Source organism: Diospyros lotus, chromosome 5 (genome assembly GCF_014633365.1).
Source record: "Diospyros lotus cultivar Yz01 chromosome 5, ASM1463336v1, whole genome shotgun sequence".
NCBI classification, from domain to species: Eukaryota; Viridiplantae; Streptophyta; class Magnoliopsida; order Ericales; family Ebenaceae; genus Diospyros; species Diospyros lotus.
Genome location: NC_068342.1, coordinates 9,848,249 through 9,911,175, shown reverse-complemented (window position 1 = coordinate 9,911,175; position 62,927 = coordinate 9,848,249). Strand labels below are relative to the sequence as shown.

The 62,927-nt window shown below is 38.3% G+C and overlaps 4 protein-coding genes and 1 long non-coding RNA gene across 6 annotated transcripts in view; 2 read left to right on the top strand and 3 right to left on the bottom strand.

Moving 5' to 3' along the window:
• LOC127801426 (probable xyloglucan endotransglucosylase/hydrolase protein 30) overlaps positions 1 to 859 on the top strand; it is a 2,081-nt gene extending 1,222 nt beyond the window's left edge. The window contains exon 4 of the mRNA XM_052336582.1: positions 109 to 859. Coding sequence (XP_052192542.1) covers positions 109 to 625 — 517 coding nt within the window. The 3' untranslated portion in view covers positions 626 to 859. The remainder of the gene's footprint in view (positions 1 to 108) is intronic.
• A 1,344-nt stretch (positions 860 to 2,203) lies between these two features.
• Positions 2,204 to 22,505, top strand: LOC127801427 (uncharacterized). The gene is made up of 3 exons (XR_008023058.1): positions 2,204 to 2,319; positions 3,037 to 3,167; positions 22,365 to 22,505. It is a non-coding gene; the product is annotated as an uncharacterized LOC127801427 (long non-coding RNA).
• LOC127801425 (uncharacterized) lies at positions 4,633 to 25,112 on the bottom strand. 2 transcript variants are annotated; one of them, XM_052336581.1, is made up of 11 exons: positions 23,934 to 25,112; positions 23,707 to 23,817; positions 23,284 to 23,316; positions 22,357 to 22,528; positions 22,088 to 22,266; positions 21,861 to 21,997; positions 21,643 to 21,738; positions 21,432 to 21,501; positions 21,279 to 21,356; positions 21,065 to 21,152; positions 4,633 to 4,751 (listed from the first exon to the last, which is right to left on the bottom strand). In XM_052336581.1, the coding sequence occupies exons 1-11, from the start codon at positions 25,110 to 25,112 to the stop codon at positions 4,690 to 4,692; spliced, it is 2,205 nt and encodes a 734-aa protein (XP_052192541.1). In that variant the 3' UTR covers positions 4,633 to 4,689. The 2 variants fall into 2 exon arrangements, with proteins under 2 accessions (XP_052192541.1, XP_052192540.1); XM_052336580.1 differs by lacking the exon at positions 4,633 to 4,751 and adding an exon at positions 5,482 to 5,626.
• A 3,328-nt stretch (positions 25,113 to 28,440) lies between these two features.
• LOC127801424 (transcription factor bHLH91-like) lies at positions 28,441 to 31,004 on the bottom strand. Its single transcript, XM_052336579.1, has 4 exons — positions 30,793 to 31,004; positions 29,659 to 30,657; positions 28,907 to 29,308; positions 28,441 to 28,776 (listed from the first exon to the last, which is right to left on the bottom strand). Exons 2-4 carry the CDS (start codon positions 30,595 to 30,597, stop codon positions 28,675 to 28,677), a joined length of 1,443 nt encoding a protein of 480 aa, XP_052192539.1. The 5' UTR covers positions 30,598 to 30,657; positions 30,793 to 31,004; the 3' UTR covers positions 28,441 to 28,674.
• Positions 31,005 to 37,731: 6,727 nt separating this feature from the next.
• Positions 37,732 to 40,401, bottom strand: LOC127802293 (pentatricopeptide repeat-containing protein At1g08070, chloroplastic-like). The gene is made up of 2 exons (XM_052338009.1): positions 38,193 to 40,401; positions 37,732 to 38,101 (listed from the first exon to the last, which is right to left on the bottom strand). Exon 1 carries the CDS (start codon positions 40,363 to 40,365, stop codon positions 38,443 to 38,445), a length of 1,923 nt encoding a protein of 640 aa, XP_052193969.1. The 5' UTR covers positions 40,366 to 40,401; the 3' UTR covers positions 37,732 to 38,101; positions 38,193 to 38,442.
• Positions 40,402 to 62,927: the final 22,526 nt, after the last annotated feature.

Genomic DNA, 62,927 nt, shown 5'->3' with positions numbered 1-62,927 from the left:
AATTATTGGCCTTGGCCCACAAGTTGCTGGTGTTCTTATCTCTACAAGCTTAGATTTTTAAATGAGATGTTCGTTAAATCATAGCTGTCATCCTTCATTTTGTTTCAGCTTTTTCATCGATGAGACCCCGATCCGCGAGATAGTACGAAGCGATGCCATGGGAGGAGACTACCCCACCAAGCCCATGTCCTTGTATGCCACCATTTGGGATGCCTCCAACTGGGCTACTTCCGGCGGCAAATACAAGGTCAACTACAAGTACGCTCCGTTCGCAGCCGAGTTCAGCGACCTCGCCCTCCATGGCTGCGCTGTTGATCCCATCCAAGAGGTTTTAGCCTCCGCCGGCTGCTCCCAGACCGATGACCAGCTGGAGAAGACGAACTACGCCATTGTCACGCCGAGGCAGCGAACGGCCATGAAGAAGTTCAGGCAGAAATACATGTACTATTCATATTGCTATGATACAGTGAGATATGCTGTTCCACCGCCAGAATGTGTGATTGATCCATTGGAGAGGATGCATTTTAAAGAGACTGGGAGGCTGAAGTTTGAGGAGAGGCGCCATAAGAGGAGAAGCCGAGCTTCGAGCATGAAGAGGAAGTATGGAGATGAACACGATGATTGACTTTCTGGTTTTTCTTTGGGTTGCATTGTATCATTGTATTTATGACAGGAATGATTTTGGGGTTTGAAAAAAATGGTACTTGGCCACGACATTTCCTATGTCGTTGGTGATTGTTCAGTACATAATTTATAATTATCAATCATTCACCGACGATTTTTTGGCTATTAATGTTAAACGTCATACTAAATATCAAAATTTTATGTCCGAATAATATTTCCTTTTACAGTTTGATTATTGTTGGTTTTGTGCTTGTGTTTGCCTTCATAAAGTTTTTTTTTAATTATTTTGTAAAAATGGAATTCAAATATCATTAATAATGTGTACATAGAGTGTTGTTATATTATCCTTGTTGCCTAACATGGACTTGCAAGAGGGTTGGTGTGTAAGTACCGTCTCCTCCCATGAGACCCATGCCATTTTCTCAATTTATTTGTTTGTGTCGGTCCAATATTATATTATTTAACGTAGATAACAAAACAAAGTTATGTATACATAGAGATGGCAAACGGGTCGGCCCGGCCCGCCACCATGTGGCTCGCGGGCCGAGCCAAATCGATCTGCTTAAAAACGGGCCAGCAGATTGCTGGCCCTAGCCCAACCCTACACGGGCCCGCGGGCCAAACGGGGCGAGGGCGAGACAGAGGGCGAGAGCGAGGGGCGTGGGCGAGGGCGAGGGCGAGACGAGGGCGAGGGCGACGGCGACGGCGAGAGCGAGGGGCGCGGGCGAGACAGAGGGCGAGAGTGAGGGGTGCGGGCGACGACGACGATGACGGCGAGCGAGGGCGAGAGTGAGGGGTGAGGGTGAGACAGAGGGCGAGGTGAGGGCAAGGGCGACAGAGGGCGAGGGCGAGGCAGAGGGTGAGGGCGAGGGCGAGAGGCGAGGCGGAGAGGGGGATTTGGGCGATTAGCGGGCCGGGCCAAATCGGCCTGGCCTTAAATGGGCCAGCAAAATGCTGGCCCTAGCCCGGTCTCGGGCCGGGCCCATTTTGCCATCTCTATGTATACATGAACGATAAAAATTATATATTTTTTGTTATTTTTACAATTTTAATGATAATATTGATATATATATAGAAGATAATATTTATATAAAGTTATTATCCAGATATTATAAATTTAAATTTTATCATTTGAAAAGAAGGAAGCTATTAATTATAGTATTTTTTTTAATGTAGATTTGAGTGGAAAGACATGTACTTATATTTTAATTATTAACCATTAAAATGATGGCATAATTAACTAAAATAAAAGTGATGAACCTTGTTTGAAGAAATTAGAATAAAACATATTGAAAAATAAGATTTAAGATTATGAAAAGAAATAAAAATTGTCAAAATCTATTTAAAAATAATCCATTAAAAATTTCCCAAAAATCTATGCAAAAAATCTCTAAACTCCCAAAAATATTTCCTATTATACCAGAAAATATACATTATAATTGATGTAATCTCACCAGAGTACATGAGTGTGGACACATTTTATTTTTATTTTTCAATTTATCAGAATTTAATTTAATTTTAAAAACCTATCTAATATATAGGATTAATTAAAAAAGACAAAACTTTAATTAATTTTTTTTTTCAATTTTAGACCCAATTCCCAGTTCCACCAACAGGCACCAGACAAGGCGGAGCACGGAGGCTCAGCAAGACGTGCGGCGAAAGTCCGTTCTCCCGCCCATCGGCTTTTCTCGGGTTAATATCACTTTGTTACATTTCTCTGCCTTTGATTCACTTATTGATATGCTCGTAACAATCGCTAGTGTATCTCTATATATAGAATGTGAAATTTATCCGGGCCTTGTTGCAATCTTTGGTGTATCTGAATATTTATACATCGCTACCTGTAATTTTGTCCGTGCATCTTGGAAAATTGGCCGCTCCAACATATGAATTCATCTGGGATTCTGTGTTAGTTTCCATCTACATTGTGATTTGGTTATTTTGTTGTTAATTCAGTTGTAAGATCACAGTGAAGAAAATTCCTCTGTGTTTTGGAGAAATTCTAAGAATGTTAAACGGCATATCGTAAAGAGCCCATTTGTTATGGTTCCAAAAACTTTAACCAGATGAACTCCAGAACCTGTTTTGGAAGCTTTTTTTTGTTTATTTATTCTTTGTGGATAATTGGGATCCAAACAAACACCCCTATCTGACCAGAAAGATATGTTCAGTTGTTTCAAAATCATCTGTCGTATGAAAATGGAACTTACATGAAAACAAAATATTTTCCTAGTTATAAAATTTTTGTTCTGAAAACAATGAAAACACAAAAACCCGAATCAAATAGGTTTGAAGCCTCTCATTTTTCCTTTCTTCCGCTGGGATCAGTCAAATTGATTTCTGTTTTTCTTTTTCTCATTTCTTTTGATTGTTTATGAGTTTCAAAAGATGCTTGGCTTCTTTCAATAGATCAAAGGGCGATGAGATGTACTGGCATGACATTGAGCACTGCCATCTTCTTGGAAGCACAGGGTTCCAGCTTCTGACGCTTTAATCACAGCTTTTATCGGCGGTGCTGATAATGGAAAGGGGCAGTTGCTGTAAGTCTTTCTCCAATCTTGAACTCTCTTCTCAGCTAAACTACTCAAAAACTTGAGATATTTCTCCAACAGTTGTTCTTTTATACCACTGAAGCAAGAAATTTAAAATAATAATACACAAAAAATTCTAATCACAGCAGGATTTCTTAATACCAACAATGTGGCTAAACTTAATTCTAAGCTTCGAGACTTGTAGGCTGTAGAGCTTTGTTGCAAGAATTTGAATAAAAAAGTAGCAGTGAAGAAAGGTTGGCAAGCTTCTTACTCTGCATTTTAGCAATAATAAAGGTGATATTTACTCTTAGTCCTTAGATGACAGAAAAGATAAACCGTTGGGGGACTATAGTGATATAACTCATCTGTGCTTATTTCATGCTTTTCATTGTGTATTGCTCCAAAAAGTTGGATTATTATTATTTTTTTCTGTAGAATTTAAGCTTTTCAATCAGCTAGATGTTGCATGTTTTTTCAATCTCTGGAATGTGGCAATTTGAATCTAAGAGGCATGGATGCGGATGCCATGAAACATGATAGGGACAACCTGACAGATAAATTTTGAGAATGACAATGATACAACATGGAAAGGACACAGGAACGAACGTATGTGTTGACAAATTAATAGATGCCACATTTTTTCCATTAAAAGTAGATCTATTTTTTTCATTAAATTATGTGACGTGTTATTAATCCCTTAACTTATCAATTTTGATGATAATGGATTCATGAACTTAAATCTTCTGCCAGAAGTGAATCTGGTTTGGCTAAGGTTTTGAATTTCTACCAGTTTTTATAGTGATTTGTGAGTACAGTTCTATGTTGTGGTACGCTGTAACCTTTCTGATGAATAGAGTAATAATAGATTCTTGCAACTCACCTTGCATGTGTATGCATATTTATTTTATATTGAACGGAAGTGAGAGAAGTTAAAAGTAGAGTGCTGTCAGACTCGATATGGTTTGGGTTCATGATGCCAAATAATGGATCCAAGACCTCCTAAGTAAACTGTCGCAGTGGATTGGGTCCTGTCAAACTCCTTTCCTTTAATTTTCAGCATTCTCTTTAGGATAGGATAAGAATATCATATGTCAGTCCGACACAGGTCAATCTCAAACACTTTCTTGCGTCACATGCATTGTTGGCCGGTTGTGGTTTTGGGTTGGCCCTGATACTACTTGTAAACCATGGATCCTCATCCATAATGCTACTTGAAGGTGACTCTTGCCTTCATGGGACTAATAAACCTAAGACCTCTTCAATAGCTGGCAATGTAGGATTGGATTGTGACAGATCTGATACAAGAGAAAATGGAAGAGAAGAAGACCAATTCTAACTACAACAAAGATCAACAGCTAAAGAAAAGAAAAGGTTTGGAGAACAAGAATGGATTTCCACATACCAAGGAGCAAAGGAAGTATTGAAGCAAGGATGTTTCCCTTCAAAGAACAACAAATTGTCTTTACATTTTCACTTCTCATTTATTCCAAATACGCCACATGACAGAAAAGAAATCATCCTCCAAAGATCATACAACCTCCTGCAGAGGCAAGCTGTGTACTCCAAGCATCCAAAAGCATAAGCACGAAGCTGGAATCACCAATGAACACCAAAAAGTGAGAAGAATAATCTCCAAGTCTCCCTAGCCACTATACCATGTAAACATAAATAGCTTGATCAACCATGACTTGACCCCTATAGAGAAATAGTCAAGAAGACACCCGTGGGAGGAGATTTACACTTCCACACAGCACACATACATCAAGGAAACATCCCTATCTCTGTTTCACAAAACCTCATAGGATTTAAAGAAAAACATGCCTGGAGTGTAGGGACTAAACCAAAAAGCCAGAGGGGGGTAGGGAAAAAATATTAGCTACTGTTTGTGGTAGTAGTTGTATTAAAATTTCAAGTTTATCTATCCTCAATACTAATGGAAATCTTAGAGAGAAACAGAATTAAGTGCGAAAAAACAATTGTCATAACAGGCAGCAGTTGCCAACCATGGCTTGTGCATTAGATACATATGTATGATCATACAACTATTTTATTGGAAACATTATTGTTATTTATTTCTTTGAGAGGATTAAGCTACAATAATTATATATGGAATGGTCTTTTGCTTCGATGGGGATAGGAGTATTGTTACCAGGGCTTGACCCCTGGAAAATGTGCCACTTCCGTAATCCCCTCCTGCCAGGCAAGTGACAGGCTCCATTTTACAAATACAAAACCATTGCTAATGCTAATTAGCCATTTATTTATAAATAGATTGTTCGCACGCTATCACACCTAGCTTGTGAGCCAAACCAATAGCTGAGGTAGCAATATTGACGTTACAAAACAATATTCTGTGATACATAAGCAGAAGACCGAGTAATTCTCTTTGTAACACATATAAAGTCATCTGCCTTTGTTGTTCATGATCGTCATCTTATAGCAGCTCATAAATTTTGCTATGAACTCTGCAAAAAGAACAGCAAAAACATTTAAATGCTAACAAATACACACTGGCTAGAGTAAGATAACTGACTTGCAATTTCAATGCATTAGATAAAATCCATGTGAATTTCCAAGAAAATAATGAAAAATTGGAGGAGCTATTTGGTTGCAATTGTAGCCGTGCTTATTTTGCATTTCTAAGTAAACAAAGGCAGGAGGCTTGAGCATTACGCAATACAAGTATAAAGCAAGATGTTGCCTAACTTCGGTGAAAATATTGTTTTTGTTGTTTTGGTTATGAGAGTTGTCATTGTCATCCAAAAGGTAGAGAGAATGTAGTTGATATTGTCATTCTGATAGAGAAACTAAAACATGAGAGAGAAGGTCATTCTTTTGTCAGATTTGAGAAAATTGATAACAATATTGTCTGAAAACTATCTCAGATGTCAATATCGATTATAACTGAATACAGATGGCACCTATTGCAACAGAAGTTAGTATTGGGAAGATGATAAATGGTGATTATATATGCCTTTGAGTGTGATTGTATTAGCTTAATTAGTCTTAACTTCATGAAGGCAATATTTATTTTCTCCTTGTCTGTCATCAAACTGATTCAGCTAACTGTATGTCTTTCTCACCATTTACTTTTTTTGAATTGTATTTTTTTCATAAATGTTTGGAGAAAAATTCCTCATCATTTAGATGGGTTTTGACCCCTATATATACATCTTGTATAAGCCTTAATAGGTGAAGAGAGTAAAATGTGGATCTAGACGAGAAATCAAGGGAGAGAATGGTGGATCTAGATAGGATAGTTGTAGATCTTAATAATCCCCCTCAAGATGGTGCATGGATATCACACATGCCCAAGACCCTTTGTAAGAACATCAACCAATTGGTTGGAAGATTTCAACATTGCCCTTCAGAATTGATCTAACAATGCATGGGGAGACTATTTTAACCCATATAAAGATCTCTTTAATTTACAAATTTTCCTATAGGTTCTTTCATTTTTTAACCCAGGGGGCACATCCATATATACTTCCTTCTTCATATCATTATGCAAGAATGGATTCTTCACATCCAACTGTCAGAGGTCCCAACCGAAGTTTGCAGCACATGAAATTAGTGTTCAAACTATGTTCATTTAGCTACGGGAGCAAAAGTTTTGTCGTATTCGATGTTGTATGTGTGTGTGTACCCCTTGGCCACTAACTTGGCCTTCAAACATGTTACGGATAAAGAGCCTTATCATTTAGAAGATAAGGAATGGCGGTTAAAAGATGAGAAGATAAGGAAGCATGAAGATAAATCAAGTTTAAGTATTTTGTATAAATCTGTAAATTATAGGTGATTATGTTCCTAATTATTAGTTTGTTATCCTCTCCTAGTTTTTAGGAGATTTATTAGCATTCTTCTTGTATATATAGGGTTTCAAACCCATGGAATAATTAAGAGAGATTTTCTATTCAATCCAAACTCTCTCAACATGGTATCAGAGCCTGGTATTTAGGGAATTCTGTTTAGGCCTTCATTGCCCTTTTTTTCCCTGACTAAATACCATTCCGGCCTGTTCTTTATTTCGTTTCTTGAAGCAATCAAAGTCGGTTACGACTTTCTTCTTCACCCGATATTCTTTCATCGTTTTTCTTCATTCGTCTGGTTCATCATCCGAAGTTTCCCTAAGATGTCTACATTCTCCGAAACCAATCCTCCATCAGAAGCGGTTGAAACAAGCAGTCCGACAAAAGCTCCATTCACTGGATCCAGCAACTCAAGTAATGGAGGAGAGCTACAAAATCTCCAAGCAGCCTACCGGTTGAATGGGAGAAACTACCTAAAATGGTCCCAGCTTATCCGAACCTTTCTCAAAGGCAAAGGTGAGATAAGCCATCTCTTAGGGACTGGCCCTAAAGAAGGAGATCCCATGTTTGCTGCATGGGATGAGGATGACTCTTTAGTTATGTCTTAGCTTTGGAATTCAATGATGCCCGAGATAAGTGATACGGTAATGTTTCTAACAACCGCTAAGGATATTTGGGAGGCTGTTAATCTCACATATTCTAAAGTGAAGGATGCAACACAAATATATGAAGTCCGAACTAAGATTGCAGCAACCAATCAAGGGGTAAGATCTGTTACTGAGTACTCTAATATGCTGCAAACTCTATGGCAAGAATTAGATCATTATCAATGTCTAAAGATGAAATGTAGTGAAGATGCAGCCTTACATAAAAGATTTGTGGAAAAGGAGAGAACTTATGATTTCTTGGCAGGTTTAAATATGGAGTTTGATGCAGTCAGGGTTCAAATACTTGGCAACGAAGATATACCTTCTCTAAATGAGGTAATCTCTCTAATCCGGGCTGAAGAAGGGAGAAGAGGAGTTATGCTAGACACTGCTCCTATAGAAAAGTCAGCATTAATAGCATTAAGAGGTCCTAATCGGGGCCCTAAGGAGGAAAGGAAGTCTGCAGGAGATAAAACTTCCAGCGATAGAGACTCACTATGGTGTACTTTTTGCAAGAAACCAAGGCATACCATAGAAAGATGCTGGAAGCTACATGGAAAACCATCTAAAGGAGGACAGGTCGGGGTCCAAAATCAAGCCTATATAGCCAGCAATCAACAACTGCAGACAGAACACAAGCAAGGAGAACAAAAGGAGCAGGCAGATGGCTTGAACTTCAACTGGGCAGAAATTGAAAAGCTAAGAAATTTTCTAGATTCTCTTGAAAAGAAAGAAAAAGGTATTTGTTCCCTCGCACTTACAGGTATGTCCTCCAATTCTCTCACCTCACATGCTTCGGAAACAACCAAATCTAATTCTTGGATTCTTGATTCCGGGGCAACAGATCACATGACCCCTTTATCCCATTATTTTACCACCTATAGTCCTTGTTCAAGCTCAAAAAAGATAACACTAGCAGATGGTTCTTTGACCACTGTTGCTGGCCAAGGAAATATTATCCTTAGTAACCATCTAACCCTCAAGGATGTTCTTCATGTCCCTAAACTCTTCACCAACCTCATATCCATCCAAAAGCTTACCTTAGATAACAAATGTAGTGTTAATTTTTCTTCTACTTGCTGTGAAGTTCAGGAACAGGGGTTGAAGAAGAGGATTGGGCTTGCTAAAGCTAGGGCTGGCCTATACTACCTTGAGGGATCCAATGGGGAAGAAAACAAGGACAAGGTGAATCTTGTGTCTTGTTTGGTGCAATCTAATAAAGACCAGATCTGGTTACATCACCATCGTCTTGGTCATCCTTCGTTTTCTACTCTTAGAGTTATGTTTCCAGCTTTGTTTAGGAGTTGTGATATTCAAGACTTTCATTGCCCTATTTGTGAATTTGCTAAACATAAGAGGGTGTCTTACCCTTCATCCAATAAAAGAACTTCTAGTCCATTCTCTCTTCTCCATGGTGATGTTTGGGGTCCTGCAACTGTTCCCAATCTTTCTGGGGCAAGGTGGTTCATAATATTTGTGGATGATTGCACTAGGGTAATGTGGTTGTTTCTTATGAAAAATAAATCTGAAGTAAGCACTATTTTTCCCACCTTCTATAACATGATTAGTACTCAATTTGGAGTACCAATCAAGAGGCTAAGGACTGATAATGTCAAAGATTTTTTCAATCAATCCCTGGCACATTTTTTCCAACAAAAAGGCATAATTCATGAATCATCTTGTCCATACACACCTCAACAAAATGGGGTGGCTGAGAGGAAAAATGGACATTTATTAGCTGTGACTAGGGCACTACTTTTCCACCATAATGTTCCAAAAAATTATTGGGGAGAGGCTGTCCTAACAGCCACTACCCTTATTAATAGACTGCCCTCTCAAACTCTTGATTCCTATAGCCCTCTTCAACTCTTAAGCAGCCATTTTCCTGATTTTCATATGTCTAGTTGTTGGACACCAAAAATATTTGGGTGTGTCTCATTTGTTCATGTTCACAGCCCTAATAGAGGCAAACTAGATCCCCACGCTCTAAAATGCATTTTTATTGGATATTCCTCCAGCCAAAAGGGCTATAGGTGTTACCACCCTCCCTCCAAAAGGTTCTTTGTCTCGGCTGATGTTACTTTTGTGGAAAACTCTCCCTATTTTGATCACTCTCATGATAACACAAAATCTGCCGAAGAAAATCCAGTTATATTTCTACCTGATCTAGATCCCTCACCTCAAAATCCCTCTTCAACAGATCCGGTTACTACAGCAGATACACCAGACAAGACTCTAGAGGAAACCTCACCACATACTCCTCCCTTACAGGTCTACTCAAGGCGGCAGAAGCTGGCTACTAGCCCAGTACAGATCCCAGCACCTACTTCCTCCTCTGAACCTGTTCACAACACTGGCACCAGCAGTTCTCTTGTGACACCAGCAGATAACAATCCTCTTGACTCCACTGCATCTATCACTGAACATCACACACCTCAAAATGCCCCTACTTTTTCACCTAGTGAGTTGGAATGGCCTATAGCCCTTCGAAAAGGCACCCGGACCTGCACTCAACATCCTTTACACCTGGTCCTATCCTATTCTAAACTGTCTACCCAACACAAAACCTTCCTAACCAGCCTACATACCATTCCAATCCCTCAACATTTTTCAGAAGCAATAAGGGATGAGAATTGGAGGTCTGCCATGGAAATTGAGATGGTAGCCCTTGACAAAAACAACACTTGGGAACTCGTCCACTTACCCAAAGGAAAAAAACCGGTAGGATGCAAATGGGTGTATACACTCAAATACAAATCCGATGGAACCCTAGACCGGTATAAGGCAAGGCTAGTAGCAAAGGGATACACTCAAGTATATGGCATTGACTATCTAGACACCTTTGCCCCAGTTGCAAAGCTAAATACAGTGAGAGTTCTTCTATCTCTAGCTGCTAACCTAGGCTAGCCATTGATGCAATATGATGTAAAAAATGCCTTCTTGCATGGAGACCTAGAAGAGGAAGTTTACATGGACTTACCACCAGGCTATAGTGCAGATACTTGCGGGCAAATAGTGCGCAAATTAAAAAAGGCATTGTATGGTCTAAAACAGTCTCCTAGGGCCTGGTTTGGCCGGTTTACCCATGTGATGCTTAACTTAGGGTATCAACAAAGTCAAGGAGACCATACCCTCTTCATCCATCACTCGGCCACAGGGGGAGTAACAGTCCTATTGGTATATGTGGATGATATTGTTGTGACCGGAAATGATGAAGAAGGTATGACTAGATTAAAGGAATGCCTAATTAAAGAGTTTGAAATTAAAGATTTGGGAAGGCTGAAATACTTCTTGGGCATAGAAGTTGCACACTCAAAAGAAGGCATCTTTATTTCTTAACAAAAGTATATTGTGGACTTGCTAAAAGAAACCGGGCTGCTAGGTTGTAAGGCTGCTACTACTCCAATTGAATTTAACCACAAATTGGGGGAGGTTCCAGGAAGATAAAGAAGTGAGCAAAGAATCCTACCAAAGGCTAGTAGGAAAACTAATTTATCTAGCACACACCCGGCCAGATATTGCATATGCAGTGGGGGTGGTCAGTCAATTTATGCATTGTCCGAAAGAAACTCATCTTAAAGCGGTTTTTAGAATATTTCATTACTTGAAAGGGACACCAGGGAAAGGCATTATGTTCAAAAGGGGACAGAATATGATACTTGAAGCCTATACTGATGCAGATTATGCAGGATCAGTGGTGGACAGAAGATCTACATCCGGTTATTGCACCTTTCTAGGGGGCAATCTTGTAACTTGGAGAAGCAAAAAACAAAATGTGGTGGCCTGGTCGAGTGCAGAGGCAGAGTTCAGATCCATGGCACTAGGAGTATGCGAGTTACTTTGGTTAAAAATCTTGTTAGATGATTTGAAGATCACTTTGGTGGAACCTATGAGGCTATATTGTGACAACAAATCAGCAATCAGCATTGCTCACAATCCAGTACAACATGATAGAACCAAACATGTTGAGGTGGACAGACACTTCATTAAGGAAAAATTGGATAGTGGTTTAATATGTACTCCATATATATCATCTTGTGAACAAATTGCAGATATTCTCACTAAAGGGTTGCATACAGTTGTGCATCAAAAGTTGACTAGCAAGCTTGGAATGGATGACATCCATTCTCAATCTTGAGGGGGAGTGTTACGGATAAAGAGCCTTATCATTTAGAAGATAAGGAATGGCGGTTAAAAGATGAGAAGATAAGGAAGTATGAAGATAAATCAAGTTTAAGTATTTTGTATAAATTTGTAAATTATAGGTGATTATGTTCCTAATTATTAGTTTGTTATCCTCTCCTAGTTTTTAGGAGATTTATTAGCATTCTTCTTGTATATATAGGGTTTCAAACCCATAGAATAATTAAGAGAGATTTTCTATTCAATCCAAACTCTCTCAACAAAACACTCCATTTTTCCCTTTGGTGTGTTCTTAACAGTAAACACACATTTGTAGCTAATCAGGTGCTTTCCTACAAGAATTGGAACCAGTTCCCAAGTCACATTTTTTACCAAAGCTCTCATCTCCTCAACCATGGCTTCCTTTCACTTAGGATCTTGTATAGCTTTCTTCTAGTCACAAGGAATAGTAATAGATGCCAAAGACATAGAAAAAACTCTAAATGCAAGAGATAACAAATTAAAGAAGACAGAATTAGCAATAGGATGATGAGTACTACAAAGATTATTCTTATCGAGCTGGTATTTTCACATTGCGAGAAGGTTTATGTAAAGCTATAGGGATATCAAGTCAGTAGCATGAGTAGGTGTGGCAGATGTTATACCTTGAGGTGGAGGAGGCAACTTGGAGTTGCCAATAGGATCAGGTAATTGGGTATTACTAAGATGCATGATGGTCTCGCCCGAACCTCCTTATCTCACATACATCTTCAAAACTGGTGGTTAAGGCACAGGTGCCTTCAAATGCTGTCCATCCTCACCTATATTGACATCTCCACCACCTTCATGATCTTCATTTGGGATGCCATCTATATCATCATTGTGAACATCTTCATTTGGGATGCCACCTATATCATTAATGGCGACATTTTCACTCTTCCCCTCTCACCAAGGGCGGGCATGGGAAGGGTAGAGGGGACACTGGCAACTGCTATATTGAGGGTGCAAGATAATATGGCTCGGATTCCATGAGGGCAACATCCATACCAATGTATATCTTTCTATCCACAAGACAATAACACTTGTAATTCTTATCAGAGGCATACCCCACAAAAACACATTTACGAGCTCATGGATCAAGCTTCCCACTACCTGAGCTTTAGTCTTACGCAAAACATACTCACCCAAATACTTTGTGGGGGATAACAAAGGAAGTGGATCCCTAAAGTATTTCAAGCGAAGTGCAAAATTGTAGGGCTTGTAATGGCATGTGATTAATCAACTGAACAATAGTGCACACAACTCCCCACAAAAACTTAGGTACATGCATAGAAAAGAGTAAGGAGCATGCTACCTCTATAATGTGCTTATTTTTTCACTTAGCTACACCATTCTGGGTAGGAGTATTGACATGTAGTTTGATGTTGTATCCCATGGTCCACCAAGTACCTTTGAAAGTCACTAATGGTATACTCTAATTCCATTATCCGCACACAACGCCTTGATTTTCACTCCAAATTGTGTTTCCACCATCTTGTGAAACCGCTTGAAATAAGGGAAGACTCCAGGTGACTGCTAAAACAATCTATAAATGGCATAGCTTGCATTAGGAACACCCAAGTGATCGCTAAAACAATCTATAAATGTTACAAACCAAGGACAACCAAAAGTTGAGGTAATTCTGGAAGGACCCCAAAAATTGGAATGAACAAAGGCAAAAGGGTTGGAACTTTTATTACCAATACTGGAATAAATAGCTCTAGTATTTTTTGCACACTCACAGGCATCACACACTAACATTTCTTTATTACACTTGGAAAACAAAGATGGAAACTAGTGTTGCAATAGACTAATGCAGGATGCCCTAATTGACGATGCCATAAAACTAGCTCGTTATCTGCAGGATTAGTCACCCCAGCTTGATTGTGTTAGTGCGTGTGGAGCCTAATTATCACCTTAGCACATATTGCCCCTAAGCAAAGTTAGTACACGATCACTTGGGTTATTCGTGTGCTGACTCATCCAGAAGTTGAGTCAGTATGCAGTCACTTGCAGCGGCGACAAGTGGATGTAGCTCTCGCATTGAGAGTGAACCACTATAAATTTCATGTGTTCTTCGTGCTTGCTTTAATTATTTTTTTCCTTCTGCTATTTAGGATTAGGACTTTAATCTTAACAGATTGCTTATTGCATGAGCATAATTTTCTAGATAATAAAGCCCATCATGCATTTAACCATACCCAATAGGTAAGTTTACTATTGGTTGTTGCTGGGTTTTCACTATTAAAGTTGGTCCTAACGACCGGATTGATCGCTTTAAGGCTTGCCTTGTTGCCAAAGGATATACTCAGGTTTTTGGCCTTGATTATGGCGATACATTTTCTCCTGTTGTTAAGATCTTCTCTGTTTGCCTTTTCTTGTCCCTTGCTGCTATGTTTCACTAGACTCTTCATCAATTGGACATAAAAAATGCCTTTCTTCATGGCAATTTATAGGAAGAGATGTATATGGAGAAACCTCCTGACTTTGATGCTTAGGGGGAGTTTGGGCTAGTGTGTCGCCTTCGAAAATTCTAATACAACTTAAAATAGTCTCCTTGAGGTTGGTTTGGTCGATTCAGTTCAGCTGTTTTTGAGTTTGGGTTAACTCGTAGTGAAGCTGATCATTCTGTTTTTTATCACTCTCAGTCTGGTCGCCACATTCTTCTAGTGGTATATGTTGATGATATAGTACTTACAGGGCGATGATGATGTTGGTATCACTGAATTGAAGGCACATCTTCATCACCAACAGTTTCAAACTAAAGATCTGGTTTCCTTGAAATATATTTTGGGTATTGAGGTAGATCGGTCAAAGTAAGACATCTATATTTCTCAAAGAAAGTATGCCTTGGATATGCTAGAGGAGATAGGGTTGCTTGGATGTAAGCCAATAGATACCCCTATGGATCCGAATATCAGACTGTTACCGGGACATGGGGAGCCTTTTTTTGACCCTGGGCGTTACTGTTGATTAGTTGGAAAACTTAATTACCTCACAATCACACGTCTTAATATTTCATTTGTTGTGAGTGTGGTAAGTCAGTTCTTGGATTCACTTTGTGACAGTCACTGGAATACAGTTATTTGTATTCTTCAATATATTAAAGGCTACCCTAGGTTAGAGTTTATTGTATCAAAATCATGGACACAGTTAGAATGTGGGATATACAGATGTTGATTGGGCAAGATCATCTAATGACAGGCGATCCTCATTTGGATATTTTGTTTGTGGGTGGAAACCTAATCTCTTGGAAAAGTAAGAAACAAATTGTTGTCGTCAGGTCCAGTGCAAAAATTGAATATAGGGCAATGGCTATAACATGTGGCTGAAATAATTAATTGAGTAGTTAGAAGTTACGCAGGTCAAGTTTATGCAATTGATTTGCGACAATCAGGTTGCAATGCATATTGTTTCTAATTCTATGTTTCATGAGAGAACCAAGCACATTGAAATTAATTGTCACTTGTTAGAGAAAATGTGCTCTTTGGGAATGTGGTTACAACATATGTGGGTTCTCATGATCAGTTGGTTGATTTACTCACCAAGTCATTTAGAGGTTCTCGTGTGAATTACATTTGTACCAAACTAGGCATGCTAAATATATATGCTTCTGCTTGAGGGGGAGTGTTAAATAAGATCAATAATGGATATTAGTGTAATTAATTTAAAATATTTGTATATATACTTGTATTATACACTTTTGGTAGAATACACACATTATTTTATTCGCACATTGTAAATCATTTGTAATGGAGCTGATAGAAAGGAGACCATTAGAAAAATTTGGAACATGCAGGACAGAATGTAAGTTTAATGATGATAAACACTGGATCTCGTCCTTCCCTGAGGTGGGAGAGAAAGAGCCATCTGCAATGCAAACCTTGTCTCTACTAGATAATGGAGTATAGGATGTGAAGATGGGTTGGCCAATCATATGACTGGAGGCCCCTGAATCTAGTATCCAAGGGTCAAGATGCCTAGAAGATAAATTAGAGGCATGTAAGGAAATACTGGACTGCACAAATAAAGAAGTGGGATAGAAACATGAACCGGAAGAGTCAGCAGAAGCCTGTGGCTAAAAAGTATCAAGCATGGTCATCATGTGTCTGTCTCTGGACTTCCTCTGCTGAGAGATGAGCAGCCTCAAATATTCCTTTAGAAAGATTTTCCTGAGGCCTCCCAATGCCTTTGCCATTCCTGCCTTCAGCATGAACCTTACCAGTCTCCCCATGTAGTTTCCGGTAGGTCCCCAGTGTATGATGGGGCTTCTGACAGCAGTCACACCACCGTGTATGCTTTCTAGCAAGGGGCTTTTTCTGTAATGAAGGGATTTGAGAAATCATGGCAGACCTACCCAGAAAAGGCGGCATAATCACCCTAGGCTGATCTGCCTCTTGTTGTACCAAGGCAAAAGCCTCAGGTAGTGTGGGTGTTGGGGATCTCCCTAATATTTGGACTCGGATTTGATCAGAATCTTGATTGAGCCCGGCCAAGAACTTATATACGCTATCACACTCCTGTGTGTCGCATATATTACTGCTTCTTGCACTTTGCTGAAAAAGGGTCATAGAAGTCAAACACTGCCATATGCTACTCAATGTCTCATAGTAGCTAGTGACAGTCAACTCCCCCTGAATAGGCGGCATAATCACACTGCACCGATCTGCCTCTTGTTGTACCAAGGCAAAGGCCTCAGGTAGTCTGGGTGTTGGGAATCTCCCTAATATTTGGACTCGGATTTGATCAGAATCTTGATTGAGCCCAGCCAAGAACTTATACACACTATCAAGCTCCATGTGTGTCACATATTTGCTGAAAAAGGGTCATAGAAGTCCAAATTCTGCCATATGCTACTCAACTCAACATCTTGTAGTAGGTAGTGACAGTCAACTCCCCCTGACAAAGGTTCTGTGCCTTTTGTTGCAGCTCATACACCCGAGCATAATTACTAGATGGCTAGTGTGTCTTTGAGAGTGCAATCAGACCTTCTTTGCAATATCAAACAAAATATACACGGGAGTTAGGGTAGCATCCATTAAACCAAGTGTCGTGTACCTAGGGTTTAACATAGGGTTTGGATTGGAATTTGAGAAGAATCAAAGGGAATTAGGACCAAGAACATAATGGATTGAGGGAGAATTGGACAAAATGAGGGAGATAATAGACAGAAATGTGGGAGAGTTGCAGACATAATAGAGAAAGGGAGAGATTAGAGAGAAAGCAGAGGGAAACATGAGGGAATTTGAGAGAGAATTAGTGAGGGAAAGCTGAAATTCACTTGTCATCGAAACATGACATTCTCTAAGTGATACGACCTATTTATAGGTTGTTTCAACCTATCTAACTAAAAGGTACAAACATGAACAACAATTTAGAGTACAATACAGTAAATGAATTTAAAATAACTACCATTATATTTACTAATCTATCCTTGGGGTCATGAAAATTCCTCCCTCCTTAAAAGAGTTCTTATCCCCAAGAACTTACAGTGATTGGCCACTGCTCTTATCCAATACTAGCTTTCCCTATCTGTTTTATTCCTCTTTCTTTTTTTCTCCTTCTAACCCTCTTGTTTTTCGCTCTTAGGTTCTCAAGATCAATTCCAGGCATAAGTTGATCTAGAACTTCAATAGAAGTTACCTTACTGAGTTTGAGCCTAATATAACCACCTCCCGCAATAGTTGTCCAATCAAGATTGGTCTCCAATTTCAGAACATTATCAATAACTCCCAGACTGGCAAAGTTAGTAGCTGAAATCTGCAAGTGATGATCATTCTGAAGTTCACACATCCGATCAGTTACTATAATAAACACTAGTGATGGAACACAATCTCTGTTTACATATGTTCCCCTCATCTCATCATCTTCAATGTTGGCTATTTTGAACCTAGAGGATTGTCTAGCTAATTCTTCAGTTGCAGTAGGAAAATTCTGAACAAGCAGATTGTCTTCCTCTAGTCTCAGAACTTCTTTGACTGCATGTGGAGCATCAAAGACTTGATCTAACCTAGAATCGTTGTCACAGGCATCATCACTCACAACTTCGATCTTCTTTATAACCAGCAGTGGCGGATCTATATATATTTGAGGGTAGGAAAATGCCCCCCCCCCCAACTTCTAAAATTGCACTTGGTCCCTTGATGTTGTGCATGTAAATTATTATGCTCTCTAACGCTTGCCCCCCTGAAATAAAAAAGATGAGGGGAAATTAAGTAATGCTAAAAAAATTTAGTATACAAACTTGAGACTTCTGCCTCCCTGACCCAAAGTCCTAACTCTGCCACTGATAACCAGCATATCTAATGACTCAATGCTTTGTTCCAAATTCATTTGTTCCTCAATTTTTGGTATGTCCGAAATCTGAGGAAGGACTCCAGCACCAATATCTGCACAGATGGTTGGTCCTTCTGTCAGATGTGCCTGATCCAATGCTAATTCATCAGCATCGTTTTCTTTCTGTTTGCCGGCATATTCCAGCTGTTCACTTTCAACAGTTTTCTCCTCCAAAAGTTCTCTGTTATGGTCATTCAATCCTAATGATTGATTGTTTGAATCAATCATCTCTTGATTAGAACTTCTAAAACAGTCAGCTGAGATATTGCCTTTGGACTTATTGAAGAATTCAACTATAATACTAACCTAGTACATCTTAGACAACATCGCTGCAAACTCCTGCAGCTGCTTGCGTAACATACTACTGGCTTCCTCGCATATCTAACGGGGTGTACTTTCAAACCTCTTTTCCCATGTCTCATGATTTTGGTTGGTCGCCTCATGGTTTCTGTTGTATCCAACTGAAACTAAGCATTCTTCTGCTGCAGTTGAAACTCGAATTGTTTCATGCGTGCGTTGTCAGCCATGGCAGAAATCTCACAAGCAAGACAACTCGAAGGCCAAGGAATTGCTCGATAGCCTCCTATGACTCTTGTTATAACCTCCAAAGATAGCCTCTGAACTGATTCTAGTCCAGTTGAACCTGAATCTAATTTTTAGTAAACCTAATCCGCCTTGTTTGAAATTGCTTCCAGGAGTTACTTAGATCTAACCTCAGCAATCCTGAAACTGCCTCTGTCACAATTGGAATTGAGGAATCAGTGGCCCGTGAGTCGTCTCTAACTCGGCTCCCTGAATCGCTTCCTGTGACTCGATCAGCTTTGAAATTTGCTTGCTCTACTTTGTCATCAAAGAATCAACTACTTTGCTTGGTTACAATGTCGGATCGGAATTGCCATATCGCCGAAGTCGCTTGGCCTTGTTTGCTGCCTAGATCGCCAGAAGTTGTCTGACTCTACTTGCTGCTGAGATTGCTAGAATTCGCCTAGTTCTGCTTGCTGCCGCCATCGTTGGAATTCACAATTTCCTGAATTTGCTTCGTCTTCCTTTTTTGATTGCTAAGATTTTCTGATCAAAATGAACTGCTGGGTGATAGATCTGATTCCACATCCTGACTCGTCTGCTGCAACAGTTTCCCCTATTCTTGCTGGAATTACTGTCGGAATTTCCTAGCCTGCTCGCCTCCAAAAGTTGAACAACACTTACCGGATTTCACAATCGAGAGTCCACTGTCGGCTTCGCCTTCAAGACTCGAACTAAGAATTACTTGCTCACTTGGATCTGCTGGAATCATCGAAATTCGCAGCTCAACCATTTTCGCTAAGAGTCGTTTGAACTTCGCCCTGCCTACTTGTCTTCAAATCAAATTAAAATCAAAGCCAAAGATTAATTACTCTGATACCAATTTGTCATGTACCGAGGGTTCAACGTAGGGTTTGGATTGGAATTTGAAAGAATTAGAGGGAATTAGGACCGAGAACATAATGGATTGAGGGAGAACTGGACAGAAGGAGGGAGACAATAGACAGAAATGAGGGAGACTCGAAGACAGAACAAAGAAAGGGAGAGATTAGGGAGAAAGCAGAGGGAAATGGGAGGGAATTTGAGAGAGAGAGCTGAAATTCAATTATCATCAAAACATGACATTCTCTAAGTGATACAGCCTATTTATAGGCTGTTCTAACCTATCAAACTAAAAGGTACAAACATGAACAACAATCTAGAGTACAATACAGTAAATGAATTTAAACTAACTACTATTATATTTACTAATCTATCATTGGGGATCCTTGGGGTTGTGACACCAAAGAGCTAGGACATCACTAAGGAGTTCTTCTTTGTCCACTGGATGAGTGTAGTCACCCTCTGCAGGCTTGTCCATAGCTCCAGTGAGATGCCCATCTAGTCCTCGTGCCTGTGTGGAGAAGGCACTGTTGAGACCAGGCCAGATAGCTTGAAGGGCCATCTAACTTGACCAAGCTAATCTGGATAGAGGAGTTCGTGAACATTAAACTATCACAAGCGGAACTAATCATGCAAACAGGGAGCAGCAAGCAGTAGTAGAACAGCTGCAATTTTGGCGGCTGGCAGCGTTTTCGGGTGGCAAAGCAGCAGTAAAGTGTGTTCTCTGACGTGGAAGTGGAAGCAACAGCGGCATAAGATGGGTTAACGATGGCTGGACTAAGCAAGAAAATGTGGCTCCGATACCATGTTGAATTGTATTGTTTCAGAAATATTTGGAGAAAAATTCCTCATCATTTACATGGGTATAGACCCTTATATATATACATCCTGTACAAGGCTAAATAGGTAAAGAGAGTAAATTGTGGATCTAAACAGAGGAAATCAAGGGAGAGAATGGTCGATCTAGATAGGAGGAAATTAGGGGGAGAGAATGGTGGATCTAGATAGGATAGTTGTAGACCTTAACAGCTTTCACTTTCTTCCACATAAATCAGTTTAATTGTTCATATTTTTGTTCTTGGTGATGTTGGTGGTTGTGATGGTTTTTTCTTAGTTTTTTTACTCTTTTTATTTCTTCCATTTTCAAGTTTTGCATATCTTGTTGCAGAGAGCATATGGTGATCCAATTTGGATTCACTTTCTTGCTTTTTAGCACTCATTGAAGAAATAAGTTAGTGAAAAGTTGGACAATATACTAGCATCTATGCATAGACGTGACGTCATTCAAAGTTTTCTAGTGGAGATTGTCTGTCATCTCCATTGCGATCTGTACCACTGGAAATTGGCAATGGTCAAAGTAAAAAGTCATGGGACCTAATTTGACAAGCGTAGCTCAATACTTATTCTTGTAAAGGGACAATGGAATCATCAGTGTTTTCTTTTGTACTTTTTCCTTTTTATTTTTCTTCTTTCTCCCTTCTAATCCTGAAAGAATTTTATAAACAGAGAAAAGGAAAACATGTTCATCCCTGGGAATGATTATTACCTTCAATTGTCAGAAAATGGTGGAAATTCCTTTTGACTGGATCATTATGCCTTCTGAGTGTTTTTTCGTGCCGTTTTTGTATTTGTTTCTAGGTGCAAGGAAAAACACATGGAGCTGTTAGGCTAACATTTCCATATGTGCTGGTACTTCTCTTATATTCAGAAATAATTAATCCTATAAAAGAGGAATCTAGTTGATAGTTTTCATTTCATACCTTATAATGCTCGTATAGACTATCAATTTGTGGCTGGAATTCCTCAACGGCAAACTTCTTCGATTCTCCCACTAAAGCCTGTTTATTAGGAGAACTAATTAGCTAAATTTAGAACTCTTGAGCTGATTAACAGAAATAAGACAAAGCTCTTACTTCAAAGATGAATTCAGGCGATACATTGTGTTCGATAAGATTTTGAAGCTTCCCGCGAATGTTATATAGTCTGTTGAGACAGAAAAAAAAAAAAAACTCATTTTACTTAATCCAACAAGTCTCCTTAGCAACCATAGAGGAAGGGTATAACAAAAACTGGTTTTCATAATTATCCATCCCATACTCAAGACTTGGCGGAGGAACGACTTACTGTTTTGGGCTCTGCTCTTCTACTATGTTTTTGGCAATGTTTGCAATCTCATCTTCCCAACCAGTCAAAATTTCTTGATCTTCACTCAGGGAAGAACTACATATAAATCATTGCAAAGCCCAAAAATATAGGGAAAAGATGGAAGTAAATACAAAAATATTGGTTTTGAAGCATATGTATAGGCATATGTAGTTGAACATAATGGAAATTATAGTTACTTTGCTTGCCAGGTTGCCTCAAACGAACGAATGGCTTGCCTTAGGTTGTTTTTGGAGTTGTTAGCAATCCTTTCAGCCAATTGGTTTGACAAATATATTCCTTCTTGTTTGGCTATGAATTCCAGAACTTCAACAATCTGGAGAATGAGATGGGAAAAACTTTAATCATTTAGAATACTTATAATCCAATACCCTATTGTAATTTGAACACATCAAGAGACTCTCACTTCCTCATTTGAAGGTGGAAGTAATTTAACAACGTGGCAAAGGGACATTATTGGCTGAAGCTTTGAGGCATCACTGCAGCAAAAGAAGACTTTAGTGCATTCTGAATGCCTTTCTAATTGCCATTTGATATATTGTAAGGCATCTGCGCTAAGCTTGTCTGCTTCATATAGAATGATAACTGCAAACATTTTTGTACATTTAGACTTGGCTGTTTATTTTCATGCATTGAGTGCAAAGATGGAAAGAATGTAAACTGAAATATCTGTACCTCGACAGGTGTCTTGATTGCAGTGTATGGCTTTCTTGGATATCCTGTCAATTGTTTCCTGGATAAGTTCCACGATAACATGCTTCTCATACCCTTTCACTTCAGAAAGACTGACCTCCACGTGCTGCATGGATATCTTTACAGAAACTTTGATGCTTGCTACAGCTTCCCCCTTTCACAAATGTTTCACAAGGACAAATCTTTGAACTGTTTTTATCAAGACAAAACAGTTTTTTTTTTTTTTTTTAAGAAAATGAATTCCAAGAATGATTGTTAATTGTTGTTAACACTGTTAGGAAAATGTTAATTCCCTTGCTTTAGTGGATAGCCTTCTCTGATCTCTCTGATGGCCAACTCCTCATTGGAGGCTGTTGACAGTCATAATGTTTTTTGAGGTCATATTATCAACTGAACCATCATTTTAACACAAATTCAAGTTCTTGTGGAAAATTTCTAACCATTAAGTCTTGTGTTTGGGATTGCTCTTTTTAACCTAACTATATTCTTTCTGGATTTGTAATGTTGCTTTCCTTAAACAGTCCTGAAAAGACACTGTTGTAGCAACTATAAAACTTCAGGAAGCTTTCCTCCACATGTTAGCTAGGAGTACCACTTCATTGAGGTTTCCCATCATCACAGTCACTTGGAAGTTAGAATGGGAATTCAGAGATGATAGACCATTCAAAATCATTAAAACATTGGCTTTTGTTCTCATTTTGCTTTTGTCGTGAAAGCTAATCTATTTATGTTTTATTTTTGAATGGAATATCAGTTGAAAACTTCACAGATCTATGAAAGTGATTCTCGTGCAACAACTAGGGATACTTGTGGTAGGGAAGGGAACATTTTCAACATGAAGCATGCTATAGACCAAAAGAGAGATCCATTCAATCCGTAATTACAATTAAAAACTCTTGAAAAGCTTACCTTCAATAGGAATAGCTTGCACTCCTCCCTTGTCTGTGGAATAAAAAACAAACATGACCAACATCAGTCTCTCCAAAAATGGTCTTAATTAGCAACGCTGTTCCATATGGCGCCAAAAAAAAATTACAATTCACCAGGTTTTCAATATTAAAGTTGATGCAATGAGAAATAAACCATATATTTAACATACAAAAAAATTTTGCTAGATGCAGATGAAATCCTTTAGGAGACAATCAGATCAATTTTTAATGCGATCATAAAGCCAGTTCTGCCTCATTTCAGATTCAAGCCAGAATCTAAATTGGCTCAAGAGGTGACCATAAGATAACTCAACTCTTAAGAGTTTGATTTTTGTTTTCAAGTATCTAAAAAAGTTGCTATCGTAAGGCAAGGATGAAGATATATGAGACTAGAAGCCCATACCTGTACTCTGTCAGCTCCAAAAGCTTCGCGAAGCATAGCCCATATCATGGTTTTCTTTCCCACTCCTGTCGGTCCTTCAAATATAAAATGACCACAATTTTCTGGCTTTGCCTGAAAAATTCTCCAATTCTAGCTCATTTTCAATCTTATTCCTTTTTTCTTTCAATAATTTATCTTATTCATTTTTAAAAGATTAAGCAAGAAAGAAAAATGGATGGTTATCTCACCACAGCATGAAGTTCAAGGACTTTCTTCTTGTGGCAGATGAAATCTTTCAAAGCCTGAGGCCGATATTTGTCTGCCCAAACATAAGCTCTTTCATTTATTGTCTGTGTTATCTTCTGATCCAATATTGTGATACTATTTTCAGGTGATGTTTGTGCTTCTTTCTGGGGCGATGGCACTGATGTTTGGGTTGACGTGGGTGCAGGTGATGGTGGTGGCCTCTCTTGCTTTGGTGTTGTTTCTGCAATCTGGGGCAGTGATGCAAATGGCTGCACTGACGGAGCCAGTGTTTGTCCAGGCAGTGGCTGTGGTGATGGTAGTGACTGTTGAGTTGGTGGCTGTTCAGCCGGCGGTGAGGGTTTTGCACAAGGTGATGATGAGACTGATATTAGTTTTGATGGTGGCGTTGACTGATGTGCTTCTCGAGATGGTGCCACTACTGGTGGTGATGCATATTCCTGTGGGCGGGCTGGTGATGACGGTGGCAGCTGCCACAACGATGGTAGTACTAGAGGTTCTGAATCTCTCTCCCTCAATGACTTCTTTACCAAAAAATACTCGTTTGCAGTCATGCCAACGCTCAAAACTGCCCCCTCTAAATCCAATTCCTTTTCTAATGTTGTAGTCGTCGTCCTTCCTTCGGTCCTTGATGAAGATGATGAGGAAATGGAAGAAGAAGAAGTAGCGAGAACGTGTTTAGAACCTCTAGTACTCACAGTTGAGATCATATTTTGAACTTCCACGGCCTTCTCTTCCTTGCCATGAGAATTAAAATAAGCCTTCCACCCTTGCATCCTGACAACCAAACTCGGTTTGCTGCCTGAGCTAATTGAGGAGGTTGCATTGCTGTCTCTTCCAGGGCTGGCATCAGAAGCTTTTTGTCGATTAAGAAAAAGGGACGAGTCGGTGAGTTTGTAGTAGTAAGGACTGCTCCTTTTCTGATCATACAAGATGTCATCTATTCTATTGAACTCTGCAAGATTCTCTTCAGTCAACCCTGAGTTCTTGGACGAGGAAGTGCTCCTCCTCGTTATCAAGTTCCCGAGTTTCTTGGCCGAGGCAGATGTCTTCGATTCAGCCAGATATGAAGAATGGCTTGAAGCAGGGATGTACGTGTGGGGGCTCCGGGCTTTGGAAATGCTGGTGTCGGATGAGGAGCTTGTGATCACCGGACTCGGCATCGAAGGGCTGAGATTACCGAGATGAGAGAGCTCCGGCTTGGTTTCTTTCCTTCCTAGGAAGAGAGAAACGAAAACCAAGTGTGGAGAAGGACTCGATATGGTATGGTGAAAGAGATGCTCGCGGGGATGGGTACTTCTTTGTCCACATACGGCGACGGAACCAAAGAATAAGGAGATGATGATGACCTGGACGTTAGAAACAAGAGGTTTTAATTTGGGGTGGTTAATGTTCTCCAAACAGCACGAAAAGTTTTTTTTTTTAAGTAAAAATTATATTAAAAAAAAAAAAATCAAAGCCAACTACAACCGAAGGCTAAGATATACTTCATACCATCGAAAACCAGAGAAAAAACACCAGCAATCACCCTCTCGACTAAGGAATAAAAACAGCCGGAAAAGTATCACTTGGGGTTGACCCAGTGGTCAACAGGAAATGATGGGCTATATAGGTTTTTAGGTTTGAATTTACTCTTTGTGCAGTTACTAAAGATTAAATTTAAATTTACTTCTTTTATTCGTAAAATCGAACAATGAGTACTCTGCAAAAATATCCCAAAAACAGCCTGAAAAGTTCGAGTGGGAGGCAGGCAGAACCCATGGCCTCAACAACATTTTATCTCTGTGTAAAAGACTTCTCCTTTTAACTCTTGTCGAAAGCCAAAATAAGCAGAGAACAGGACAGTGGATCCCTTTCAGATTTACTATTCTATGGGTGCATGGGTGAAGAAACATTCATTGTAAGAAGACATTTATGTTTGGTGTAGAATAATTTTTTTTTTTTTGACAAAGAATCACAACACCAAATATGTGTTATATTCTTGAATGGACCCATCCGTCGAACAAAATATGATATTTTTAATCTCTTTAAATTATTCGATAAGGTGATCTTGATTTAATTTCTTACTCTTATTTAAAAAGAAATAATAAGTTCGATGTATTACTAGTATTTTAATTTTTAACTGTACGTAGTCAATCTTAATTAAGGTCATTATTTTTAAATAATTATTACTATTTATATATACTAATAATACAGTACAATTAGTATTAGTTTATTAAATAAAAAATCTAAGATAACAAGTATTTTTTTTAGTTTTTAACACCATAATGATGTAAATTTTTATCGTGAAAATATATATTTGGGATTTGGTTGGCATTTCTCTCTCTCTCTCTCTCTCTTCATTATTGTTTCTCTGCTCTCGGAATATATTTGTCACTTATTTTAACTAATAATTGTCTCAATCATAGATAAAATAAACTTTAAAATTAACGATATAATTGAGAGGATCTCAACTTTAAATACTAAATTATTAGTCAATTGTTCTCTCTTTAACTTTCTCTGGAATCAAACAACACTTCTAGGAATCAAGACACCATCTTTGAGTTAAAAAGAATTTTAATTTAATTAATTAATGCATTGACGATGTAAAAGAACCTTTTACACTGCTACATAGCCGTTAATTACCAGTTAGATTAATTGCACGCGCCTTCGTTAATTATATTTTATATGCGTTTCTTGACTAATTAATTAACTGTCACTGCATTACAATCGAAATTAAACTCATAGTTAAAACTGTTAAAAGTTCAAGATGGATGGCCTAGAGTTATATATAGTGACCTCCGGCCAGTGCAATCTAAAGCATGAATAATGAATGAATCATTAATTTGGCTCAAGGTGTGATGTCCATAACTCAATAAAAATGCTTTAACGCAGTTGAAGTCAAGACTCGAACTGCAGAGAACAAAAATCTCAAATTTTAATATCATGTTTGGCTTTGAATTTGGTGGCTGCGCGTCCTTTATGTCTAAGCAGGTTAAAAAATTAAAGAGATTAATAATATTTGTTATTCATTGATGACTTTTCAAAATTATTTATTGTAGTTTAGATAATATATAGCTACATACAAAGTAACAAAGTATTATTAAATTAATCTTTCAAAGTCTATTCTGATATAAGTAACATGATCCTAATATTTTAACATTTACAAGTTACAATTTAATTTTAGTTATGTATGTTTCCTATATATATATATATAAAATAATCATGCAAACATTAGCCACGTAACAAAACCAAGGGCAAAGCCCACAAATGAAGCATTCCTAAATCAATCAAAACTTACCAAAAACTTGCAACTGTCGACTGAGAAAGTCCCAGCCAATTCATTTGGCCACTGGCAATTGTCATGAAGTGTTCATCCAAATCTAAACACTTGCATCTGATATCTCATCTCAGTACATTAATAATCTTCAGCCTGCTGTTTGAATGAGTAATTAATCAAACCAAAAACTCTCCAGCTGGTCCCTAGCTAGCTCAAGTACTGGAAACAAATATCTAAGCAAAGCAATTCCTTGGAATTGCCAGAAGTATCTGACAAAGCAAACACATACATCAGGCTTGTGTGGCATGTTTTGTCATTACTTACGTATTTTAATTAATAGCATTTTTTTAATCTTTCATAAGAATCATAACTTGCTTATACCCATTAATGAACTTCCCTTTCGTTCCATTTTGTCTGCTAACTTCTCCAGTGGCTGCCACGAGAGCACAGGATTCGATTGTGAAAGGAAACATGTATAAGTCCCACGTCATCCCTGGCCACATCAATCTTCACATTCTTTTCAAATAAACCTAATTATTTCTCTCCAGAAGACTTTGTTTTTTTTTTTCAGTATCAGTAATATCAAGCACTCCAAAGTTCAGCACATCAGCGTTGTATATAAAAAGTTGTATTGCATTAGTAATTTCATTCTATACTCTATAGATGATAATGGAAGATAAATTCACAAGAAAGATTATCCATAACTTTGGAGGTATCAAATGAGGCCCAAATCAAGTATCTATTTATTTTTGTTTTCTAATCATCAAAATAAAAGTTAACGGATCACAAAAACATACAAAGTCAAAGGAGATAAAAGCCAGCCATGCAATATAAAAAGACTAAGAGATTAGGGTATAATCAAAACAAGAAAGTGTAGCATCTAAGGTAGAAAACCAGAGAGTGCTGTAGAGAGTATTCAAGTAGGGAAAGCTTGCCCGCACGAGGGTTATTCGAATGTAGCTTAAGAATCCTGATGCAAAGCATGAAAAGACATTGGAGGGCCATAGCCCAATGGAGGGCAAGAACAAGAACATGAACGGAGAGGGTCACAGTCTGCGCACCATAACTATCCACTTTATATACATCAACCAAATAGCCAAGAGACAAATGACATATAACAAGAACATGAATTTATGCACAAATTTAAGTAACAAGGATTAGTATGACTAATTCACTTGAGTTGACAATATAGCTAACATTTTTTCCAGTATTCTCTATTGTCTGATCTAAGATATGAGCATTACATGTATCAAGACAAATTGATTGGGACAAGTAACTACAACTAAAACAGTCGAACTTGAAGACAAGTAGTTAAAGTTGCTACACCATTCATGATTGTTCTTCACCAACTGTAGGTTGTCTATAACATTCACTAATATATATGTGTGTATATATATATATATATTGAGTCATTCAGAGAGAAAATTAATTAGGACTACAAATTCATAGAAAGTTTTGTTTCTATTCTAATAGCTACTTGGAGGTGGAGTTGCAGAATACTGTCTGTCCACTACCTCAATGAGCTTGTTGGCTATGGCACTGGCATAGACAGAAGAACCTTCACATATCTGCAACATGACAAAACAAAATCTAAAAACTCATAAACATTGTGAAATGTTATATTAATTCATTTGATCAACAAATTAAAAAAAAAAAAAGTGAAATCGGCTGGTACTTAAAGTGAAAAAGATTACCCACCTTGCTGTTCAACAGAAAGCTGTAGTTATCACCAACAAGGCCACCAGCGACATGTTGAATGTCCAGCTGAAGCTCATCCAGGACCCTTGACACAAGCAACAAGCAGTTGATTTTCTTGCGCTGTGCCAGTTTGATGGTCACTTCGTCGTCGATAATCCGGACATCAACCTCAGTGTCTTTGGATTTCCTCTGAAGCCATGAGCTCCTTAGTGATGATCCATTGTAGTACTGGTCCTGATTGCAGCTCTCCACATCTCCAGTGGCACCATCTTCTGTCTTGTGCCTCTTGCCCCTCTCTATCCCACATCTCTTTCTCTCCACAAGGATTTTCAGCTCCTTAACTGTTCTGAGAAGCTCTTTGATGTACCCAATTGCATCTTCAACTATTGATGCTCTGTCAGGCTAGGTTGTACTCCCCCACAAACAAAAGAATGTTGAAGATGTCAAACAAAGATTTCCAACTAACCCAAACATGCATATATATATATATATTGGTGCGCGCGCGCATCATCAAGCTGTGCTACATAGCTGCTTCTTCAACTCAAAGCATATATACACACGCACATATTTGTGTTTGTATAGAGAAAGTACAGATTTCAAAAGGGCAAAATGAGAATTAATTGCCTAGGAAAAGTAACTTAAAAATCTATGCGTTATCGAACTATTAGTTCATCTATAAAAGGTAAACTGAAGAAACCGAGAGAGAGAGAGAGAGAGAGAGAGAGAGAGCAATTGTTAAGGGAAGGGAATACCTTGCTAGGGTTAGGAACCAATTTCTTGAGAGAGGTATACAAGCTACCGAAAGTATGTCTCCTTTGCTGCTCAGTGGCGAAGTGTTTGGTAGTGCCCTTGCGGTTCCTGCGTCTAGACATGCGCTTCATATCCCTTGAAAACTGATCAAAAACCCCATTCCCAAAGTCCCTCCCTTCCCCTTGATCACGATACAACCCACCATTTTCCTCCCCTTCATGATCCACCCCACCAAACAAAGAATCTACCCTTGATGGGTCTGGCAAGCTGTAGCCATGGGGGAGAGACTGAAACAATTCCCTGATCAAAGGAGGCTGTGGAGGAAGGTTCAAGGGGAATAGAGGATCATACACAACATTGTTCGACGCCGCGGCGCTTTCAGCCGATGGAAGGTCCCCTAGAAAGCCTAATGAGGCCGGAAAACTTCCATTGTCTTGGATGGGAATATTGGGATTCATAAAAGAAAGTGATGAATTGGTGAGCACAGAGGAAGGTGAGCACCTTGGCAAGTGGAAGAGATTGAGAAGGTCTGCTGGTGAGGAGCCATTGAAGCCCGGGAGATGGCCATTCTGGATTTCGCCATGGCTGAAAGTCATCGTCTGTTGCATTTCATGGTTAACACTAGGGTCCCAATTGGACTGATCATGATGATGATGGTGATCATATGACAAAACCTGGTTGTTGGATTGATGATCATGATGATGAACCACCGCTTCCATCAAATGGGTATCATTCAAATTGCCATTGCTGGTATTGTAAGACTGTTCCATGTCCAGTCCCAGCCTCTGCTGCATCTCTATCCCCATGGATGCAGCCACAGCAACTCCATCTTCCATGGAGAAACTAGTTGGAGTGAAATTGGGTGCAGTTTGCGAAAACCCATCTTCAGCTAAGCCTTCCTGCACAGTATTGGGATCAAAGCAAGCACTCTCTACATACATTTTAGAGGGTTTCGCCAAATTCCAATGTTGGCTTGTTTGCTATATTTCTGGGCCTTTTGTCTGCACCCACGTTAATAGAGAGACAAAAATAGCAAAAGACAATCAGTACAAGAACCAGTCTACCAAAAAAGAACCAATTCCCAGACAGAAACTGAAAAAGAAGGCTTCAAAGAACTGTAGAACAAAGCTACATACCCAAATTGAAACTTTCTTCACCCACAAAAGGGGAAAAACTCTTGAATTCCTAGCAACACCAAGTTTGAGCTTGATAATTAGAAAGATGAACCCACAAGGTTTCACATCTGGAAAATGAAAGTTTTCCCACGGTAAGTGAAAATATGAGAGAGAGAGAGAGAGAGAGAGGGATTAGTAGGTTTGAGTTGAGAAATTTGGATACAAAAAGGAGGTTGGAGATGGAACTCAAATCGACAAGTACTGTGTCATATGATATATATATTTTTTTCTTTTTTGTTACTTCTTCATTGGCAGAGTAGGGCAAGTTTGTTGCTGAGTGAGATTCCAATCAGTGGGGCCCACTATAATCTCCTGCAGCATGATCTTCCCTGATCCCCATCATTTTCCTTTTACCCAAACATCGTCCCCTTTCCAGATAGCCCCACTTCCTCCGTCCATATTTGCAAAATTGCCACGCTGAGTTTTTTTATTACTGGTTATTATTTTTGTCCATAATATATATTTTTGATAATTATTTTAAATCAGGTTTTGGGTGTAGAAAGGCATTGTACTCACTCACAACACAACATTGTCATGCAATAATAATAATAATATTTGGTATGATTTTCTTTTAATCCATTTTCCTTCTTTCTAATTGAATACTCAACTTTAAATATTTACAACCAATCATTAATTATATGACTAATTTTTTTTACTTAATAAACAATAAAAAATATCATTTATTATTTTAAATCTAATTATTGAGTTTTAATAAATACATCTTATTTTTAGATAAGGTATATTATTTTTAATTTTAAAATAATTTTATTAATTAATAAAATATTATAAACACAATACATTTATCATCAATTAATAAAATTATTTTAAAATTAAAAATAATACACCTCATTTTTAAACAAAATATATTCGTTAAAATTTTATCACTATTTTTAAACAATTTTAATTGTAATAGAAAATACTTTTTTTCTAATGGTTTTATTTGGCTGCCTTTGGTAAATTCGTAAATTAATGGAAAAGGATGGCCATAACCCGCTGTCGAAAAGTTATCCAATACGGACGCGACCATTACTGGCATTCAAGCATTTTAAGTACAGACGGCAAGAAAATTTGGGCAGCCCATTATACACCAACACGTGGCATCTTGCCGCCTCCTCTTTCTAAACCGTTGATTGACTGTCCTGGGTGACCCTTTGCCATTATATTTATATTAAAAAAAATAAATTATAAGTGTTACGTTTAAAATAAAAATTAAATTTATAATCTAATAAATTAACATCGACATATTACTTATCCGACAACTCAACTTATATCTTAGGGGCGACAATTCTCGTGCATTAGATAATTAATCATGTGAATAATATGATTAATGGAGATAATTCAATTAAAATTAAATTATGTTTAAATAAAATTATTTGACTTTATTATTTTATTATTATTAAAAATTAAAACTCCAAACGAATTGCTTTGGGAGGCAACCCGACAAGCATTCAAGTTGAAGATTTTAAAGCGAAACTTATATAAATGTTATTTAAATGATTAAAAATATTAAAAATTATGAATTCCAAATAATATCATTTGAAATCAACAAGCCTCAGTTAAATCATTTCAATTTTTTTACTAAATTGGTTGACTCCAATTTTTCTATATATGTATTTGTGTGTGGATTTAATTAATTCAATTCAATTACTAAATCATATACTAACTCTTATTTATAGCATGAAATTATCTAAACACAAAAAATTAAGAATGGAACCTACAATTTCTATCTTGCAGTTAAAAGTTGATATTTTTTGCACCCTCCCCTCCTACCACTGAACTACCACTGCCAGCTGAGGGGTGGGGAGCAGGCAGAGGCTTGTGTGTAATTTACTGAAAGTTTGAGGCGTCGGCGGAATTTCTTGTTATGTTTTTCAAAGCGGGTTAGGTGAGACATTTTAAGATGTAATCACACTGTGGGACCCACCCAGGGATTCCCTCAATGCAAACTGGCCACCCAAACTAACTGAATCAATGGGTCACCACCCTTCAATTACAAGATGAATTCAAAATACCAACATATATTATACAGATTGCATGTGAATTGGTATTTAATTTAAAATTAATGAAATTATGAGGAAAACAAGCAAGTTGGTTGGCGTTTAGATAGAAAATTAGGTCACGCAAAGTTTGTGTTAGGATTTTTATCCCTCAAATTATCATAAAGTTGTTTAATTTATCATAATGATAAGTTAATTTCACTTATAGAGTTGAAGTAGATCTGAGTTACTGTGTAATTTTTATTTTTATTATTAAAAATGTTAATTTTTTTTGAAAATGTCATTAGTATTGACTAATTTGTGATTATGTGAGTAATTTTTGGAACCATGAAAATATATAAAATTTGTCCTAAACCTAGTTGTTTTTAACAAAATTTTTATAACAGCTTTTAGAATTAATATAATATAGACAAATTTTAACCAAAACTAATTTTCAAAATCTAGATTTTAGTAAAGTTACTTTTTCTTGGGACTATCGTTCTTGCACGATCCCTCGTCGCTCGTGTCCTCGATTTGGGCAAATAAGATAAATAACAAGTGGAGACTTTGTCTCATTGCGCAGGACAATAAATCAAACCCACGATCTATTGGTGTGGATCCAAACTTATTATGACCCAACCACTTAACTTGGGCCCTAGAGTGAAGTTGTCTCTTCTTACCAAATAATTAGTACATAATAATACATAATATTAAAAGAAAAGCCTAGTCACGTCTAATTTATGAAATTAATGATAAAAAGCATAAATTATATATATATATATGAGTAATGTTATTTATTCTATCTCTAATTTAGTCAGTACATTTTGATTGAAAAATAAAGAAACATAAGTATGTACATTTCAAATAAAAATGTACCAACTAGACAACTAGACTGAAGATCTATTTTTAATTTAGATAAATAACATTACTCTTGATAACATTTTTATGCAAATTATTTTATGAAAATGCCTATTACTTTTAGATACAAGGCTTTTCACATGCTTAATTTTCTAATTTTTTTATTTAATGCAAGAGCGAGATAATCTCTCTCTCTCTCTCTCTCTCTCATGCTCTTTTGACTGTGACTTTCTGCATTAGTTTTCCAATGTGGAGGTTGGGGAATGCAGGACATGCTGCTCAGCCATCTTCAGTTAGTATGGCAGTAATAACAAGTTTGTCCTTTTGTCATCAAGTTATAATTTTGAGTTATAAAAATAATTATTTTACAAAAAATAAAAAAGAATGTTATATATAAATACGATTGTTCCTTAACTTTCATAAAATCAGAGAGGCTTATGCAGCACTCAAGACGAACACCCTATGAACTTGGGGCAAACTTAACCCCCAATTTTATTGGCCAAACATATATATACAAGATGCAGAGAGGAAAATCAACAAGAAATTTTCAATCTGGAATTTACCCTATGAATCGTCAATTTTATTAAATCGACATTTCGATCTGGATTTCAGAGGCTAAAAGAGAGTTAATGATATTGGAGGAAATGACCAGACCAGATCAGTTCAAAAATGATTTGTGTGGAGAAAGCAGCCTAAACTAAAAGAAATTTTCAATTATGTGCATCATCTGGAAACCCCTTTTCCATATACAGACTGAGCTTGCAGCCGGCACCCGGCTATAGTTTTTGCACGTTCAGTAGCAACTGCAAAGCCCCTTCTATTGTACAAGCAGTGGTCATGGAAAACACAATTCCAGAACTCAAGTTTATATTTCCTCCACAAATTTTATCCAACGTTTCACGGCATCACCTTTATTCCACTTTCATCCTTAGTCTCATAAAATTGCTGGACTTTTGAATGGTTAGGGAAGTCAGGGAAAGTGGGATAATTGGCAGGAAAATACCATCTACTTAATTAAGAGGATGATAGAGAGAATGAAGGCTACTCGAATGGTGAAGATTTTGAATCCAATGCATATGCACTTAAGACGGAACTGGCAACAGTTACTGATGCTCCAGGATGTCTTAGACCAAAGGGACAAAGAAACACCACTTTCCATGTCTTATGATTAGAAAGAACAAAGGGATTATTACACATACTCTTTCATTAGTTGAAGGAAGAGAAATTTTTTAAGGTAGACTTGGATAATAAGGCAAGAAATCTATATAGAACAAATCTCTCTCTCTCTCTCTCTCTCTGACAGCAATGGAGTTTGTTCAAAACTGACCGTAGGAATAATAGTGTTGCGTATTAATATATCTCACAAATGTTTGTTGAGCTAATTAATCTCTCCCCCTCTCTCATATTTTTCTTTTGATGCAGTTTTCAATTTGTTGAAACAACTAATTTCCAAAGGCAGAGGGCATTATGATATCTTCCTTTGAGAGATGGGGCTTGTCCGAAAAAGTACTTTAACAATGTCTAAACGAAGCTAATTGCGTGCTTCCCTCTTCTTCTTTGGTCGTCTTTTCTTAAGAAGGCAATCGTTTGCAAACAAACAGGATAAGAAGCCGTTAAAAGGTATTTATGACCAAGTTTACGAAGGTTAATAGTTATTTCATCATTTGGGCAACTATTGAATTGCTAAAACAATTTAACCTTTAGCTTGCTAGCATATCTATATACAAGTTTTCACCTTAATCTATTTGGATTTGATAATCTCTCATTACTACTAAGAGGCTGGAAGACGAAACTCAACCCAGTCTTGGAAATTTTGTTGATCAGCCTAGAAATTCGATAATAAGTTTGAGTTAGTGTTATATCATTACCACGGTCCTCTGGAAAGCCAACTGAGATTATAATAAGTCAAAAAGAAAAATTCCCCATCAATAAAGATTTGACAGTTTAAACTGATCCCTGAGGAGCATGCGGATCAAGAAGTATCACAGGAGAATCACCTGATCATATCTTTGCACTTTTTAAATGATCCTACATCTCATCATTGCTATGCACTTAATTCTGTAACTAATTTTACTTTTACATTTTCTGGTGAATTATTGTACTCTGACCAGAACAGATTCATTCTGGCGCAGAGTTGCCAAGAATGTGCATCATTTTATTTTGACAACTCCAAAAATCACTTGCCCCATCATGAGTCGGAAATGTAATTCTCCAACAAGCTATTCTAGTACAAAAATCAGAGAGAATTTCATGCAATGTAATCCACTTGAGTGATTAAATTTGTAGGAGATGTTTCAGTTCAGCATATGACCCTAATCTTCCATAGGTACTTGACTAAATAGATTTTGTATTCCTATTCATATATCGTGACAACAAAATTAGAATTAAACGGAAACGAAAAATGAATATGATACAAAATGAAATAAAAAAATAACATTTAAAAAAAAATAGGAAATGTGTAAATAAAAAAAATAGGAGTTTTTTCGTAAATATAATTTTTAATATAAAAATAGTTATTCAATCAAAAAATAAATATAAATTCCATGATGCATTCAAACAAATATAAACATAAGTTCTATTATCCATGAAGCATGACTTATTAATTAAAAATAAATAATAAATTAAAAAAAGAAAATAATCAAACATGATACAAATAATAAATTTAAAATTTTACTTACTTTTAAAAATAAACAATAAATTTAAAAATTTTGAGTTAAGTTAGAGACAAAACTTTTTCCATCTCTCACCTCTTCATGGACGAAAAAATATTTTCAAATAAAAAATGAGTTTTTAATATTTTTTTAATATTACGAAATGGTTCTGAAACATTTCTAAAATTGTAGAAACAACCTAGAAACATTTTTTGATGTTTTGAAAACAGAAACATTTTGAAAATGCCAAAATGGTGCACTCGATAGGTTTCCGTGCATCATAGAACTGGAGTTTAGAATTGACTAGAAACTTGAAATTGATGTAAGATGACTATGTGAAAGATGCCTTCTTAATAAGCTCTAACACTGACATGGTAGTGATTTCAGTCAGAGAGTAATTTGAAGAGGTATTTGAAGCACTTCTGTTTAGATTAAATCATTAATGGGAATTCAACTGTATTTTTCAAGTTGAAAACATTTGAGCACATTTCTTTTGACTCTTTTTCCCCTTACTTTCTCCTATGCCCCTCACGCCCCTAATTAATGCAACAGTTGGATCTTAGAAATGTAAAATGAAAAGTCAATGAAAGAGGAATGAAATAACATCTACGCATTCATTTTTAAATGTAACCAAGCAAATGGTACTCTTTTACACCCAGTCATTTTCTCCTCTCTCTTTCTTCTGTGTAATAAAAATGGAAATAAATTTACCTTCAACTATATTTTCTATCCTCCTATATTTTCACATTTTTTTCCGTTTCCCTTGACAGATGTAAAGCCTAAACATTCAGATAAGAAAAAAGAAAAAGCTCTTCCACTAGCTACATCAAGGAAAGTGAAATTCAATGTGGGATTTCTCAAATTGAGTTACTCTCAGTATATGTTTGTCACGTTTGTGAAATCACTTGTCTTCTAGACTTGGGATTACCGCCCTTGAGCGGTCTCCCACCACTCGTGCTCTCGATTTTGACAGATGAGGTAAATAACAGGCGGACCCTTGGCCCTTGCTTAAACCGAGTATCGAACTCGTGATCTACTGGTACTAAGCTAAGCGTATCACTTGCCCGCCACTTGAGCTATGCCCTGGGGCAACATGTCTTCTAGACTTGTCCTCTCACATGATGGTGAATGCATCAAATACCATTATGAACAATCTTTCAAAGTCAAAATTGTTAAAAAGTGAAAATTGTATCCGTGAAGAGGCAGTAACTGCTTCTTGCTGAGAAAAAGGATACTTATATTTTTGGAGCCTATGTTATAGGAACTCGTCTAAAACGGTGAAGTATTCATGTCAGACGTTAGGAAGTTGGGATAGGATATGGAATCTGTGCCTACATAGTTAGATAATAAGAGCTCAATAAATGAAATAAAGTATGAAGAGTCCTACAAAATTATGCACAAAACACTTATTCTATACATAACAAATTCCCATAAAAAGTGTCCTAACAAATTATGGATAAAGTACACGTTAAAAATTTCCATGCTAGTATATGAATAGAACTTTACAAAAATAAAGTTTGAAATTTATCTGTACTGTATCCTCATGCCCTAGGACATGAAAATGAGGTGAGCCAACATTTGGACACATGTCTGCACCCTATACCATAAAGGTGTCCATGTAATAGGGTGTTATGAAACCTCCAACCTGAATTAATAAAGTTTGTGAAATTGAAGTTACAAAGTTGAAAATAAAGCAGCTTCTTGGTGGGATTTGTTCAATTAGAAGTTTCCATATGGCTATACTTGATTGTAACAACAGGCAGTGATGCTAATAAATTAGAAGACCTGCACATAAACATTACATGAAAATGACTATCAGCATGCCCTAAATGCATCCATGAAAGAGGAACAACGTATTATAGGTTAAGAGACGTACAGGTTATTATGTATGCACCAAAAATCTACAAAACCCTTCATGATGACTCTTCCACCCGCAGAAGAAAGAAGAGACTCATGAGCTCTGTCTTGTTTTTGAAGACGGTGCAGAACTTCATCAGTTACCCTAGAGAATCATGGCTCTTCATACAGCTGATGCAATGTACAATCACCAGAAAATTGTATGGATCACATGCTGAGAGCAACAGTCAATCTTACTCTATTTTTACTAATGAATGGTTTTTCTGCCTCTAGACAGTTCCATGATGGAAATGCAATAGTGAGTGCCATGGTCCACTGTTCTTCAAATGACTTGTCAGTTCATCCAGCAGAATGTATATTTCTTTAGTTTTGGGGTGTGATTTGTCCCCCTTTCGGAACTCATGAACCACACCATCCAGTTCAATAGAACTACATCCAGGAGTCCTTTTCACTTTTCTATCTTTCATCTCTTTTCTCAACTTCAGTGCATCCTTCCATTTATTTTCAGAGGAATATATGTTAGACATAAGTATGTAAGCACCATCACTTTCAGGCTCTATCTTTACCAGCTTTTTCATAACACTTTTTGCAAGTTCAAGTTTTCCATGGATCCTGCAAGCTCCTAGTAATGCTCCCCAAACAAAGGCATCTGGTTCGATAGGCATGCTTTCAATAAATTCCTCTGCCTCCTTTATCAACCCTGCACGACCCAAAAGGTCAACCATGCAGCCATAGTGCTCTGTTTGAGGTTCAAGGTTGTATGCTCTTGACATCTCCAGAAAATGATTCCAACCTTCTTCCACAAGTCCTGCATGACTACATGCCATCAGAGCTCCAATATATGTCACAGCATCTGGATGTATGCCCATTCTAGACATCTCAGAGAAGATACCTAATGCCCTCTCTCCTTGTCCATGCATGGCTAACCCAACAATTACAGCTGTGTATGTATAGACATCTTTGCATTTCATGCCACTGAAGACTCTTAAGGCTTCACGTATTGTTCCACACTTGGAATACATATCAACCAGTGCATTCCCAATAAATCCATCTGCCTTGATATGATTTTTATCCACATATGCATGAACCCACTTCCCTAGCTCAAGAATTCCTAGATTAGCACATGAATTGAGCACAGCAACCAGAGTAACATCATCTGGCTTGACACCTATACTTTGCATCTTCCTGAAAACATTCAAAGACTCTTTGAATTCCCCTTGCTGCACCAATCCTGAAATCATTGAATTCCAAGAAACCACATTTTTCACTGGCATCCCATTGAAAACCTTACAAGCCAAATTGGCATCACCACATTTCAAGTACATATCAACCAATGCATTCCCAACAAAGACATCAAAATTCACCTTGTGATCACACATGTACCGATGTATCCTCCTACCTAAACTTAAATCTCCTAGGTTCGCACATGCAGAAAGGACAATTACCATTGTCATTTCATCAGCTTCAAATTTAGCATTGCACATCTCAAAAAACATCCATAGACCTTCCTTCCAAAAACCCATCTTAACATACCCCTGAATCAACACCGTCCATGAAACCAAATCTCTGTGAGGACTTCCATCGAACACCTTTTGAACTGCTCCAATAACCCCACAAACTGCATACATCCTCATCAACGTGTTGATGACATATAAATCCGACACCAGCCCGTTCTTAACTACTTGCGCATGAATCTCCTCCCCTTCCCTCAACGCACCAGATTGCGCACATGCCCTGAGAACAAAAGGGTATGTGTAGTTATTGGGAACTAAGCCTTTGGCAAGTAATTCGCCATAAAACAAGAACGCAGCTAAAGAATCCTTGTTTTTCTTGCATCCCGAAAAGCACCGTATGACGGCATTGTACATACTAACACTTGGGCTGGAAATTTGGGTGAAAAGGGCATTGACATAGCTGGGATCTGAATCAGGAGACGTGGAGCATATAGAGACGATTTTTGCATATACGACTTGGGTTTGGAGAGTTGGGGCAGTTCTGATGATGTAGGAGTGGAGTTGCTTGAGCTCTTGTGTGGATTTGCAGGATTCTAGTCTGCGGAGGACTGTGGAGTCTCGGGGATCAACTACAGAAGCATGTGGAATTGTCAAGGATGAAAAAGAAGAAGAAGAAAAAGTGTAAAATGAGTTCATAGACTTGTCGAATTTGAGGATTTTGAATGAACGATTGAGCATAACATGTAATCAACAGGGAGATAATGGAGGACAAATTCAGCGTTTGTTTGGAAGGCGAGGCTCTTAACGGTTTTAACGGCTAACGGGAAGATCCTTTACACGCCAAGAAAAAAATCATTAACTATTTTTTAAACCCTAAACTTAAAAAAAAAAAATTCATAAAATTAACAAAAAAGAAAAGAAAAAATTATATGGACAAACCCTTCGCCGAGTTGTTTAGGAATGAATTTTTTGAGAAGAAAAATCTTGATTGTTAAATGCTTAAAAAATGCTGAAGAAATGGTTTAAATGTTTATGTTAGGGAGAGACATAATCTCAGAATAAATCATGAAATGAGATCGTTTTATTTCTTGTAAAAGCCCTTTTTATGATAAAATTATATTATTATGTTATACATTTTAAGTTAAAATAGACAATATCTCATATAAGATATAATCATATCTTGATCTCTTTATGTGCAGGGGTGGAGTTAGGATTTTGATTCAACGGGGGAAAACTTAAATACAAAAATAAAATTTTAAAAATAAAATAATAATATTAATATTAATATTAATATTAAAATAATTTTATTTTTTATAATTACTCTTTATGGCTTTTCATACTAAAAATTGCAATTGTTCAAAAAAATTATCTTGATTATTTGAATCTTTAAACTCGTCATGATCATGAAAGGATAGTTCTTATCGTAGAAAAAGTCGAACACAATCAATTAATACATTTAGACGAATTTGATAATCATACAGTGTTTGTTTTAACTGTCTGAAGAAAACTGTCTCAATATTTTAATCTTAGTTCATTAAGATTTCATAGTTATTTCGAACTTAATTGTGTGCACTATTAGTATCTTCAATATGAACTTAAAGTCTATCCTTTTTAAAAAAAAAATTATTGAACCATTTTTTCACAAAAGAATCATCATTTCCTTGTTTTCCATTATTTATGTGATAATTGTGACTCAAAATCCTTGTTTATCTGCGATTGAGTTTCCTAATTTGACCGAGACTTTGATTTCGAATTTGACTGTGATTATGATAATTAGATTTTATGTGAGATTTATCTCATTCGGAGGAATATTCTCATACATTATCTTTTGATCAGGATACAATTTTCTGTATTCATCCATAGATGATTTTAGGTCTATAAATAGGTGCTCAGGTCACATGAAATTAGACATAATGAGATACAGAGTTTATGTGTCAATATCACTTTTGAATGACCAATTTTGGTTAGTGATATTTTATTTATTTTTTTGCCCGTGGTTTTTCCTTATTTGAGTTTTTCACGTTAAATTTTGTGTTCGTGTTTTGGTTGATTGGTTTGATTGTGGTTTGTATTCGATTCAATTCCGTAACAAATTGATATTAAAGCTGTTGGATCAAGTCATCAACCGTTTGCAAGATCCAAGCCGTTGGATCTAAAAAAAAAAAAAAATGCAGCAGCAACACTAACAGTGTCTTCTTTCTCCCACGTCTGGGTTTTAAGAAACAGCAGCAGCAAGAGCTACCCGCACCATAAGCATAAGCAGCCACTGTCGTTGCCACCGACCACCACACTTGTTGTCGCCCTCGATCGCGCCCACAGCTGTCGTCATAGCTACCTTTGTCACTAGATTTGTTCGCACCATTGCTGCCCACGATCGTCGTCGTCATCAGACAATCGCTGCAACCTCCATTCGTCGTCAGTCATTTCTTGGTATAATATCCCAAATTTTCTAAAGGGCTCAAGAGTAATTTTAACTTGGGCTATAGGTGAAATTATCAAAAGATTAGGGCTTAAGTATAATTTCTTACAATTATCAGTACCGAGTCGACTGCAAGGAATGTCCCGGAGTGTAAACGTCTAGGGAAAATGATATGGTCTCGATGAGCGTTCTGGTATAGGATTTATGGTATTAAAAAAAATCAGAATTGAGACGATTTTCGATACAACTAAAATGCAGCTATGATTTAGGCTAAAAAATCGAATTATCATATGGGACCTCCGAAAATGAAAGGAACCTTGAGGAGGCTTCGATTTTTCATAAGGATCAATTCTGAGGTGATTTCGAGATGAATCAATAACCCGATGAGGACATTGGGGCGAAATTGTCCTTATCGAGTAAGCTTGAAGTTATTAATTTTGCATTTTAAGTGTCGTAATGCAAATTAATTCCATGGTTGAGGGTATAATTGTAATTAATGAAACCTCAAGTGTAATTATTTAATCCTTAGGTGAAATTAAGGAATTTTGTGAGGGGTGATTAATGAGAGTTGGGGGTTAAAATGTGTAATATGTATATATGTATGCGCATGGCTACCTCATAGGATTCTCTCAGATCTGAGATTTGAAATTCAAGAGAGAATGGTCAAGAAAGAGAGAGAGTTTGCGTGAGTGAGAGGTGGCCAATCGAGGTGGCCGGAGGCTGTTGGAGCGGACTGCAATTGCTTATCCCAGCCATGGCCACAAGTTTCTAGCGGCCATGGCAGTGCGACGACAAGCTCAAGTGGCGAGTAAGGGGAGGCTGGCGAAGCCAAAAGCCGTGTTGGCTGGTGCGACAGTCAGGGATGGCCAATGGCTGGCTGGTGTGGCCATTTCCGATGGCTGAAGAAGCCATGGCAGCAACAGAGCTACCATTACAGCAACTTGGTGGAGAAGCGACGGAGTTGGGAAGCGCTTGGAGGAGGCTGGCGGTAGCCGTGGTGGTTGGCGACGGACGGCGACAGCGGGACTGGCCGCGACGACGGCTGGTGGAAGCAAGGTAGGCGGCAGCCGGGCGCTGGTGCGTTGCAGCGTGAAGAAGAAGAAGAAGAAGAAGAAGAAGAAGAAGAAGAAGAAGAAGAAGAAGGGGAAAAAAAGAAAAAGAAAAGAAAAGAAAAGAAAAGAAAAAAAGAGAGGAAAAAATGGAGAAAAATCCCGAAAAATGTCAAAACGATTCTCAGAATTATTTTGGGGCTAGAAGAGTATTTCGAAGCCAGAAAATTGATCGAGCACGCGTTTCGAGGTCAAGACACGCATACCGAGGAATATTGGCACGTAAATCGAGACACACATATCGAGGAAGAGGCTAAGTTAAGGTTGACACTCAAATCTAGATAATGCACGTATCTCAAGGTAAGGTGTAAATATCGAAGTAGCCCAATAAGGTTGAGAAGGTTTGTGTTCTTAGGATTTCGCTTGATCTTCTCCTTAGGCTCGGACTTGAGTCATTTATTCCCAGGCGAGTAGATAGGATAAGTTATATTTACCTTATATTGTGCATGTATATACTGTTCCATGCATAACTTGTATATGATTTTTATATGTGGATCATAGAAAAAAAATAGTTTTAAATGTTTCTAAATTGTATAAAATATTTTCATCCTACTATGAGAGACATAAACATAAGGATTATAAGTGATACTCTAACTAATTTTTTTTGTTTTTGGATATGTGAAATATTGAATGATATGGTGCATTTTAGGCACCACATGAAATGATAAATGGTTATGACTTGCGCATTAAGTAGGGTATCATTTGCATTATTAGAGGACTAACTAGTAGATTTCCTAGTGACTCACAGCAGGAAAAGATCATGGTACTGTGAGGCTTGGCATGCCAAGACCATGAGAGACACGAATAGTATGTTTCAGCATTGTTATCACGTGGGCTATTATGGTATTATAGTGTGATGATGATGTATGTGCTAGTATATGTACTTGTGTGCATGTGTGTATAGGCACTAGGCTAGTTTCTACTAGTGTGTCCTCATAATCTGTGCATGCATCACATATAAAAAAAAGTATAGGAAACTTAGGTGGTTAGATGAGCAACTTATGGGGGTTGTCTCTAGGCACTTACTTTTCCTCCACTATGTTTTTTTTTTGAATCTCAAATTATGTAAACTTATGGTAGATATATATACTCGTTGTTCATTTTACTATTATGTTATTGTATCCATGATGTTCATCCTAGTATTTTTATTGCATACTCTCCTAGTGGGCATGGCATACCTTATACTCGCGAGTCCACAAGACTCATCATTTAAAAAAATATATATATATTTTTAGGAGATTCTTCTTTTAATTACTAGTCCAACAGATCTTCTGGTATGATGTCAGATCTCTTTCGATTCCTGATTTGATATGGGATGCTCTGTGGAGATGCACACGTATTGTTGAGTCTTTTCTTTTGTACCTTATTTTTGTAGTACACATTTGTGCTAAAAGCTCGTGATATGGGACTATATATGTAATTATAACAACAGGATGATGGATATTCATTTTTCTTTTGTAGCTTCTGTATATGAGATATTGAGATTTTTGTGAGAAGTTGATATTGTGTTTTAATTCTTGTCTCTATATTTTATCTGTATTATTAATGCTTCTAGCAAATCAAGCTAGAGAAGAGGCTTACTAATCCATGGTGGGGCTGTTGGGCCTAGGGATTAGTGTCGGTTGGGACCTATTAGAAATCGGGTCGTGACACTTGGCCCTTCTCTTGACCTTCTATTCGTCGTTCACCGGTTGCTAATTGCCTTGCATTTCGTCATCTGTTCGCACGCCAACGCCATTATGTTCACCAATTGCCAGATCTGCAAGTTGCCCCATATAACGAGACAACTTCTAGTTTTTTGATTTTTTTGTTTGGCCGTTGACCCCACTGTTGATGGCCTTCGCTTTCACCCCTTTCCACAAGACCATCGAATCTCCTCTTTGTCGTCTGACCATTGTTCTAGTCGCTGACGTTCCAGCTTCCTACCACTAACGTCTTCTTTCTCCCTCACTGTCTGCCATTGAAGGAGCTCCAAGCCAAGACCTAGATCTCTATTTGAATCTGGTTTGACCCACTACACTACTACCCAGTTGACCCAACAAGACCCATATCCAGATCCAACAAATCTATTAGCCTATTTTCAAATCTAATTTCCTGCCCAAATTTAGCCTAGATTTGGTATTTTTGATTTGTTTTTAGTTGGGTTTCTTATTATTAATTATCTGATATTATTTGGGGTTATTTAATGGCTTCGTTGAAGTACGATATTCCCTTGCTAGATCGGAATATCAGATTTTCACTATGGCAAGTCAAGATACGTGCAATTTTAGCATAGAAGGATTTAGACGATGCACTTTTGGGCTTCGAAAAAATGCCACAATCATGGAGTATTGAAGAAAAACAGTGTAACGATCATTAGGATGTTTTGAAAAAAATCGTAGGTTCCTTTGAATCAAATTTTGTAGGATGTTTTGAAAAAAAAAAATCGTTGTCGCTCTATGGTTGAAACTGGAACAACTATGTATGACGAAAAGCTTAACCAGTAAGTTGCATCTAAAGCAAAGATTATATTCTCATCGAATGGATGAAGGTATGTCTATTGAGAATCATTTAACAGTTTTTAAAGAAATTATTTCTGATTTGGAGGCTATGGAGGTTTAAGTATGATGACGAGGATTTGGCTCTTATTTTATTATGTTCTCTACCGACCTCTTATTCAATTTTTAGAGACATCATACTCTATAGTAGGGATACTCTCACCCTAGATGAAGTTTATGATACTTTATTCTCAAAAGAAAAAATTGATAAGCAATTATTGGGGACTTCTGAGAATCAAGGGGAGGGTCTGTTGATTAGAGGGAGAACACATGATAGAAATTCTGGTGGTAGAGGGAAAAGTAGATTCAAGTCCAGGAACAAAGAAAAAGTTTGTAATTACTATAAGAAAAAATGACACATAAAGAATGAGTGCTATAAGCTACAGTACAAACTTAAGAGACAAGAAATTGACTAGAAAGGAAAATAACTAGAAACTTTAAGCGAAACCAATGTTGTTGAAAATAATAGTACTGATGGGAAACTTATGGTGGTTACTAATGAGGGTACTAAACCTAGTGAAGATTGGATCCTCAACACAGCATGCACGTTTCATATGTCTCCTAATAGGGAATGGTTTTCGACATATAAGACTCTGAATTCTGGTGATGTGTTGATGAACAATAATTCTTCTTGTAAAATTGCTAGCATTGGAACTGTCAAAATTAAAATGTTCGATGGTCTTGTTCGAACTTTAACAGATGTCAGACATATTCTCGATCTTAAAAGAAATCTTATTTCATTGAGTACTCTTGATTCGAGTGAGTACAAATTCATTGGTGAAGGTGGAGTTATCAAGGTCAGTAGAGGTGCTCTTGTTGTGATGAAAGGTATAAAAAATTATGGTCGACGATATGTTCTACAGGGTTCTACCGTTACAGGTGATGCTTCTGTTTCTACTTCTTCTTTATCTAAGATTGATCTCACTCAGTTATGACATATGCGTCTTGGACATATGAGTGAAATAGGTATGGCTAAATTGAGCAAAAGAGGACTTCTTGAAGAGCAGAGTACTGGAAAATTGGAGTTCTATGAGTACTGCGTATCCGATAAGCAAAAATAGGTTAAATTTACTAAAGGTATTCACAATATGAAAGGTATATTAGACTATGTCCATTCTGATCTTTGGGGTCTGGCCAGAGTATCATCTGCAGATGGTGCCAGATACATGTTGACTTTTATCGATGATTTTTCTAAGAAAGTCTGGGTATTTTTCTTAAAGCAGAAGACTGAAGTTTTTAGTACTTTCAAGCAATGGAAGACTTTGATTGAGAAACAAACCGACATACAGATCAAGCGTCTCCACAAAGATAATGGTTTAGAATTTTGTTCAGGTGAATTTAATGATTTCTACAAGAAAGAAGGAATTCTAAGACATTTAACAGTTCCAAGTATGCCACAACAAAATGGTGTAGTCGAGCGGATGAACAAAACCTTGATAGAAAAGGTACGGTGTATGCTGTCTAATTCTGGTTTATCAAAATCTTTTTGGGCTGAGGCTGCTTATTTGGCATATTTTCTGGTTAATCAGTTTTCGTTGTTTGCTATTGACAAGAAAACTCTAGAAGAATTATGATCAGGTACTCCTGCAAATTATTCTGATTTGAAAATCTTTAGATGTCCTGCATTTGTTCATGTTGATAATGAAAAATTGGAACCAAGGTCTAAACGATGTCTCTTCCTTGGTTATAAGCCTAGTGTTAAGGGTTATAAGTTATAAGTTATGGGATCCAAAAGTGTCTAAAGTTATGATTAGCAGAGATGTTATTTTTTATGAAATTGCTATGCTTTGTGGTTCGTCTGCAAAAGAAACTAATCCTATAGGTCACCAGAGTTTTGATATTCAGGTAGAGCTTGAAATCGACAAGAGTCAGATATCTGAGCCATCGTTATCATTTCAGATTAAGTTAAGCCCCAAGTCAAGTCCAAAAGCAAGTGCTGGTCTATCAGATTATTGTATTGCTAAGGATAGACCCAGAAGAATTATCAAACCTCCTCAAAGATATGTCGAATCTGATCTTGTTGCATATGCTTTGAATGTGGATGAAGATATTGACTACAATGAAGAGCCTTCCAATTATTCTGAAGCAATTAATTATCCTGAATTTAGGAGATGGATTACCGCAATGCATGAAGAGATGGAATCTACATAAAAATGGTACTTGGAAGTTGATGAAACTACTCGAGGATAAGAAAGCAGTTAAGTGCAAATGGATATTCAAGAGAAAAGAAGGTACACTAGGAGTTGAAAAAGCAAGATACAAATCTAGACTCATAGCGAAAAGGATACAGTCAGGTTCAGGTGTAGACTTCACAGACGTATTTTCTCTAGTTGTGAAACATAGTTCCATCTAGGTATTACTTGGTATTATGGCTATTCAAGATCTTAAATTGGAACAGTTGGATGTTAAAACAACGTTCTTATATGGGGAACTTGGTGAAGATTTCTATATACAACAACTAGAAGGTTTTGAAGTTCCAAGCAAAGAAGACTATGTATGCTTGTTGAAGAAGTCTCTATATGGCCTGAAATAGTCTCCTCGACAGTGGTATAAAAGGTTTGATTCCTTTATGATTAAGCACGATTTTAAGAGATGCAGTTATGATAGTTGTGTCTATTTTAAAAGGAATAAGAATGGTTCTTTTATATATCTGCTTCTATATGTTGATGATATGCTAGTAGCATCAAAAGATAAGGACGAGATAAGGAGATTGAAAACTCAGCTCAATAAAGAATTTGAGATGAAAGATATGGGCGTAGCGAAGAAAATACTTGGAATGCAAATTTCAAGATACAGGAAGACAAGTAAATTGTATCTAAGTCAAAAGGGATACCATGAGAAAGTCTTGACTAAATTCAATATGCAGAAGGCTAAACCTGTGAGTACTCTGTTAGCTGCACATTTTAAGCTTTCATCAAGCTTATCTCCTTAGTCAGATGATGAAATTGACAAGATGTCAAAATTTTCATACTCTAATGCAGTGGGTTGTCTTATGTATGCTATGGTTTGTACATCCCTGATTTGGCTCATGTAGTGAGCGTGGTTAGTAAATACATGGCTAACCCTGGTAAAGAACATTGGAAGGCAATCCAATGGATTCTCTGATATTTGCGTGGTACCGTTGATGCATGTTTACAGTTTAGAAATACTAGAGATGGAGCTATTGGTTTTGTTGATTCTGATTTTGCAGGTGATATTGACAAGAGAAGATCGCTTACTGGATATGTGTTCACCATTGGTGGTTGTGCTATCAGCTAGAAGGCTACCTTACAGTCCACTGTTGCTTTGTCTACTATAGATCAAAATATATGGCAATTAGTGAAGCAATTAAAGAAGCTATTTGGCTAAAAGGGTTTATGGGTGAAATTAGTGAAGATCTTCATAACAGTACAGTCTATTGTGAAATTCAAAGTGTTATTTTCCTTACTAAAGATCAAATGTTTCACGAGAAAATGAAGCACACTGATGCGCGATATCATTTTATTCGGGATGTTATTACTCGTAGTGAAGTTATAGTAAGAAAAATCAGCACTCATGACAATCTTGCAGATATGTTGACCAAGTCTCTGCCTATTTCAAAGTTCAACCATTGCATGGATTTGGTTGGTATTCATCAGGGAGATTGATTTTCTATGATTTCGTTGGAAGAAAGAATTCTAAATAATTTTGTTTGCGGATTTAGAGTCAAGATGGAGATTTGTGATAATTGTGACTCAAAATCCTTATTTATCTGTGAATGGGTTTCCTAATTTGACCGAGACTATGACTTCGAATTTGACTGTGATTAAGATGATTCGATTTTATGTGAGATTTATCTTATCTAGAGGAATATCCTCATACATCATCTTCTGATCAGGATACGATTTTCTGTATTCATTCATAAATTATTTTAGGTCTATAAATAGGTGCCCAGGTCACATAAAATTAGACACAGTGAGATACAAAGTTTGTGTGTCAATATCACTTTTGTATTACCAATTTTGGTTAGCGATATTTTATTCTTTCTGCCCGTGATTTTTTGCGATTTGGGTTTTTCACGTTAAATTCTATGTTCGTGTTTTGGTTGATTGGTTTGATTATGGTTTGTATTCGATCCAATTCCATAACAATTTGTTTTAAAAAGATAATGGTATAAGCAGAATACGACATCTTTACTTATACTATATTCCAACTAATCACCAAATTCATTTAATTAAGCTGGAATGAATCATCTTGATATCAAGGTTGACACAGACATTTTTGCAAGTAGACTCTTTTAATTTGATCTCAAAAATTAACATTCTAATCAATTATTGTAGTTCTTAGCGCGAGATTCATAGGAAGTTGTGTAACATTAATTTACTCAATACTTGTTTTGTTAATTTATTCATTTTCTTCAATATAAAATTCCTCCATATTTGCTTTCTTTACTTCACAATTTTCTTTAATACTTAACTTTATTTGCATCATCATTGTAAAAAAATAAAATTATGAGTAAATTATAAAAAATGTTGTGATAGTTACTAATAGACTGTTATATACTTGCTTTTCTTCAATATTTGTTTTTTTATTTCTAGTAGTAAAATATAATATAACTTTTTTTATTTTTGTAATAAATTATTGTAAAAAATAAAATAAAATAAAATAAATCTGGCCTACAGTTACCCCTACTGAGCCTCACGTGGCTCCGCCCCTATTTATGTAATGTTATTTATGCAAAACTTATACAAAATTATAATACATTTTTAATTAAAGAATTTTTATGAAAAACATCTTATATCATATTAATGAGTTAAGGATAGTAATAATTTATAAGTAAAGAATTACTCTATTTATTCATGAGAAATAGAATGTGGATTCTCCGTCATCATCATCATTGGAAAAAAAACACATGAAACGTGTATTCTCATTTTTTAAATAATTATGTTAATATATCAAGTATTATAAATGTTAGTGTCGATGTTTAATTTTAGCCAACCATGATTCGTTATGCCCGTAATGAATAAGTTCAAGATGCAAGGAAGAGCAAAATAGAAAGAACACAAGGAATTTTTACGTGGTTCTGCCAGAATGATGTTTGCTCCACGACTATACTTTGAATATTCTGGCAAAGTGACAGTATGCGATTATTCTTGTTGTCCCCTTAATGATATTTTTTTACCCTTATTTATAATGAGGGGTGTTTACAATTGCATAAGATATATAAAAATATAAAGATGATATAATGGGGGACAAATAGTCCTTATCATCTATATAAAATCAGGAGTGAGACCCTTATTACGAGGGGTATGGTTCCCCTCAGATAAAGTGAGTGGGTCCCTGCCTCCAGCTGTTCAGCAGCTTTGTTGTCTATGCGAGCTAAAAGATTTTAGACCAGCGAGCTAGAAGCATCATTAGGAGCTCGTTGGGTATACTGCTGAGAGCTCACTGGAAGCCTTGCTGGGAGTTCGCTTGGTTTAACGATCTGAGCTCGGATTTCAGTAGTGTATGAGCTCGTCCTAACGAGCTTACTTGCCCTTCTGGGCTTTAGGCAATTGGGCCAACCTACTGGACTGGGTTTAATCCATAAGAAGTGGTGCGGGAAATATGTATAACACAAGCCCCCCAGCTTGCAGTGCAATCTTCGGACTAGGAGCTGACGCTTGCCAGCTATTCCAGCTGTTAATCCATCTTTCAAACTTTTGGCCAATAGTTCAAATCACGTCATTTCATGCAGCATGTCTTGTCTATGACGTATTTAATGCGCACGTCCCCCCATTACTAAGCATGATTATGTATGTGGGAGCCATAAGCTATCGTAGCCAGTGGATGCGGAGCATACCATAAGCCGTTTTGATCCGACGATTGAGATTGATCAAGCTAAAGGTATAAAAGGCAGGGGAACCCTTACTATTTCCCTTTTCACGCCATTTTGAATTATCGCATTTGCTTTCGCCTTCCTTCTACTCTCAAAACTTCCACTATGACCAAGCTCCTCCGTCTGCAACTATTTGGGTGTCATCCGCTGTTTGAGGCTTGCTTTTAGATTTCGACACCAGCGGGAGGTTTTTTGATAGGTAAGCTTTTAGCCACTCTTGTCTTTTTTTTCTAGGTTTCTTTGGGCCGTCCATTGATGATTTATTGTTGATGATTCATTGGCTTTTTTTGATTCTGTCAGAGTTACCTCCGTTTTCTAGGGAATCGATTTGAATAAGTTTGTTAGGTGTTCATCGAGCCTTTGGGCTTAATGACCTTAGGATTAGTCTTCCATGGAATATCGGGCTTGTAGCTATGGCCCTTCTACCTTAGGCGGCACCCTGTTGCAAAGCGCATGGCCTATCAGATAGGGAGTATTTTTAGGGCTTTTCCAGTTCTTTGGGGTCTGACTTTCCTTTCTTTCTCTTTGTAGATATTTGATTCTATTCAAGAGAACTCGGGTCAAAAGTGTTGTAACCACATCATAGGAGAAGACGATACCTCGAACTCCGAAAATTGCCTCGTGATAGAGATGCACAACTTTGTGGGAACGAGCTCGCGAGCTAGGGAGGCCATAGACGTGACGTCTTCCGAAATCGACCTGACTGTCGAAGAGCAGATCGCTGAGGGAGGCATGGGGCACGAGGTTTTTAAGCAGTACTTTTCCAAAGTCAAATTTCACAAGGTGGCGACCTGGGCCCGGGAGTTCCGTCTCCTGAAGGAGTTTTAGGTATCTATCCCCTCTCCGAGTTACCATGCGGCTTATCCTCCAATTGGCTTTTTTGCCATTAGCCCCTAGCACTTTGAGTCTGGGTTTAGGCTTCCTATTACACCCTATCTTCTCAACCTTCTAAACGAGCTCAAGCTCACACCATTCCTTAGGAACAGACTTTCTCCCCCATCTTCGAAACTTATCAAATTCCTTTTTCATTTAAGAGTGCCAAGGACGGGCTGTACTACTTGGCAGCTCGTCCTTCTCAATTCAAAGCTATTCTTCCCCAGGGCAGGGCAAAGGGGAAATCCAACGTGGGAGATTAAAATTTCAGTTGGTTTTTCGTTTCCTACCCTTCCCTTCTAACACTCAAAAGCCTCAGTTTCACATTGACTCCGCGTAAGAGAATATCAGTTCGTGTCGGTTCTTTTTCGCCTAGTGTATGTTTCTTGATATCTTTACTTTGTTGTGCAGATTTTGGAAGTAGGAGGCCAAGCTTATCGACTGAAGAGATCAAAGTCCTCGATAAGATTGTTGCCATGGGATCGGGCTTAGAGGATTTCGAGGTCGCGGACGAACTGCTTAGGGATTTCCGGCTCGCCCCTCCTCTTAAGGTTGAGATTGTAGCGGAAGAGTATATCATGGTTCAAAGCTCGAAGCTCATTCCTTCCGCTTTTGAGCTTGCTGAGACCAGTAGTAGGGGAGAAGAAGATCGAACCGTTGATATGGTGGATCTCGACCTCACCATACCGAAGAGATTAGGTGTTGCTTCGTCCGTGACTCCGAGCTCGAGCTCGCGGGGTAGGAGGTCGGAGCAGCCACAATCGCTATCACGACCTCAACAACAACAACACCCCCAACAACAACATCAACAGCAAAAGTATCACCAACAGCGACAAGAACAAAGAGCTCTTGTTCCCCGTGACCAGGGTGCAAGTGGAGCTCGCGGGAAAGAGGTCGCAAGGGAGACTTTGAACGCTCCATCTGTTGGGTCAAAAAGAGGACCGGACCAGCAGCGGGAGAGTGATAGAGGAAAAGGGGCTAGAGTTCCCGAGGAAAGGGTAACCTAAGAGTCCATCCAAGAGCCGATGCCTGGATTAGTTACTTTCACGCCTTCATAGATGAGATGCTCCAAATCATAGGCACGACTGCCAGGTCCCTGGATCTAGACGAGGTGAAAGGGATCGCTTTATACTGCTACATAGCTTGCCACAACTTTTTCGTAAGTTCCTTCTTTATTCCTTAGCTTCGTTATTTTTGTCGAGTTAACCCTTCATGTTTTGCAAACATCTCTTACTGCTATGAAGGCCAAGAAGATGGAGTAGGATTTTGAGGGGTGGCTCCACGCAGCATCCACCTTCTTCAAGGGCGAGCTAGACAAGCTTGAGAAGGAGATGGAGTCTCGCACCGCTAAGCTGTTGAAGGCCCGCAAAACCATTGTTGGCCTCGACTTGAAGATGAAAGAGATGTATCAGAAAAATAAAGACCTCGAGGAGGAGCTACGCAGGGCGAAGGATATGTGGGAGCTTGCCAACTCCAAGCTCAGCGGCGAGCTAAATAAGGTTAGGGAGGAGCTGCGGAGGGCCCAGGACAAGCTGAAGTCGGCTGAGGCGGAGCTGCAGAAGGCCAAGGACGAGCAGAAGCAAGTCGAGGATCGAGTTGACCAATGTGAGTAGGTGGCGAATGCGGCCATCGATGATATCAAAGCGGGTGTGGAAGCCTGGATAGACCAAGCACGCAATGAAGCCAAGTCTGACACCTGCTCGAGGTTCCTTTACACCTTATGGTTGAACTATCCTGAGGTGGATTTCTCATTCTTTAGGGAAAATGCCGTTGAGGAGGTGAAACTGTACGCGAATGAAGCTGTTTAGGACGCCGAGGGTGCCACCATACTCGATTCATCCAAGGTCGCCCTGGCCAACTGCTCACGTCGAGGTCGAGCCATCTGGAGCTGTTGAGGCCCAGCCTGTAGAAGCTGCCGAGGTCCAGCCCACGGAAGTTGCTGCTTCTCCTAGCTAGGCTCCCTCCCCTTTCTTTTTTTTTGCCTTGCTTTGTAATACAAGTGTTTATTCAATGAAATGGAACATTTTCTGAACTCGTATCTCTTGCTTTAAATTTCTTCACGAACTCAAGCCAATCAAACTTAAAATTTATCGAAGTCTTGACAAATAATTCTTGAACTAGTCTCCACGATATAACTTGATACGAGCTTCTGAAAGCTTCTGCATATCAGAAAAAGCTTGAAAGTATAACTTGAAAGAGCTCTTCAAGAATATAACTTGACAATGATAAATCCAGATAGGTCCAGAGAATTCCCATCTCGCAGATTAGCGATCTTAAAGATAGGTCATCAACAATAGATGTAATAACCATTAATGTGTGTCCAGTAAGGTGTGATCTTCCATACTTTAGGCAAATTAAGATAACCCTTTAGATAACACGTCTTTAACAAGATCATATTGAAGACCCTGCTGAGATGTACGTCTAGGTAAATCGTCTTGCGATCTCTGTCAATATTCTACTGCTAAATAGCTCGTGACCGATGAGCATAATAATTGAGAATCAGGATGCGTGTTCAGTAGGTCGCAAATAGCCATACTTAGGAAAATTAAGGCAAACCCCAGCTAACACATTCCAACGAAATATCACAAAAGTCATAATGAAAAGCCTACCAAGATATGTGTTTAGGTAGATCGTCCTGCAACCTCAGCTGACATACTATGGGTTTTTCATAAGTTTGGCTAATCAAGAAGGAACACCTAGGTAGGTCACAGACCATGACTTAAGTCAAGATGAAAGAACCCCAACTAGTGAACCTTTAACTTGTATAATAGTAGTGATTGCTCAGTAGGTGTCAAATCATGACATTAAGTCAAGATGAATGGTTCTCAGCTCCCAACTTTAAAGATATTCAATTGAATATCAATAAAAATAATTTAGTCGAGAGGGAACACTCAGGTAAGTTGCAGACCATGACTTAATTCAAGATGAAAGGACCCTATTTAGTGAACCCTAACTCGAGATCATTTAATGGAAATGGTTGCTTAGTAGATTACAAACCATGACATTAAGTCAAGAGGAATGGTTCTCAGCTTGCAAACCACGACCTGAGGGGGGGGGTACTAAGATGAATGCTCAGTCAAGCCACAAACCATAGCATGGTGGCTAAGTTGAATGAGCCCCAGCTTACAAACCATGGTTTATCAACCCCTCATTTTTGTGATATTCAATCCAATAAAGCGTGATGCATAAAGATTCATAAATTCCAATCAGAATTATGCATATAAATTGTAATAGGAATTCGGAGCATAGGTTAGAATAATTACATTCATTAGAAGTAAGGACGGAGGTGCTCCGCATTCCAAGCTCGAGGGAGAATAGTTCCATCCATATTCGCCAGATGATATGCTCTGTTGCCTAAATTTTCCTTAATGATAAAAGGGCCTTCCCAATTAAGGCCTAGTGTGCCATCGCTAGCCATACGAGCTCCTGGGAGTATCAGGCGCAATACTAGGTCTTCGACATTGTAGTGTCGAATTCGGACCTTTCGGTTGTAGTACTGTGCCACTCTTTACTGATAGACGGCGACCCTCATACGAGTTGTATCTCTCACTTCCTTGAGTAGGTCAAGGTTCGTCGCCAACAGCTCGTCATTGTCATTTAAATTGAGGGTGTCCCTCTAGTGGCTAGTTACCTCGTTCTCTGTTAGGATCATGGCCTCGGACCCATACACCTTTGAGAATGGGGTCTCTCCTGTGCTACTCTGAGCTATTATTCGATAAGCCCATAGCATTGTTTGCAATTCGTTTACCCAAGCCCCCTTTCTAGCTTCAAGCTTCATCTTTAGGATCTGATTGATTATCTTGTTGACAGCCTCGACCTGTCCATTGGCTTGGGGGTGGTCCACGAAGGTGAAACTTTTCTGGATCCCTAGCGATTCACAAAATTGGACGAATTGCTCGCTGGTGAATTTGGTTCCATTGTCTGTCACTATTTATCGTGGAACTTCGAACCTACAAATGATACTATCCCATGTAAATATTTGTACCTTTGAGCTGATGATCTGCGCAAGCTCTTTGGCTTCTTCCCATTTGGTGAAGTAGTCAACTGCCACTATGGCATACTTGCACCCTCCGCGGGCTGTTGGAAACAGCCCAATTAGATCCATGCCCCAAATAGCAAAAGGCCACAGGCTGCTCATCTGTTGTAGGTAAGCTGACAAAGCTCACGGAACTTTAGCAAATCTTTGGCACTTGTCACATTTTTTGACTAGCTCTACGACATCTTGCTTTATAATAGGCCAATAAAACCACTGTCAAAGTGCTTTTTGCGCCAATGAAAGTGCCCCGGCATGATTACCGCAGTGGTCCGCGTGAATCTCTTCTAGCATGGCCTGATAATCAGTGCCATCGATGCATCTCAAAAGCGGGGCTGAGAACCCCCTCTTATATAGTTTATCATCATAGACACAATACCGAGCTGCTCGAGCTCGCAACTAACATGCCTCAAATTTATCTTCCGGCAGCTTCCCATTTTCCAGATAATCCAGTATGGGATTCATCCACGAGCTTTGGAGCACCTCGATCGTCAATGTTTTAGCTCGCTGTTCTGTACTCGGGGCAGCTAAGAACTCCACTGGTATGGCCTCCAAGAACTCCGTATCTCAGGCAGTTGCTAGGCGGGCTAACGCATCAGCATAAGAGTTATGGGAATGGGGAATCTGGTGTATTTCATACTTTTCAAAAGTGGCTAAGAGCTCGCGTACCTTCTGTAAGTATTCCTCCATTTTCGTGTCCCTGGCCTGATATTCTCCCCGTATTTGATTGACAACCAGCTAAGAGTCGTTGAAAATTACCAGGGCCTCAGCTCATACCTCTTTTGCCAAGAGGAGCCTTACCAATAGGGCCTCGTACTTAGCTTCATTATTGGTGGCTGGAAACCCGAATCTCAAGGCACAGAGGATTCTGTTGCTCTCAGGGCTTATCAACATAACCCCAGCTCTAACCCCCTTCTCGCTTGATGATCTGTCCACGTATAAAGCCAAGGATGACCCTTCCAAGTTCTCTACTTCCTCATTAACTGGCCCAATGAACTCAGCAATGAAATCCGCCAATGCTTGTCTTTTTATCACCGTCCTTGATTTGTATTCTATATCGAACTGGGCGAGCTCGATCGACCACTTTAGTAGGCGACCCGAGGTGTCTGGCTTTTGTAAGATCTTCCTCAGCGGGTACTTTGTCAAGACTTCGATCTGATGAGCTTGAAAATAAGGTCGCAACTTCCTTGATGCCATTATTAGACAGTAGGCCAGTTTTTCCATTAGTGTGTACCTTATCTCCGCATCAACCAGGGTCTTGCAAGCATAATACACGGGGTGCTGCACCCCTTCATCCCCTCGAACGAGGGCCGCACTGAGAGTATGTTGGGACACTCCCAAGTATAGGGTCAACTTTTCTCCATCTTTGGGCTTGGCAAGCAGTGGAGCTCATCCCATATACTCCTTCAGCTGCTGGAATGCGGACTCGCATTTTTCTGCCCACTAGAAGTCTCGTGCCTTTTTTAGCAGCTCGAAGAATAAATTTATCGGTTGCCTTAAAAATGAACAAGCTCAGGGCCGTGACCTAGTCATTGAGGCTTTGCACCTTTTTTTTTCCATACAGGTGACCTCATGTAGAGCAAAGCCCTTATTTTCTCTAGATTGGCCTCAATGCCCCTATTATTTACCATGAATCCCAGAAATTTTCCAAATGCTACCCCAAAAGCACACTTGAGCGGATTAAGTTTCATCTGATAGCTTCTGAGGACTTTAAACATCTCTCCCAAATTGGAAACATGATCGGCTACTCGCTCTGACTTCACCAGCATGTCGTCAATATAGACTTTCATGGTTTTGCCGATCAGTGCTTCAAACATCGTATTCACCTGCCTTTGATAGATCACACCAGTATTCTTTAACCCAAAGGGCATGACCTTATAACAATAGAGCCCCCAGTCGGTAATAAACGAGGTGGCTCCTTGTCGTTGGGGTTCATGGGAATCTAGTTGTAGCCTGAATAAGCATCCATGAAGCTGAGGAGCTAGTGACTAGCTGTTGCATCCACGAGCTGATTGATTCTTGGGAGAGGAAAGTTATCCTTAGGGAAGGCCTTGTTCAGGTCAGTAAAGTCGACACAGGTCCTCCACTTCCTATTTTTCTTCTTTACCAAGATTTGATTAGTTACCTAGACCGAGTAATGGGCCTCTCTAATGAATTTGTTTGCCAAGAGCTTGTCCACTTCTTCTTTGAGAGCGACATAGCGCTCAGGAGTCATTGGCCTCATCTTCTGACGCACTGACTTATAGCTGAGATCTATATTAAGCCTATGCAACATAACCTTTGGGGCTATTCCTACCATATCCTCGTGATTCCATGCAAATACATCGATGTTAGCTTTAAGGAAATTGGTAAGTTGGGAATTTACCTCTAGGGCCAGATTCCTCCCCAACTTGAGGCATCTTTCCTTATCCATCTCGCTGACTGTAATGTCTTCGAGTTCTTCCACTGGGACGGTGGTCCTATCACAGTCGACCTCACGGGGGTCCAGATTATGACTAACACCCTTTTGGCTGGCAGGTCGCGGGTCGCTTCTTGCAATGACATTCACCTTTTTCCCTTTGGCCCCCATTTTTAGGGCGTCTTCATAGAAGGTCCTTGCGAGGTGTTGCTCACCTCGTATGCATCCTATTCCATTGGGTGTCAGCGACCTAGTCGAGGTGACCAGATCCAGGTCGTTCATTTTCTACCTCTCGAGCACGACGTTGTACGCAAAAGGGAAATCTACAATCAAGAATTCCACCAACATGGTGGGCTGACGATCTACATCTCCAACAGTAAAAGGGAGACTAATCCGCCCGACAGGGACCACTACATCACCTATGAACCCATATAGTGGCTCCAAGGATGAGTTCAACTACTCCGGCCCCAGTCCCATTTGATCAAAGCATGCTCTGTACATTACATTCACCAAGCTGCCTGTGTCCACCATTATCCTTCGCACTTCGGCATTGCCGATCTGGGCCCATATAACGAGGGCATCATTGTGTGACCAATGGACGTTTCTGGCCTCTTCTTCCAAAAAAAATGATCTTCTCTGCCACCGCGTCACCCCTAGCTCGCTTGGCGGGTGCAACCTGCTCGTTCGACCCCGCTAACAAGACATGGTTGACCTTACGTGCGTACCTGTCGTGGGACCTATGGGAAGTTCCAGCAAGGTGAGGTCCACCATTAATTGTGTAGATTGTTCGAACTGCAGGAGAGCATTCATCATCGGATGGAGGTCGTTGCTGTGCCAATTATTGGGTCGGCTGATTGGTTGGTCACACCACATAATCCCTCAACTGACCTCTTCTAATCAAGTCCTCAATGGCATCCCTCAAGGCCCAGCGTTCAGAGGTGTTATGGCCTGTCTCGTTATGGTATGAACATAATTTTTCCCTATTTCTAAATTTGTTAGGAGTCCTTAGCGGGTTGGGCTTCCTGAACTCCTCTTTATTTCTCTCCATGGCGAAGATCCTCTCATTACAAAAGTTTGGACTTTTTTCGACGGTGAAAAAATCGTTAAAAAAGTTGAAAAACTGCCGGTAAAAGTTTTACCGAAGGTAATTATAACTCACAGAAATACCTCCGTCGGGAAAGATTGTCGGCAGTTGAAAATTGCCTGAAAAGACTATTTACCGACAGTTTTCATAAACTGCCGGCAAAGTTAAAAATTTGCCAGCGGTTTAAAAACAGCAGGGAAAGTTAAAACTTTGCTGATGGTTTAAAGAAACCACCGGCAAAAATCAAAAAAACTGCTGGCAATTTTAAAAAACTATATAACAATCAATAAATAACCTGTATAACAATCAATAACCACGGCAACAAAAAACCACCAACAATTTTAAAAGATTCACCCGCTACACATAAGAAGTATAACAACATTATATAATAGATCTATTCAAGTACAACACATTTGATCATTTAGAAAGATCAATCTTGTCTCGTCTCATTACACAATACCATTCAAAAGCACATACAAATCAACCCTAAACTAAAACATGTCCAAGTGACCTTAGATAACCCTTGATTACGCCACCATGCCATTCTCCAACCAAAATTGCATATCATATTTTTTCGATCTGCATTGGAAAATAATAGATTTATTTAAGTATGTACGTTAACTATGAAATTGCATAAAACATGTCTAAATTTGCATAACAACTGTATACAAAAATACTTACATTAGAGACCTTCCACAGTATCGTAGTTTTACTGTTATTAGCATCCCTCAAGACACGCATCCCAGAAAATTATCGAGGCAATGGATATAAAGGTTTTAGCACTTTTTGAATACTAATTTCAACAAACTCATAACCTAGCTCTACTCCCCCTATAGACTTGGTCGGATCAATTGACACAATGATTGCCTCAGCAACAATGTGTCAAGGTATTCCTCCATTCATCAAGTGAACAAATTCACCAATTTGTGTTTAAACAAGCATAAATGATTTTGAAGTATATTTTACATTTCAATATATTAACTATTTGGTGGCGAATTACCTCTAAATGATGAGCACATTCTGGTGTCGACAATCCAGCGCATTTAGCTTCGGGTGATGGTGTGCTTGCATGTGCAGCAGAAGCACTAGCATGTGAGGATGGCTATATTTCAAAATAATTTAGTTAATATATATAGTAAACATGCAATTTTAAATCACGAAATGCACTAATGGAATGAAATACCTGTCTCGGTTGTGGTGTATTATCTGGAGCCGGTGGTGTATGTCCCATTGCCTCAAGTATTGCACGAACTTGCATTTGAACTTAACTTTGGATTTAAGCTTGAAATTTTTCTTCTAGCTCGGTAGTAATTTGCGCACGCATTTGGTTATACTGCTCTTGGGTCACCTGATACTGTTGTTTTTGTCTAACCTTAGTTGGGCATGTTCCAAGTCCTCCCATCCTTACCGTGCCATGCCCATCTTTGCCTAGTATTTGAGCAAAGACATCCTCTAGCGAATCTGGGGTTTGTTCATCATCAGGTATTTGTGACAACCTTTCACCCATTTGTTCCTCAAGAAACATTTCACAAGTTAGTTACATAAGTCGACAAGTAAAAGAAACAAAATATATCTAAAACTTTCAAATTTTAGAAAGACATACGATTATATATGAAGATGTAAAGTCTACTATCTCTCCGCTCTTTTTGGTGTGTGTCTTTTTAAAAAGCTTGATTCTATCTGACTCATCTTCACTTTCAATAGTCATCTAAAAACATATATAAGAGATGAAATATATTAAATGTTTAAAGTTTAGGCATTACTAATTGAATTATCAATAAATATATATAACTAATATCCATTATATTCTTACCTGGTGCCTAACCTGAGGATGTGATCGCCTATAACTAGTGTGACCCATCTTTTGCTTATCTCGATTGGCATGATTTGTTGCACTACGTTCCTACTTGTAATATGATATTAGAACTAGGTATAGAGAATCAATCTGATATATCTACCATATATAAATCATACATACCTGTGCTTGGTCACATCCCCAATACTCCACATGAACCTTCCACTGTTCTGGGTTCACCCCAGGCAGTATTTTGGATAGATGAGCCGCATTTGTCTCATGACAATCATAATGGCTCTTCAAGGTGGCTTTGTACTCTCTCCACTTCTTGGAAGCATGTTGCAAGAAAATTAATCTCCATGTTGTGGGTACATCAGTGTTATCCTTCAATGATACCCTTATTAGAGTATAAAAGTTTAGGTTCAGATAGCTAAGAATCAGAGACGTTATTTACTCACCAAGACCTCTTGCCAGATGCGCTCCTTATATGGTTCCATCCCCGGTGACCTCCAATCAGTAAATGTAAGGGGAGTAGTACTCCTTATCATCACACATAGTTGGGTTTCCAACTTAGTTGTCATCTCCCCAACTGATTGTCTTTCAGCATCAAAATCAATATGAATCTTTTCCTTTCCCCACTTTGAAATTTGTTTTGATATTCCTCTTCCTTTCTTGGCCATAGATGACATGGAGCTTGTACCGGCCAAAACATAATAACACAATAAATTTACATTGAATTAGGAAAGAATAATAATAATTTATTATTGTTCATATAAATTTTTGGTATTTACCTTGCTGACTATGTGAGTCTTGAGGGTTGGATTGTGAGTGGATCAAGTCCTCTCAGGATGCTGGGGATGTGACGGGACTGGGTTTGGGGTTGGATGATGGGATGGAACTGATTGTGAATCATTATGGTGTGAATCTGTATTACGTGACATGGATTTAATTGGCCAACGAGTCTGCCTCTTAGGTGCCATCAGTGTAATTACCTATTATTGATTTGAATATAGAAAATAATCTGTTAGCATATCAATTTAGGTTAAACAAAAATAATATATCAAAACATAAAAAGCTAAAAACATAAACATATATACATACCACATCATTAAATATTATGCAAGGAAGGCATATACATGCCACTTCAATATTAGAAATCATTATCATCACTATATGCAGTATAAGGAATGGAATTGTCGTCGTCATCTAATATATC

Excerpts from the sequence above, each read along its gene's own strand:
- LOC127801425 (XM_052336581.1), bottom strand. The coding sequence starts at position 25,112 with ATGCCGAGTCCGGTGATCACAAGCTCCTCATCCGACACCAGCATTTCC. Across the intron at positions 21,998-22,087 it reads TTCCACCTTCAAATGAGGAA|ATTGTTGAAGTTCTGGAATT; the intron begins GTGAGAGTCTCT and ends CTCATTCTCCAG. Across the intron at positions 21,153-21,278 it reads GTCTATACGAGCATTATAAG|AAACAAATACAAAAACGGCA; the intron begins GTATGAAATGAA and ends CCTTGCACCTAG.
- LOC127801424 (XM_052336579.1), bottom strand. The coding sequence starts at position 30,597 with ATGTATGTAGAGAGTGCTTGCTTTGATCCCAATACTGTGCAGGAAGGC. Across the intron at positions 29,309-29,658 it reads TGGTTCCTAACCCTAGCAAG|CCTGACAGAGCATCAATAGT; the intron begins GTATTCCCTTCC and ends AGTACAACCTAG. Across the intron at positions 28,777-28,906 it reads GCTTTCTGTTGAACAGCAAG|ATATGTGAAGGTTCTTCTGT; the intron begins GTGGGTAATCTT and ends GTCATGTTGCAG.
- LOC127802293 (XM_052338009.1), bottom strand. The coding sequence starts at position 40,365 with ATGCTCAATCGTTCATTCAAAATCCTCAAATTCGACAAGTCTATGAAC.